Source organism: Parasteatoda tepidariorum, chromosome 1, assembly GCF_982258835.1.
Source record: "Parasteatoda tepidariorum strain Cologne lab strain chromosome 1, Ptep-v5.0, whole genome shotgun sequence".
Lineage (NCBI taxonomy): Eukaryota > Metazoa > Arthropoda > Arachnida > Araneae > Theridiidae > Parasteatoda > Parasteatoda tepidariorum.
Window position 1 is genome coordinate 135,441,258 of NC_141755.1, and position 72,089 is coordinate 135,513,346.

Sequence of the window (72,089 nt, forward strand, 5' to 3'; positions counted from 1 at the left end):
ACTCCACGATTTTATTTACACTCAGTTGAAGTTGCCGCTCTATTACTCTCATGTCTGATCCTGAGCATGATACGTTCAAATCGTCAACATAAAGTGAGCCATGAACTGTAGATGGTAGTATGTTTAAGATGAGAGAAATATGTACAATGAAAAGTATGACACTTAAAACACTGCCCTGTGGTACACCTTCAGATTGGATAAAAACATCAGATAGCGTATTGCGCACTTTGACCCGGAAATATCTACGACTTAAAAAGTTTTTGATAAAAATCGGTAGATGACCACGGAGACCCATGTCGAATAAAACTTTTAGAATGCCGTAACGCCATGTCCGATCGTAAGCTTTCTCAATATCGAAGAAGATAGAGACTAAATGACTTCGTCGGACAAAGGCATTACGTATACGCGATTCTAAAGAAACTATATTATCCAGTGTTGATCTGCCTCTACGGAAACCACTTTGAAAATCTGGAATAAGTTTGTTTTTCTCGAGAAAATAAATGAGACGAGAGTTAACCATGCGTTCAAATACCTTGCCGAGGCAACTCGTTAATGCTATCGGGCGATAATTAATTGGCTCCGTCGGGTCTTTACCAGGTTTCAATATTGGTATGACAATAGCCAGTCGCCAACTTGATGGGTATGTTTGCTCGGTCCATAATCTGTTAAAGAGTAACAGCACATTCTGCAAAGATGCAGAAGTCAAGTGACGAAGCATTCGGTATGATATACCATCAAAGCCGGGACTGGTATTGGGAACTCTAGCCAGTGCTCTCTGTAATTCTTCAAATGTAAAATTACTATTGTACCGAAACCGCTGTCGAGTCGCAAACTGCAGATTAAGTCTTTCAGTCACACGTTTGTGAGCTTGGAAAACTGGGCTGTAGTTTTCAATGCTGGAGACGGTAGCAAACGTTTCACCCAAGATGTTACTCACATCTACAGGGTCAGAGTACGTGGTACCGTTTCTATCAAATACCGGAAGATGGAATTCACGGTAGATACCATTTGCTCTCTTGACCCTCGACCAGACTTGTCTGGTAGATGTTGTAGATGTGATGGATGAAACATAGCGAGACCAAGAGTCTCTCTGGCTTTGGCGCCGAGTCCTGCGTGCAAGTGCTCGAGCTCGTTTAAAGGCTACGAGGTGGTCTGTCGATGGATACCTGCGAAAGATATTCCAAAGTCTCTGTTGTTCTTTGTGAGCTGCGGAGCATTCAGCATTCCACCAAGGCTTCCGATGCCTAGGGAGAGAAGTTGATGTTTTTGGAATGCTGGTTTCTGCAGCATTGATGATTCTTAAAGTAACAGTTTCAACAACAGTTTCAATATTGTCATTTAAAACCATTTCATTTGTTATTTCAGCAAGTTGTGTGAAAAGGTTCCAATCCGCTCGATGATATATAAAAACAGATGGTCTGGGAGTAATATTAAAAGTAGATGAGTATGAAACTATGATAGGAAAATGGTCACTATTATGAAGATCATCATCAACTGAAAATTGTGAGAATGGTAAAAGTGTAGGTGAACATAAAGCCAGGTCAATGCAGTGAAAAGTACGAGTTGGTGCGTGAAAATAAGTGTCCTCACCTTGATTCAGTAGGCAGAGGCTATGATCTAGGATGATTGTTTCGATTTGATTTCCACGAGCATTTGTGTTGTGGCTTCCCCACAGAGTGTTGTGGCCGTTGAAATCTCCAATCAAAATAAAAGGTTTCGGCAACTGATTAATTAAAATGTTCAAATCACTTTGTGAAATAGGATCATTCGGTGGTAAGTACAAAGAACAAATTGTAATAGAGATGTTTATGTGAAGTTGAACAGCAATAGCCTGTAATGAAGATGATAGAGACAAATGGGATGAGGGAAAATGTGTAGAAATTAAAATAGCAACACCACCATTAGTTCGGTTACCAGCAATGTTATCGTTTCGGTAACAAATGTAGTTACGTAAATTAAAATTTTCTGATGATGACAAAAATGTTTCTTGAAGTGCTAAGCAAGCAGGATGATATTTAAAGACAATATCTCTGATATCAGAGCTCTTATTGCGCACGCTTCGACAATTCCATGAAATAATGGAGATAGACATTATTTCTTTGATGCGGAAGCAGCATGGATCGGAGGGTCATCGAAAATTGATTCATCATCTGAAGGATGTAAAGTAACTTCATCTTCCATTCTGTCAAGAATGTCCGATGAAACCTGATTTATATGATGGGCAAATTTCGGATTTTTCTTCTTACGTGAGATTCCAGGTTTCTCACTAGGTGGAAATTTTAAATTTGGGCGCTGCTTTAAAGCAGGCTGAGGCTTTTCCGAGGAATTAGTTCGGAATGCTTTTGAGGGTGGAGGAGAGGTGGACGCAGGTCTGGTTGTTTTAGCAAAGTCAAACAATGGTTTCTGTTTAGTTTTCTGTGGGATAGAGGATTGAAAGGTATCTGTTTGTGTGCTGACTGTACGAAAAGTAGTTTTTGCAGCCGCAGAATAGGACAAACCCGGACGTGGAGTACGAGCAGTGACTATTCTACGAGCTTCATCAAAACTTAAATTTTGTAGGACTTTGACAGATTGAATCTCTTTTTCCTGGGACCATTTCGGACAATTCCTGGAGTACGCAGCATGAGCTCCCTTACAGTTAATGCAAAGGGCAGGCGACTCACAGGAATTGTCACTATGGTCAAAACCAGAGCAATTAGCACAAATCGGCTTGCTTCGACAAGATGCTTTTGAGTGACCAAACCTTTGGCATTGAAAACACCTCAATGGGTTTGGCACATAAGGTCGAACAGGGCAGTTATGCCAGGCAAGTTTTACACATGTTGGTAATTTTGAAGTGTCAAATGTAAGGATCAGATGTTTCGTAGGGATGAGTTTACCATCCCTCCGAATCTTGATCCTTCTGGCAGCAGTAACGTGTTGATCTTTCAATTCTTCCACTATCGTTTCCTCTGTATCATCAATGAATTCAGATTCAGATATAACACCACGGGAGGTGTTTAGTGATTTATGGGGGGTTACAGTTACAGAGAATGAACACATAGTCGTACACGAGGACAAGATGGTAGCCTGTTGTTTTGATGTAACTTGAACCAATAGATCACCTGAGCGTAACTTTTTAATCGAACCTACTTCTCCTAAAACCGAAATGAGAGCTTTGTGGATCAAAAAGGGGGACACTTTAGTAAACGAAGTATTTGGAATAGTGGGATTAGTCAAACTTATCAGGAAGTACTGAGCATAGTCACATGGTGCGAGAAATGTTCCGCTTTTTTTGCTTTGGTGGGCGGAACTGAACACCTTTCCATTTTCAGCCATAGAAAATTTTAATCATTTCTGCTACCAGCGGCACCACCCACCACGGAGTCCTACTAAGGGGATGTCAGTAACCATGATTCGTCACTTAACACCGATGCTAACCAATAGCTATACGTCCGTGAGTCACCCCTGAAGCAGCCTCCACCCTTAACGAGGTGCCCAGTAAGTGACCCCGGACTTGACCCTAGCCAACAGATGACGTTCGTGGCAAGCCGGTTGAAGCATACAGGCCAATATGCACCTCCCGTTTACCTGAAGCACGGGCCAAAGCAGTGTATTGGGGTACCAGGATGCCCCTCAACTGCCAGGATCCCGTTTTCCAGGGACACGGGTCTCCACGCACGGCAAACACGCGGGTGGTCTCTTCCCATCTGGGTTCGATACAACAGGGTGGTAATCGAACACAGACAAAAAGCCCTTACCAGTGAATTCGGCAACCACGACAAGGGGGAAGAGAAAGGAGAAAGTAGGAGAAAAGGGAGAGGAAACGGAAGGGAGGACAGATCACTAGGGTACCCCGGGGCGTGACTCCCTGTGTTTACCTAAAGAAGGTAAACCCCCTCAGGGGGAAAACCTTCCAGGCTGAAAAACAGGCTTCAAAGGAAATAGCAATTCAAAGAAGACTGGTGTCTGTAAATAATTTAATCATTGATGCCCAGTTACACGGATTTTGCGACGCCTCACTTAAAGCATATTCAGCTGTTTTTTATTTGAAAGTAGTGGATAACGAAAATAGAGCTTCAGTGAACATAGTGGCAGCAAAAACCAGGGTCGCCCCTTTGAAAACAGTATCATTACCTCGCCTCGAACTGTGTGCAGCTCATTTGCTAGCAAAATTGTATAGTAATCTTCAAATTTCGATAGATCAAATTTGGAAGCAAGTGTTCTTATGGTCGGATTCAGAAATCGTTCTGAGTTGGATTCGATCAGACTCTTTAAAGGATCAGTTCGTAAAAAATAGAGTTGCAGCCATAACATCACTTACTAATATTGGCGACTGGAACCATGTGGCTGGAGTTACCAATCTTGCCGACTGCGCCTCTCGAGGAATTTTTCCAAAGAAGCTTAAGGACTTGGAACTTTGGTGGCAGGGCCCGGCGTGGCTATCTAATGCAAATTCAGCATTCACCGAAGAGGTTAAACCAAACTCTGTTCACACTTCCAACCCTGACACTTTAATACATGCCTCAGCAGTTGAAAGTAATTCGATGCAAGAGTTAACTCAAAAATATTCATCATTCAGCAAATTAATAAGAGTGATTGCTTGGTGTAAAAGATTCGTGTTCAATTCGAGAAATTCGGAAAATCGGATAAACGGTTGCCTTCAAGTTTGTGAACTGGATAATGCTCTTATCGCAATTATTAAAGAAATTCAAAGGGTGGAATTCAGTGCTGAAATTAAGTCAATCAAAAATAAAGGCTGTGCTCCAAGAAACTCTAAAATAATAACCCTTTCACCTTTTCTAGATTCGGACAAGGTCTTAAGAATTCGTGGGAGACTCAAAAATTCAAATCTGTCACTGTCGGCTAAACATCCTTTTCTTTTGCCGAAAAGTCATCATTTTGTCACGCTTATTGTAGAATATTATCATAAGCTTTCGTTACATTCTGGCATTTCTGTAGTTTTATCTTTAATTCGGCAAAAATTTTGGTTTCCAGCTGGGAGAAACACAGTAAGAAAGATCCTCAGAGGCTGTATAACTTGTTTAAAGGTAAATGCTGTTTCTTCAAGCCAGCTCATGGCCGATTTGCCTCGTGATCGAGTTATTCCATCTAAACCTTTCCAACGTGTTGGGTTGGACTTTGCAGGTCCAATTTCAACCAAACCAAATTTACCAAGATCTAAAGTCACCTTAAAGTCGTACATTGCACTTTTCATTTGCTTTGCTACGAAGGCTGTCCACTTGGAACTTGTCTCTGATTTGTCAACAGAAACCTTCCTAGCATCCTTTCGTCGATTTATTGCTAGACGAGGGTTGCCATCTGATGTATACAGTGATAATGCCACAAATTTTAAAGGAGCCAGTAACTATTTGAAGTCTCTGTTCAAAATTGTTCGAGACAATTCAGTTCAAGATTTTTCCAGCAATCTTCAAATCTCTTGGCACTTTATTCCTCCAGCAACACCTCATTTTGGCGGACTCTGGGAGTCTAATATTAAATCAACCAAGAGACACCTGCTGAAAGTATGCGGCTCAGCTACACTGAATTTCGAAGAACTGGCTACGCTTTTGTGTCAAATTGAGGCTTGCCTCAATTCACGACCGTTATGTCCATTAACATCAGAAATAAGTGGTCTAGAGGCTCTTACCCCTGGACATTTTATTGTGGGTGCTCCACTTCTTTCATTGCCTGAGAGAGACCCATCACCATCCGTGTGTCTCAAGTCTAGATGGTCTTTAATTCAAAAACTTCGTGCTCAATTTTGGATCAAATGGGGTAAAGATTATCTCCAAACTCTGCAAGCAAAGTCTAAATGGACTGTTTCTGGCTCAGAGTTTCATGTTGGAGATTTAGTTCTTCTCAAAAATGACAATGTCTCACCTCCATTAAAGTGGACTCTTGCACGAGTTGTGCAGGTATTTCCTGGAAACGATGGCATTATTAGGGTTGTTAAATTAAGAACAGCTCATGGAGAAACCACCAGGCCTATCTGTAAAGTGTGTCCATTGATAAAAAAATAACATTTCCACCTCCTTGGGTGGCAGGATGTTTTGACTCTTTTTATAATTTCAATAACAGATGGCGCCAGTGGTACTGTTAATCAAGAAATATTTTGTGTTTGTTATTTTTTCTTTTTCCTTTTTTTCAGTTTCAGTTTAGATTTATTCATTATGTTGGTAGATGAGTAATATTTATGTTTGGCAATATGGCCATTGAAATTTCAATTACTCATTTATAATTCAATGAAAAATATTTCAGTGTTATCTATAAATCATGCTCTGATAATCAATCAAAGAAATAAAAGTATATATCCGGTAAGATTTTGAAAACTTATTTGTTGTGCTAAGTTGTCATAATTTTCATTTTCCCACATTGTATTAGTTTCTATAATTTTAATGATATTCTACTATGATTTTTCCATTATATAAGTTTATGATTTATTTAAGATTCATTCCAGTATCGTAGTGCGTACATCTCTCTTAATGTGCCTGTCAAAAAGGAAAACTTAATTCTTTTTCTATTTCAATAGAACGGGTATCTATAAAAGGTTTCTTACCTGGTTCTTCTAAACGAGTCGGCTCGTACCTAAATAAATCTTAAAAGAAATGACCACATACTCAAGGAGAAATACTCTTTCGATGTTAGTTAGAAGGTGTATATTAACGAAACAACACTACAAAAAAACAACAACTCGATCTCTCGTTCGCCAGTAACACAAAAGCTCTCAAAAAATTGTTTTTCTTAGAGAGAGTTCTATATCCAATAGGGTCATCTAGTATGTCCTCTGGTAAAGAAAATAGTATTCTGTTTCGAACACTCCCCTTTTTGAGTTTCGGGGCATGTTGAACCGAATCTCAATACTTCATTGTCCAAATCTGGAGGGTGGGCGAAGAACACGTCCAACTCTGGTAGTAGCAGGAGTGGAATCAGGAATGTCCGATGATGGTCTTTCTGACTCATCTTTGGAAGTTTCTGGCAGCTGGTCTTCGCTGTTGAGATTCTCCTCGTCCAGTTTTAATGTGTAGAGATTTTGAATTGGTCTGATCAGAATTCCGAATTTGGTCTTAACTTTGGCTCTTCTGACCAGTCCATCTTTACTTGTGTAAACTGAGAGTATTCTTCCTAAGGGCCAATGTATTCCTTTGAGATTATCATTCCAAAACAAGATGATATCTCCAACTTTAGTATGATATGTTGGTTTTCGAACTGTCAGTCTATGATTTAGCTAACTCAGATATTCACTACGGAATCTTGCTCGTATATCTGTCATCAGTCTTCCTATATACACAAGTCTTTTGTTTAATTCCGTCTTGTCAGTTAGCTTTAATCTATCCAAGTCCGTAGTACTACTAGTACGAGTGTCTTTCAGGAATAAATCAGGTGTTAAAGGACGTAAATCATCAGGATCATCGCTAATCTATGTTAAAGGTCTTGAATTGAGTCGGCTTTCTCAGTCACCCAAAACAGTTCTAATTTCCTAGTAATTCAAGAATGTTATGACCTAGGACCTTCCTTCAAAATCCTTTTCCAAAGTTCTACTAACCTCTCAAAAACCCTCCCCACCATGGAGCAGTCGGAGTTAGGAATCTCCATAAAATTGGAGAAAAGGTTGTCTTTAGTCTTTATAGTCTTTATAGGTCTTTAGTCTTTATATTCTTCAGAGAGTTGTTAATTCCAATGAAATTAGTCCCATTGTCAGAGTAGATAATTGACGGACATCCTCTGCGTGCGATAAGTCTTCTTAGGGCAAGTATGAAATTATCTGTTGAAAGTGATGTCAATAGTTCTAAGTGTACTGCTCTATGAATCGCATAGGTGAAAATTGCGATCCACACTTTCTTGTTGTCCTTCGTAAGCAACGATCCAGCAACATCCACTTCTATAACTTCAAAAATTTAGCCGTTTTTTACTCTGTCCTCCGGGAGCATTCCTTCTGGTATTTCACGTCTTTTCACATTAAACCGTTGACAAGTTAGGCAGGTTTTCATTACCTTTTTTACAGTTCTTCAAGCTTTTAATATCCAATAATCTTCTCTCAGAGCTACCATTAAAGATTGTACTCCAGGATGTCCAAGTTCTTGATGTTTGTGTAAAATAAGGCTCTTAACAACATGATGATCAGATGGTAAAATAATTGGAACTTTGAAGTTTTCATTTGAAGGAACTTTGAAGATTTTTGTTTTAATTCTCACAAGTCCATTAACGTCTGTAAATATCGACAAGAATTTCAGACTCTTCAATTTTTCGCCCTGGAATGAGTCTTCTTGAACCCTTTTCAAAATTTTGAGTTCGGCTTTAATAAGCTCTTCTACAGGGAATTTTCAAAAAATCTATACATCCAGCCTGTAATTCTGATTATTTTCTTGAAGGAAGATATGTTGTTGTAAAATTCGTCATTTTTCATATTTAAAGATGATACAATGATTTTCTTCTTCTCGGCATACACTATTTTTTCATCAGGAAATAGATCAAAATTAGGCCAGTTTTCTCTTGATTCATTAAACCAAGAGGGTCCTTCGTGCCATTGTCTCTTCAATGGGGTTTTAACTGTGCAACTTCCTGAAGGCAAACCCGCTAGATTTTGGGTTCCCGGAACAAACTTCCAGTCACTAGCTTCTGAAAGTCGTCGAATTTTGTCAACTCGATTGAATACAAAAATCGTCCAAGGGCCTTCTTTCCTTAGCCAATAAAGAGCGTCCATGGAGTCGCTCCAGAAAAATGTTTCAATATCTTCCAATCTTAAATCCTTTTTTACTGCATCAGACAATCTAGCTCCAATATTACATGCTAGTAATTTATTTTTTCTTGGTATCGACACTTTCTTCAATGGGGCAACTCCAGATCTTGCTTGAATAAGTTGGCAAGTAACTTTTCCATACCTTTCCGCCTTCAAAAAGATGCAAGTCGCATATGCCACCATGGAAGCGTCACAAAAGGTATGAAGTGTTAAGCTTGATTTAGAAGGATTTAAATTTGAAAGTCTACGAGGAATTTTGGAGTTGCTCAATTGTTTTAATTCTTCTTTCCATTTTTCGAATCTTTTATTTATTTCTTCGGGTAATTTTGAATCCCAAGAAACTCCAATCTTCCAGCATTCTTGTAGAAGAAGTTTCGGGACCAACGTTATAGGACTAGTGAATCCTATAGGATCGAAAATCTGGTGTGCCACTGATAGAATTTTTCTCTTGGTAACTGGTTCACTATTGTTTTCTTCTTTAACCAGCTCACAGGATAAAGTGTCATTTTGGTTGTCCCACTTTAGGCCTAATACTGACACTTCCTTTTCACAGTTGGAATTATCTTGCAGAAATTCGATCATCTCAAGTAGGTAGTTATTTTCCCAGCCACGTACACCCTTGTGCAAATTAATTGAAACAAACTCAATAAATTCAGAAAACTAAGAGAAAATGCTATTTTATTTAAATTTATGCAAACTCAAAAATTTTTAGTACATAATATGATCTCCACGACACTTTATTAACATTTGGACACGATTCGGCATGGATTTCACTAATTTTTTACAGTCATTTATAATATTTGTGTCCTTGTACCACACATGAATTAACGCAGTGATTAGCTTCTCCATACTTGTACAGTCCATATTTAATAGGCGATTCTTGCATATGGCCCAGAGATTCTCAATTGGGTTGATATCCGGAGAGTTCCCTGGCCATTACAATGTCTCGATTTAATTCTCAGACATGAATTTCTTGACTATTTTGGATGTATGGCAAGGAGCTAATTCCTGTTGAAAAATCCCTGTTCTATCAGAGTATCGTTTCTTCAACTCTGGAACAACTTTTTTACCCAGAATTGTAATGTAGTGCTCAGAACGCATCATACCGTCAATAGGCTGCAAAGGTCCAACCCCATTGAAACCGAAACAACCCCAAAACATGTTCTTTAAAAAACACGAAAAAAAAAGTTTGTTTCAATTAATTTGCACAAGGGTGTAAATCAAATTTAGCAGCTTTCAAAATTCTCTGAGATTCAGATCAAAAATGTTCCAATTCTTAAAATGAGTCTACACTTGCAATGCAATTATCAACATACATAGAGACTTTGACTTTCACTGCAAGACTTTTCAATGGCTCTTTTACCTGATCTAATACATGATTCAGAACAACCGCAAGTAAAAGGGGCTACATGATATTCCGAACACTGCTCTACAATGTCTATACGTAATTATCTTTTGAGGATCTCCGTCTTTCAACCACATGAATCGTAAACCATCCCTATCAGATTCGTTAAGAGATATTTGTAAAAATGCCTGTTTGACATCCGATATTACTCCGATCTTACCCCATCTAAACCTATTTAATACAGCTGGGATAATTTCTATGAGATTTGGACCCTTTTCTATATTCTATTGATTTACGGAGTTTTTGGTTTTAGCTGATCCGTCAGAAACAGGACGTACTTTAGTGGTTGAATTATCTTTAAAAATTGCCCTATGTGGCAAACAATATATTCCAAAGTTTTTAGAATTATCATGACCCTCATTAACTTACTCTATTATACCTTCCTTTTCCCATTGGCTAAAAACCTCTTGATAATCATTTAACCGATTCGCTGATTTAAGGGATTAAACTGTGTATTTTAGTCTTTTATATGCCAACTCTTTATTATCGGGTAAACGAGGATGTCCATCTAACCAGGGCAAATTAACCGGATATCTGCCCGTATTGTCTCCACTAACCGTTTCTCTGAAATGTTTCAAAGCAAGTTCTTGGGTCTGTGTTTTAGAGCGTTTTTTACTACTATCTTTAACAGCCAAGGTATCTAAATTCCAGAGATCTTCAATTTTTGCATTATTTACATGTAATGACAATACTAACGTTGAGCTAGTTGTAGAAGTTCCCTCTACCTCAGATTTACCCATTTCTGTCCACCCTAACAAAGAGTGTACAGCCTCCTTTAAAGTGTTTTACTTTTCCCGTCAATATCTTTCCAGCGTAGTCAGCTCCAATGAGCAAAAAATCTCGCCAGAATCTTTTTCATATAAACAGGACCTATCATTAATCATCGTATTTGTTGAGGTTTGAGTTCGAGATTAGTTAGATAGTTTGAGTTTCCTGTGCTGGCAACATCTTATTGTTTTTATATTACTTTTGATGTAAATAAAAGTTAAGTTTTCAGTTTGTTCTACGTGACTTTCAGTCTGATTTGCTCTCAACAAAATCCAACATTTGGTGCCGAAATAACTCGGTAGGTCATACTGAACCTTTTATAATTACTTTCGTCAAAAATCTGAATTGGAATGGCTACCGGTAGTGAAAAACTTGTAATATTTAAACGCAAACGAACAACGCTACGTACCGCCATTACCAAACTAACGACGAAATTGAACGATGCTGCTAGTACACAAACTGAAAAAGAATACAACATTGAACGTTTACAAGATAAAATTAAAGAATTAACCTTGGCAGACGATGAAATACATAATTTTTTAAATGATGAAGAATATCAGGAAGACATAATAGAATGCGAAAGATACACAGAATATGCTCATTTGGCGTTATTTAATTTCAAAAGAACAGCGAATCGGAACACGAATTCAATTTCTGAAACATCGCCAACAGCTGCCAATATAAATAATTTTTCAGCTTCGCCTTCAAATGTTACAGTAAAGTTGCCTACAATAAAAATAAATACGTTTTACGGCGAAATTGGAGAATTCCATAGTTTTTGGGAGCGTTTTGAAAACTGTATCGACAAAAACGAAAGTTTTTCGCTGATTGACAAGCATGTTTTTTTGCGGGGATATTTAGTTTTAAAGGCAACCTTCACGGGCTTGGGAAGCTCGTTTGCCCCTATGACCTTGAGCTTAATGTTGCCCAAGGCTTTGTTGTTAAAGTGGTCTTTAATCCACCCAACAGTAAAGTCATCACATTGAATTACCAGCGCTCCTTTTTGGAGGTGGTTATTATAAATCTCGGGCATTCTTTCGCCACCAGGAATGGCGTCAGTCCGCTCCAAGATTTCCTTCAAGATGTTATTTGAGTTTTCCAGAGAAAGCTTGTCCGGAGGAAAATCCTCCAGGACTATAGCAATCTTGGTAGACCCAGTTGCACAGGCAAAAGAGACCCCCAGATTGGAGGCCCCCGGTTGGATCCCCCTCTCCAGCTCGGCTATCCCCACTAGGGGGAACCACTCCGCTGGATTGGGCTTTCCTCCCAGGAACAACATCCTCCCTGGGCTTCTTTCCGGTTTGGGTTGGCGCATTGGGAGAGGGTGTTGCATCAGAAGACCTAGGTCTCTTAGCTCCTCCACTCGCCGCAATGGCCCTCATTTTTCTTAACTTCTTCTTCTGGCTCTTGGACAGTCCAATGGTACCAGACACACTGTCCCCCAAGTGCCTCTGGGGACCAGAGACTTCTACAGAGGAAGGGCCTGAACCTTTGGACGCCTCACCAGCATCCGAAGCAGACTGCAAAGCAGCGGTATTAGCACTGGGCTCACCCGAGGGCTTACCATATGCTACTGGAGACTGTATTACACTTTTCGAACAGGAACCTCTGCCTAATTCCTGAACGCATCCCTTGTTAACCGGCGCGACGGATGATGCCGTATCCAAGGTTTTTCTTTCGCTCATCATGATGTTTGCCTGCCATTTAGTTACCCAGTGAGGGGTATCCAGGGGGCACCACGTGGAGGCGGCAGGCATTACCCCCCAAAGGCTGGTAAAGAAATAATTGTATAAATAAAAGTTTTACGTGTCTCGAATCACGCCACATTACGTATGTGACTCTAACATTGTTTATTTTTCTTTCAATTCTCATATAAATTTGCATACATGAAATTTATGCTGCAAGAAATACATAAATCCTTAAAACAGGTTATTTTTTATATCTTCACAAAATACTGATTTAAGTATGCCTTCAGCTAATAAATCTGTAGTAAAACATGCCAACAGCTGTTTTAGTTTGCATATAAAAGCAGATAATTATCAAGTTTTTTTCGTTTTTTAAAATTGCATCATTGACACAATAAAGTATGTGATCCATGAACATCTATGTTGAGTTTTTGATAAAATAGTCACAACTTCATTTAAACTATGTAAAATATAAAATATATTTTTAGTAAATTTTGCAGAGGAATGTATAAAAAAAAAATTTGCAAATTGAATAGTTCAATTGATAATACGAATAATTTAAATATTAATCCAAAGTTCTCAGTATTAAGAGCAGCGTTGGAAAGAAAATTATTCATTATTTTATTATGAGATCTTTAATATATCTACTACATTAAACAATATGAGCAATCGTAAATTACAAGGTTCACGAAAGATTCAACAAGGCTCATAATTAAATTGGAAATATTCTTTGAGGAAAACTAACACTAAGTGAGAGACTTATAACCTTGCTTGGTGTTCGAAAGGTACATTTAATTAGAATTTTTAATAATGGCCAAATTTTTATTCCAAACAATAGAAATGTGAAATCCAATAAACTTGCACATTTTTGGATTAAAATTATATATTATTCTTTTCCTTAGATACGTTTGTTTTTTTTACTTTTTTACTTCCTTTTGCCTTACTAATTTCCCTAAAAAAATAGTTGAGGAATAGCCCATTTTTCTAGGAAAATTAGTAATGCCAATCGAGAGAGAGTGTAATACAAATTAAAAACTATCACACATTTTTTTTCATTTAGAAAACATTTTTCTAACCTATAATTCAGTAAATTTAAAAGAAAAACCTTTTTACAAAGTATTTAAGTCACCAATATAAATAAAAATTTCAGAGATGAAATTTATATCAAAAATAAGACACCATCCTATTACTATCATACCTGTTTCGACATACCTCCTATAAGTTATCTAAATCCTTACTAAACTAGTCCTTCTTTGTCCTAATGTCATCCTAAAGCGTTCTAAAAGGTATCATAAAACTGTCCTAGTTATGACATCATTAAGATATCTGCAGGTGGAACATTCTAACACGCAGATGACATCCGTAGGACATTTAGCGGTAAATGTAGGACTTCCTCTGGAAGTCACAGAATCCTAAAGATGACAACTTTAGGATGTCATAACGAAGTCAATGTGCTGTATGGGTTGATACTTTTCTCTCGGCAGGTAATCGCAGTCTGTTTGTTATAATCAAAATAAATACGGTAACGAAAAAAACTACAACAAAGAAACCTATGGTTAAAAAAAAGTCATTTTTTCTCTAATTAGATAATTCATAAAGCCTAAACCTCTAAAAAATAGTATAAACGAAACAATCAAACAACTATGTCAGTGAGAAGATTGTGCTTGAAGGTTCAGAGCCAATTTCTTAACGATCGGTTTAATTTATTTCGTGAGGTGAAGATGTTTCCTCGTTTTTTCTTTTTTGCGACTAAATCCATCACAACACTGAATCTTTGTTTGACAAGGTAGGAGGAAGGGAAAGCAATTAAAAATTTTTTGAAGATAGTCTACAGTCTAGGGTAGAAGCGACCTATTTTACCTTGAAACCAAAATTCTGTGAGCTGATCACTATTTCAAAGTTTCCTTAGTTGAAAGTTCGACCAATTCCTCTTGAATCTGAACCTCTGCTGTTTCATTCTTCACAAAAGGGTTCATAACCCCTTGAGGGACTTTCAGGGACAAAAATCTATAAAAGTCCAAGTGTAAAGACTCATAGTGTTGACAATATTCTTTAATATCAGAGGGAATTTCATCATTCTTTTTTAAGATCCGATGAGATTGGAAGTTGGCTGAACTCATTCCGACCGAAATTCCACTTCCACAAAATGAGTTTGCTTAAAATGGCAGACTGGTTCTGCAGTGATCAAATTGAGCTCGTCACCTCGAAGTTTTGAATTAACACTATTAAATTTTAGAAATAAATCAGTCATGTATGCAACACCTATCTTAAATTCTAGTAATCCGTCTCTCAGAGTTACATCTCTGTCTTCGAAGAACTCAAGCACGGAGTCGAAAATATTCTAAAACCTATTGAGACAAGCCCCTTAGGAAAGCCAGGGGATCTCAGAGTGTAGTAGAAAGCGATTGAATTCATTTTTTTACACAGCTTCTGAATAATCGATCGTTCAGAGCATTACTGCGAATTTCGTTTACAGCAGAGCTCTCGACCTATTGCAATGACTCAGACAAACTACATTACTGAGATTTTTTAAAACTAAATGCTGTCTGTGAATTACGCAGCTAAAATAACTGGTCAATCCTCTTCAAAAAACTGATAAACCCACGATGTCGATCCATCATTGTAGGAGGTTAGGGCTTTTCATCTGTGTTTGATAACCACTATGTTGTGTCGGACCCAGATGGGAAGAGACCACCCGCGTGTTTGCCGTGCTTGGAGACCAGTGTCTCTCTGGAAAAGGGGATCCTGGCAGTTGAGGGGCATCCTGGTACCCCAATACACTGCTTTGGTCCGTGCTTCAGGTAAACGGGAGGTGCATATTGACCTGTATGTATCAACCGGCTAGCCACGAACATCATCTGCTTCAGGGGCGATTTGCGGACGTATAGCTATTAGTCAGTACCGATGTTCAAATAACAGATTAATCATATCTGTTATTTGCATCCCCAGGTGGTGCCGCTGATAGTCGAAGTGGTTTTTTATATTTTCTATGGCTGAAAGTAGAAAGGTGTACAGTTCCGCTCACCAAAACAAAAGCAGCGGGACAACGATTTTACATTATTAGGCTCACAAACCCAGAAGTGCCCAACACTTCATTTACCAAGATCTCGCCATTTTTAACACACAAGGCTCTACTCTCTGTATTGGGAGAAGGAGCTTCTGTAAAATAGTTACGCCCAGGTGGCTTTTTAGTTGAGGTTTCAAAATTACAGGCAACTATTCTATCAAAATGCACCAATATATGCTCCTTCACTGTTACTGTATCACCCCATAAGACTCTAAACACTTCTCGAGGTGTCATATATGAGAGTATGAATTCCTCGATGATGCAGAGGAAACAATTGTTGGAAATTTGAAAGAACAACATGTTACTGCTGTCCGTAGGATCAAAATTAGGAGAGAAGGAAAGCTGATCCCCACAAAACATTTTATCCTCACTTTTGACGCACCGAAATTACCATCTTCGGTTAAGCTTGCCTGTCATAACTGCCCCGAACGACCGTATATACCAAACCCATTAAGGTGTTTTCAGTGCCAAAGGTTTGGACACTCTAAAACATCTTGTCGTAGCAAGCTTATTTGTGCTCGATGCTCTGGTTCCGACTATGGAGACGCTACCTGTGAGTTGCCGCCCCTTTGCATTAACTGTAAGGGAGCTCATGTTGCATGCTTTAGGAGTTGTCCAAAATGATCCCAAGAGAAAGAGATACAAAGTGTCAAAGTATTGCAAAACGTGACTTTCAATGAAGCCCGCCGAATAGTCACTCCTCGTCCGGGTGTGTCCCATTCTGCGGCAGGCAAGAGTTCATTTTGCTCTGTCAGTAAGCAAACGGACCTTCCACCTTTGTCATCTACCTCTCATCATCAGGTTAAAAATACTACTAAAAAGCCAAAATTTAACTTTAAAATACTATCAACGTCAAACAGAACAACATCTCCTCCTCCTCCTAAAAAGACTTCTAAAATTGACAACTCAGGACAAACCCTACCTTTCCCCCAGCAGCTTGTATCAACGAAAATACCCTTAAGTAAAAAACCTGACATATCTCGGAAGAAGAAAGATCGTAAGTACAATCAGTACGTCAATCAATCCACTTCTGATGCTCTGAAGAAGATGTATGTTGACGTAGAATAGTCCCTTCACCCTTCCGATGATGAATTCATACTTGACTCATCTTAAAATACTTGACGTTAAATTACAATAATATCCATTCACTCCATAATGTCCACTAATTTTATCTCCTGGAATTGTCGTGGCATAAGAAATTAGCTTTCAGATATCAAGGATATTATTTATAATTATCAGCTGCATGTTTTGCTCTGCAGGAAACTCATTTAACTAAATTAATTGATTGTACAATTAGCTTCACCGTTCATTTTGCTCGGGGATTTTAAGGGCCATAGTGAATTGTGGGGTAGTTCCGTCTCCAATGATCGGGGACGTAAAATAGAGCAACTTATACAGGACCATAATCTATGTTTGTTAAGCCAAGGCGAAGAGACTTACTTTCATATGTCGACTCGTATCTTTCACTCCATCGATTCAGCATTATGTTCACCAGCTCTCTTGCCCTTCATAAACTTTTCCGTGAGTGATGATCTTCACAATAGTGATCATTTTCCACCCATAGTTTCATATTCTATTAATAGTCCCAGGAGACCATCAGCTTTCATACATCATCGCGCTAAATGGCACTTATTTACTCAACTTGATCAGATTACGGATGGTAACAGGTAGAAACGTAAATGATGCGGTGAATACTATAACTTCTGTAATCATTAAGGCTGCAGAAGAGAATATTACAAAGTCTTCATATACTCCTCCTCGCCATCGTAATTGGTGGAATTCAGAGTGTTCCACCGCTTACAAGGAACAGAAACGACTTTGAAGCCTCTTCCGTCGTTCCACTTCCACTTCAAATCTTGTAGCATTTAAACGAGCTAAAGCGTTTGCTCGTAAGGTCCGACGCAGTAGCCAAAGAGAATCCTGGAAGCGCTATGTCTCAGCTACGTATTAAATGACATCTCCCAAACAAGTTTGATCGAGAGTTAAAATGGCAAACTGCATATACCCCGAATTTCATTTTTCTATATTAAAAAAGAATTATACAACCTACTCTGCCCACATTGATGTATGTAATATGCTTGGTGAGACATTTGCCACAATCTCTAGTGCAGAAAGTTACAGCCTGTCCTTTCAATACCATAAACAAAACGCTGAACGACATACCATCAATTTTCACACTCGTCGATCGTCTTCATACATTGGCAATTTTGCGTTTCTGGAACTACAGAAAGCCTTATCAACAGCTGCGAACACTAGCCCTGGTCTCGATGGGGTAACTTACCACATGCTCCGCCATTTGAATATTACGTCTTTGTGTAACGTCCTGGTTCTATTTAATAGAATATGAAAGGAACAGAGTTATCCATCATGTTAGCGCGAGGCAATTGTGATCCCCATATTGAAACCAGGCAAGGATTCTAAGGAACCGGAAAGCTATCTCCCTATAGCGTTAACAAGCTGCCTGGGAAAGTCCTTTGAGAGCATGGTTAATACCCGCTTAGTACATTTCCTAGAAAAGAACCATCATATACCTGAGTTGCAGAGTGGTTTTCGAAAAGGGAGGTCTACTACAGATTACCTTATTGCTTTAGAGTCAAGAATTCGTAACGCCTTTGTCCGATGTAACCATTTTGTCTTTATCTTTTTCGATATTAAGAAGGCTTACTATCGGGCATGGCGATACGGAATTCTTAAGACGCTCTACGATATGGGACTCAGTAGTAATTTACCCATCTTCCTGAAGAAATTTCTGATGAAACGGTATTGTCGAGTAAAACTGGGTTCAACGTTTTCAGACCTCTTCATTCAGGCCGAAGGTGTTCCTCAAGGCAGTGTTCATACTTTTTATTACTCATGTTTTGTTCATTTTGAACATATTACCACCTCTAGTGTTTGGCCCACTTTATGTTGACGATCTAAATGTTTCCTGTTCTGGCTCTGATATCCGCGTTATTGAGCGTCAACTCCAGCTGGCTGTCAATAAGATTTCAAAATGGTGTGAGTAAAATGGTCACACACTTTCACCCTCTAAAAGCATACATTTTTGTACAATTACGCAGATTACAACAATGATCCTGTTATTTCTATTCATAACGTTAATATACCCACTGTTTCGAAAACAAAATAACTAGGCGTGATTTTTGACAACAAACTCACTTTTCTGCCTCATATTCTTTATCTTAGAAAACGTTGTGAAAAGACTTTAAATGTGTTACGTGTTCTCTCAAATACTTTCTGGGCTGCGGATCGCATTGCCCTAATCAGAATCTACAAAGCGTTGATATTATCACGCATAGATTACGCTTGCGCAGTCTATGGCACTGCAACTGCTTCAAATTTGAAGCTGTTAGATACAGTGCATCATACTGCGATGCGAATCTGTAGCTGCGCATTACGAACGTCCTCAGTCGAAAGCTTATATAGTATATGTAATTTATGACCTCTCTATTTTCGGCGTATGCAGCTCTGTCTTACATTTTACTTTCTTGTTATGTCATCTAACTCCCATGACATGAGGTTATTCCACTAAGCTTACGCGCGACCCTCATACATACCTCCCTTTTAATGCTCGCATGCGTTCAGTCATTCAATTTTTGCGAATGACTATCTAAATCAGCTGATCTCTTTCTTAACAAACCTTGTGTTATTCCGTCATATCACTTTTATTCTCCATTTGCTTCATACAGAAAATCCAGTATATCTCCTAGCGTGAATATTCATCTCTCATCGTCATGAGTATTGTCAGTATGTTTCTGTTTTTACGTATGGGTCAAAATGTCCAGGGCATGTTGGATGTGGAATCATTATAGCTGATCGAACATACTATTATATCATGCCGGCCATATGTTCTGTATTTACTGCTGAAGCCATTCTCATAACTCTACGACTTATCTCAACTCTGACCGTACATTCACTCTGACAGCTAAAGTGTTTTACGTCAGCTGAATAATCATGTAAACAACGAAGTTCACCCTATTTTATGTATCATTAAACATCTGTTAGTTAGTCATCACAAAAATGATTTCAACATTTTGTTTTGTTGGACCCTCAGCCATGTTGGTATTTCAGGTAATGACATGGCTGACTCAACTGCCCGATCTACCACGACTCCATTAACCCTATGAGCCCCCATTTCTGACATGAAGAATTGTATACGACATTTTATTATGTCTTTGTGGCAGCAACACTGACATTTACAAACTGCATACAATTAAGTCCATGCTAGAGCCTTGGCCAGTGTTGAAATTGAGCAGAGCAGATGTCAAGCTCACCCGCCTACGTATAGGACATATTCGGCTGACTCATCTTCACTTGCTGTTCAGAGAACCGCCTCCTGGATGCGATACTTGCAACGTTTCGCTTTCAATTCACCATATTTTAATCGCTTGCCTATGTTTTAACCAACAACGCCTTATCTTTTTTGGAAGCACGATTTTATGTATAAAAGACTTGTTAGATAAAAATCACCATCCTAACATCTCTGTATTTTTACGTTCTATTGGAATTTTAAGTTGTATAAAATTGTTTTATACTACTTATCGTTTTAATAAATTTACCATGAAGTTTTATTGATTTCAATGTATGTAACTTTACAACATTGTTTTAGAATTTTCACTATCTTATCTGATTTTATACATGTCCTTTACTTAACCTTTTAATCTGTTTTTAAAACAGTGCGTTTGGTGCAGTATGTCCTTTTTTGGACCTTGTGCCACTAAACCCCACATTCAATTCCAAATAACTTGAATGTGGCAAAAACAACTGACTCATGGCTTCGTATTGAAGAATGGGTGTCGCTTTAAGTTCGTTTTATGGTTGATACAAATGCTGAATCGGATTTGTTATATTAATGTAATCTTTTTTTCTTTAATGTTATAATTTTAGATTAATTTTATTTATTAAATTAATCTCACTTTAGTAATTTCGGAGTTTTTAAATTTGAATGACCAAGTATGTTAATCGCCCCCCTACCACCCAAAACAAATTTAGCGCTCTTCAGTATACTTCCACATCCCCAAAGGGCGGTATCGCCTTCGTTGAGAAACAATGCTGTAGACAAAATAACAATTCATTTTTCATTACTGAGTTTGTTTTCCCTACAATTGCAATCATGATTTACTTCATTAGTTCCTATTTTTTTTATTCGTTTTGAAATAAAAAAAATATTTCTGTATAATTATCTGAGTAACAGTAAAAACATGGTGTTTTTTTGTTGATTAGTAGCTATTTAAAACAATCATACCTACAAAATGGAATTCAATATATTTTTTATTTTTTTTACAAGCGTCGCATTATTCTCCTTCGTTACTTCTTGTTCGAAATATACTTTTTACATTTCATTTCTTCACATTTATACTTTTAAGGAGTTTCTTCACTTCTATTAATGTTACATTTGCATTTTAAAAATTTTACAGACGTAACTTTCATTTTTATATAGCATATTATGATTATCTAAACATGTTTTTACATTTACATAGTCTAAAAATTTTTTTACAATACACCTACTGTCCTTCACAATTAGAATTTTCTAAAAAACATCTATCACATTGGATATTTTTTCATTAAAATTTTCTCTACACAGTATACTGCATAATTCATGTAATTTTTCTGCCCATGTTTTTGTAATTTCATACCGTCCTTGATTGATATCTTTTAAAGAGATTTTTTATAATTCATCACATAGAAAATCAGGATTTTGTTTTGAAAGGGCAGTTATAAACATATCTAAGCATATATTATCGCAATTTTTTATTTAAATAATTCGAAATTGTTTCATCATGAACTATTTTTAGATGCTTATATCTTTTTCTTCATTCAAATCATATTAATATCAATCGTACATTAAGTGATATTTGATATTTTAAATTCTATGTTATTATTTCTTATTTCTAGCTAACTTTTGAAAGCTTTTTCTGTACCCTTTAATTTTGGGTACAAGAATTTACCTAATAATGAGTTGTGTATTGAAATGTCTACTTGTTTACCAATGTTTCCAATAGTTTTCAATTTCTAAATAAGTTTTAAAATATTATGATACTGTTTCGATATAATTTTATTATATTTAGTTATATTATACTTTCGATGTACAATATATTTCTTATATAATGATTGATTTCATAATTTGGAATAAAAAAAGTCTAGATTTGTTTCTGTTTTATTATAATAATTATTTATATATTTATTATAATTTTTTCGTTTTTAAAATCATTGTTATAGAATTTACCAATAGAATAAATCAACTATAACAGGTTTATATTTGTAATTCTTATATAGTTTGTCACTAATTTAATCAAGTAAACTTTGTTTTATTTCCTCCAAGTGGTTTAATTTTTTACAAATAATGTTCTCCACTTATTAGGAAACATTTTTTTCTACTTATGATTTGACTTAACATTTATAAAGTAATCTATAAAGTAATTTCAAATTCCATCATCTTTTCTGTAAGATATCTTTATTTTACTAGAGATATTAGACTAATCGCATATTTAATTGTAAAATATTTATAATTTAAACTCTTTTTAAAGAACACGAATTTGAAAAAGTTAAAAAAGAAAACATTTTATCTATTTCAAATGTAACATTTCATTTTTTTTCCGCTTTTAAAAATACTAATTCTTGAAGCGTATTTTGTTTGAAAAACTGTTCAAAATCTTTCATAAGATAAAAATATTTTTCTTCTTCTGAATCATAACTATTTTTTTTTATTTGTTTAGATATTTCCAGATAAACCCTTTCAGTTCCATTTCCAATAGCAAATTTACTCATTTATTAGAAAAACAAATTTGTAAGTCATTATCTAAAAATTAAATCTTTTAACTTACAAGGATGATATTCTTAACTAATAATTTTTTTCACGCCACTTCGCGGTAAAATCTGACAGCTTCGTACGACTCAAGGCGCTGAGTGGTTTGATCTCTGATTGGCTTTTTTTTCATTGTGATCAATTTTAAATTTACCTTACTTATTTTTTTATTATTAAATACTATTTTTCATAACTATTTTATTTGTTGTTTTATTTTTTAATTTGTTTTGTCCAGATAAATTGTTTTAATTTTATTCCAAATTTCTTTTGATTTTTGTATTATTTATGGTATTGATAAAATTCATCCAGGATTCTTTTTGACATTATATTCCAATTTTTCTGTGTAGTAGACGGATTTTTACGATGGGGTATTGACAGAATCTTCTCCAAACCAATCGTCTTTGAAGTGTGTGTGATGGAATTTTAGAAAGCATTTAAAAATAATTCATAATATGTAGTGCACTTTTTTCAAAGTCTCTATTGTAAACTATCTCTTCATTTAATATTAATGCATGCTTTTTTCATAAAAGTCAAATTAGGCTGCATAGCGCCAAGGACTTAATGGACATAAAACCATGATTTAAATTAAAGAGAAATAACCAGTGTCTTTCAGAATCTCAATAAGATTTTAGTGTTCAGTTGCACTAAGTAAAGTAAATTAGCAAAAAAAAATCACAATTAAAAATATAGGCCAATATAGGCCATTTCATCAATTGCATCGACTTCAAACATTGTATCATTCCATGATTACGGGTGAAACATTTTTAACATTAAATGTGCTTTAATGCAGCTTTTGTCTTTAAAACAATATAGAAATTTTATGTGCTCTTCATGATTTTATAGAGTGAATATTTTCTTTGTTAATTAAAAAAAATTTTCTTTTTTAAGTCGAAAAATAGAATATCTATAATAAATCAAAGAAAGTGCCACTTGTGGAATGAAGCTTAAAATGCATAAATATATTTTTAGAAATAAATAGATGATTCAGCATATTCAGTATAAAATTTGATGGTTCAGCATATCTACTCGTATTTGGATATTATAAAAACTTTTTCAATAATAGTATTGGCATTATTATAATATTGCAAATATTTCTTTTTTAATTCATCATAAGCTCATCACGTGTAAGACTCTAGGGAAACTCGGGCAATCTCAACATGTGATAATTCATAATGAAAAAAACTAAACTTTTTTTTAAACTCCATTCTAGCTATTAAAGGTTTAAAATGTATCAAAATACTTCAAAATGAAACAACTTCTTTTATTAATTTAATAAATGAATGTAATAAAATGCATTAACTCTTTAACGTTTCAATGAAATATGAAACAAATAAATTATGAAACCAAAGATTACAGTTGTATTTTCTTTATCCTATTTTATTGTGGTTATTAACAATTACAATCGACCGTGTTTTACAGCTGGTACAGTTATAAGGAATTTGTGATTTATAAATTCCAGATGTACCATTTGTTCATGTTTGAATCCTATCAGCCCTTTTTATGCGTATTTTTTCCCCTGAATAATTTTGATTAAGCAATTTTTATCTCACTGGGAAATTATTAAAATTTTTAACTTTTTTTTACTTTTTCATCGAAGGTAATTAATTTCGTGTCACAACATTACCATTGAATTTTCAATGAATTTCCTAGTTTTCCTACTATTTTCGCATACTGGTTTTATAACAGGGAGATTTTATACTGCCTCTAGCAACTGCTATTTCAATACTATATTTAATTTATTTCGTAGTTCTTCATTTTAGCATATGCTTCAAAATCTATTTCCAGCTGAAGAAGATTTTTTTGTGATCAATATAAGTCGAATGAAGTATTTTATATTTCCACCAAAATCATCTTTTTGTATAATCTGGCAAAAAATTATCTATATTTCGCTTAGTTATTCCCGTAGTAATTATTATTTTTGCTTTGTAATTTTCTCATAAACTTGAATATAGGTTTAGATTAAGGAAGAATATTCCTTCTACGTCTTAAATAAGCATTTTTGAAAAATAAATAGAATTGTAATTTAATATATATACCTTCATATTCATATATTATGTGCAAAATTTAATTAAAACGTCTAGTATAAAAGCGGGACGTCTAGTACAAAATCTATTTGAATTGTTCTCAGTTCTCTGACTTTCTTGTATTTTTCATGTTCAGAGTGCAGAAATGTTTTGATGCCTATGTTTCTATCGAATGAAACATAATGTCATGATCTCTTTCATGGGCCATTTATTTCTAGTACGGTAAATTAAACTTAATTAAAATTTTAACACGATATTTCTTAACAAGAGTCAGGACTTGCCGTCAAGGCCTGCAATAACTGTTCAGAAAAACTAGTTATTTTTGATGGTACAGATAAATCTGTTTGACTTGAAGTAATTTCAAAACTTTATTAAACTAAAAAAGAATTTGAACATTTTGAAGATCTTAATACAGCATTTGTCGTAAGAGAAGAATTAATATTCTCGTTTCTTGCCGTCTTCAACCATGATACAAACATTTCTCCACATGTTCCAACCTCATCTATTCTAAAATACTTTTCCTCCCTTTTCTCACAAGCATGCAAACTTCTGCTTAGATATGTTAACTTTTCTATGCGTATTTCTTGCTATCGCTGAACTCTAGTATTGTCCACTCTTTGCTTTAAATTTATTAATAGTATAAGAAGGCTTCAAATTCTTTATATTTAGCCGACAAATAAAAAATGCGCATCTTTTCTGGCAAATTTTTCTCAATTGAAGAGTTAATTTGCGTCATTTAAAAATCACGAATCATATGCTTAACTGTGTTTCGAGTAATTAGCAACAAACATTTATAATGCCCTACATAATAACCTACTAGCCGAAATCTTTATTTAATTGCTGCTACGCATAAAACTAATGTCTGCACAAATTAAAACTATGTACAATATACCCTTTCATAATGTATTAGTTCAACATTTTTAATCTCGGTAAAAATAAATAACTTTGCCATTGTAGCATTATAGAAGTACCTACATACAAATCAAATTTCTTGCTAACGTTACGTTCGTTTAGTATATATATTTTCACAATCTTTGCTAAACAATTTCACTTTAGAATATTTATTCTAATTTTGGCTTTTACTGGAGATTTTGATGAATAATTTTGCTGTTAATAATATTTAAGAACATTAAGTTTTGGGTATGTAACTTATATCATGAATTTATTATTTTTAAAATCAAGAATTTTTCTTCAAATTTTCTTATAACTCCAACAACTATTTTTTGAATCCTCATTTTCACCCACATTAACCATCCGGGTTATCAAATTTTTCTTCCTCATCTTCCAGTTTCAGTGACAAAATTTTTCAACCACGACAACACAATAACATTTTATTTTACATTTTGCCAATATAAAAATTTCGCATTTGCTACTTTGGTGTTTTGCCCCCCAAATTGAATTTTTTCCTATTTATTTTTATGTATATTCAAATACATTTACATATTCTTTTCTTCATGATTCAGAGTCTACCCTATATTTGTTTTCTTCATTTTCTTCATTAGCACCTCTTCCTTTATCTGGATATTTTATTCGTTTTTGGTTTGCTACTTCATCTATAATATCGTTTACTTATTTGTTCAATTTCCGCCTTCTTGATAAGTTTATGCTGATCATCTGATTGTTTTCCCTTTTTTTTCCATCTACCAATACTTCACGTTTAGAAAAGTACCTTTAAATTATTTGTCCAGATAATACTTAATTTCAATTTATTTTAGCATCTCAAATGTTTTGGGGGATCTTTTTGCGCTTAAAATCAGTTGTCATGTCTTTAATTTTACAACCAGACTTTCTCTGGCAAGTTTGTTTCCGAAACATTTAAAACAACTTTTCGAAAACGATTTGTTACAAGTTTCTTGCAATTTCATACCATACTATAAGACTTTCGCTTTCCGATGTGTCTAACTACTTATCTCCACGTAGACCCGCATACTTCAGCCATTTGTAAAAGTTTTGATTAAGAGATAATACTCGCTTCAATTACATATTAAGAAAAGTAAGATTTATTATTAGCGGATACTGTAATTTAAAATAAATATTTTCCAACTTTATATCATACCTAGGCAATTTATTATACTTATATGGCTTACTAGTTGGCGCAAAAAACTACGTAATATTTAAGAAAAATTTGCCGTATTATTCGTATTTCAGAAGAATGGACGAATTAACCCAAACCACTATCAGTTACTCAACATATTATCTATCCGAAATGTTTTTTTTTACTAACTATGACTACCCACAAATTAACTAACAAACAAACTGTACTAACTATGTCTATAACAAAATCAAACGTTTATAAGGAAAGAGCTAACATTAAAAGATTTAGTCAAATTTATTTTATACCCAAACATATGATAACTGATACAAACTATTAATCATATAAATGTTTCCGGGCACTCTAAGAAGACAAACTTGAAAATAAAACTGAACAACAGATTTTTGTGAGTAATAGATGTAAGGTTATTAAAACAACTCTTGAAGACCTGCTAGCCTTAAATTATGAAAACTGACCTCCATTCCATTTTGACCCTTTTTTTCATGATCACTCTCTGCTTGTCTGTTCTTAACAATTTACGAACCACTGACCATTTTAACTTCACGATTTTTACTTTCATCATGGTTTTAAATACTTGATGTTTTTATTGAATCTGTTGGTTGGTTTTACATTCGACCTTTTTAACTGTTTTTACCCTTTTACAACCCAATTTTTATACATTTTACTCAGTTTTAACTTTGTCAATTGGGATCTCTATTGACCCAGTAGCATTTACGACCCAGTAGTTTTAATAGTTGACATTTGTCACAATGCTTACTTCTCTACTGTATGTATCGCTTTTAGCCTGCATATTTTAGCCTGCTCTGTTTTAGCTATCTTGTTGTTTTAGTATTGGTTGGTTAGTTAAAGTTTAATGGCACAAGAGCCAGAAGTGACTACTAGAAGTCTCTTCCAGTAACAAATGATATCACTGAGCTATTTTCTGCATTTTTTTTAAAAATTTGTTTCTATTTTAGCTCCGTGTTTTTCACCTCCTCTCATATATTTCCTATTCACATTACTAATAGCAATACAACCAAATTTTCACTTTTCTTTATCAGAAAAGTTTTTAAACTGAAATTAAGATTTTTCTAGTAAAAAAAACTCCATAAACCATTGATGATACAGTGGCATTTAAGACCTTAACTCATCTATCTTAAAACTGCAAAGAAAAGCATATTATTCAACTTGGGGGAAGGCGCCAGAGGCTTTCCTTGTTCAGGCAAGGATTGATTTAACATTGAAATGGAAAGAGTTATTTTTTTCTCTCTCTCTCTCATTTATTCCTTTGTGTTTAACAGAATGTTCTTTGAAAACAAACTTTAATTGAGCAATGAAATTTTTATTATAAAATGCCACATAAGAGATGGAAGTAAAAGGTTTTTATGCATTTTATTTTCTTACCATTCGCTTTCTTCTGGTATTGCATATTGCGTTGCTACTGGAGGGACCCTTCGATAACCCGACCTTCTTTATGTCACTATCATAATAAATATTTCGTTTCTTGTAAAAATGTGTTCATCAGAAAACCGTTCATATTTATACAATCTAACACTTTAGAGATTGCCTGTTATAGTTTTCTTCCGATAGTGAGCCAAGAGTTATAACCGAAAATTATCAACCAACAACTCAGCATTATTGGTATTTTTAGTAAAAAGCTGGTTAATTTTAATTTAGAATAAAGTGACACTTATGGTGCTTCGACGAAAAACGCCTTCTTGAAGAAAAATGTAGAATAAATTTCATTTGATTACATCACTATTTCTTTTAAAATTTCAAAATAGCGTGTCTATTCATAAGTTTTTTTAAGCAAAGAAGGCATGGACTATATGTTTTTGTAGAAAAACCTGTATTAGTTTTGTTTTGAGTTGTAAAATGTCGAACAGCATTTGCGCTCTCCATCAAGTAAAATGTTGCAACTCTCAAGCGAATGAATTAGTCAGACATCTATTAGTTTTTCTAATAATTTACATAATAAGATTAATTTAAGGAGACCCATGTGTTTTACCGTACTGTAATTTTCATATTGTGTATCTAAAGTAAGTTTTTACAGAAAATTATAATATGACAATTTTCTTAAGTTAATTAAAAAAATTACATTATTATATTGCGTACCTAGCTTGTCATGGTATAAATATACTATATGCATTGATTTGCGGTGATTTAAATGCAAAATCTGTAGCGTGGGGACCGAAAAGTGACCATAGGGGGGATATTTTAATGGATTTTCTCATGAGAAATAATCTTGACGTGGTAAACGATTCAGACGGCCCGCCCACATATAACTCAGTACTCGCCAAAGCTGGATTGATGTAATAGCGAGTAATATCAGTGAAATTAAGAATTACAGAATTTATGATGGAATTACCTGTTCTGACCACGAACTCTTATTAGCTTCTATAGATACCAACAACAACACACGTATTAAACATAGACCAACCATTAAATACAATAGACTGAACTGGCTATCTTTAAAAAGCGGTTTAAGCAGGCTGGTCGATAATAACAAAAATAATAAATATGATACCCCAACAGAGATTAACGATAAGATTGAAGAGATGACTGGTGACCTACACAGAAAATGTGTGGAGTCAAATATGAAAACTCCAAATAAAACAGGGAAACACTGCTCCTGGTGGTCACCGTTAATAAGCGTCATGAGAAAGTTTGTTAGAGCTCTGCGACGGAGGTACCAAAGAACTAGCGATGACAACACAAGAAAGGAATATAAGATCGAGTTTAAGTTAAACTTTGCGAAGTACAAAAAGCTCATTAAGAAGGCAAAGATGGACCACCTTAAGCACTACCTCAGCAGTCTAGACACTGATAATGCCTTCTCTGCCCCCTACAAGATCATCAGAGGTATTGAATTGGGAGGAGGTCAAAATCATGCTGTTTATGACAACAACAATCAACTTACAACTACCTATATTGATACTATACGTGCTATCATGAGTCATCATTTTCCGGACCGCTCAGAAACAATCATAACTCCTACACCGAGTGATATTTTGGATCCGCCATTTGCTGAAGGTGAACTTTGTGCTGTGATTAGAGGACTTCGACCAAGGAAAGCGCCAGGCCCTGATGGAATACCCAATGAGATTTATAGAGAACTTTACTACACAGACAGAGTATGGTTCCTCGAATTATTCAATCACTGTTTGGAAAAGATGTACTTCCCAGATACTTGGAAATTAGCTAGAGTCGCCCTCATTAAAAAACCTAACAAAAACCCCAATAATCCTGATGCCTACAGACCTTTGTCCCTTCTTCCCGTCTGGGGCAAAATACTGAACAAATTGCTCGCTAGGAGATTAGTTTACCATTTAGAGAAAAATCAACTTTTAAACGAGTACCAATATGGCTTCAGGACCGGAAGAGGAACGGAGGATGCTCTTAAAACTGTAGTTGACTTTGTGGAACAAGCAAAACAAGAAAAAAAACACACAATGGGAGTAGCCCTGGATATCAAGGGCGCATTTGATAATGCAGACTGGGGCATTCTTAAGACAGTAATCAATCAATTGAATATACCCTACAACATCAAATGCATTATTTTTAGTTTTCTAAATAATAGAACAGTCACTTACGAAGATAGTAAAGGCAATGTTCTTGACAAACGTAATGCTAAACTGGGTGTCCCACAGGGCTCATCATTAGGCCCAATACTATGGCTTATTTATATCAACACAATTTTCAAACACTCATCACTTATTGATTTTAGTCTATTTAGGGACTTTAATGTTCAAGATTTCAGAATAATTGTTTTTGCTGATGACGTATTTGTTCTCTTAAGACATGCTATCTTATATAGATTTGACCAGCTGGTGACCCATGTTCTTACCGAATTATCAACCTGGGCCAAGACACATAAACTGAATTTTAGCCAGGACAAAACTAAAATCATTGTCTTCAGTAAAAGTAACAAAAAGATCACTCGATCACCATGTATTAAAATGAGCCAAAACAACACTAATCTGAAAATTGTTACTTCACTTAAATATCTAGGCGTTATACTTGATCCAGGTTTGACGTGGAGATATTAAGGATAAAATAACGAATTTCAACCAAATGACAAAAAGGGTAGCCAGAGCCACCTGGGGACTAAGTCCATTTATCCTTAAAAAGATATATCTCTTGGCCAGCGAAAAGATAATACTCTACGCCGCCAGTGTATGGTATAGAAATACTGTCAAAATCAATAATAAGCTTGCTTCTATTCAAAGAATTCCTTTGCTCTCCATTACAAAATGCTACTCCACAGTGAGTACGGATTCTATCCAGATACTGGCGGGCATTAAACCAATACACTTGAGGGTGATTGAAACAATTTACGATAAAAGGATGAAATGGGGCTGGAAGAAAGATGATATTTTTCCAATCATTCCAAAAACAGTCTTTCACTCAATCTCAAACAGATCAAATATGACAATAACTACCCCAAGACATCCAGCCACTCAGATCGCTGTACCCTGGGGATATGCCTCACCAAAAAACGTTGGATGGGAAATTTATACAGATGGCTCTAGGATGGAGGTCGAACCACAACAATTTAGAACAGGTTTTGGCATCGTTACAAAATTCAACGGAATTACTACAGCAAAATCCTCCTCCAGAGCATCTGACTATTGTTCAGTCTTTGAGGCAGAGCTGATGGCAATTAGAGAGGCCATAAATATCGCTGCAAAAAAAGATGGTCAAATAACAATTTTTACAGATTCGCTCTCTTCATTGAACGCCCTTGCCGACCCAACGCATAAAAACATAATTGTTAACGAAATTAAACAGAATTGGAATAAAGACATCATACTTAACTGGATAAAAGCACATGTGGGTCATGACGGCAATGAGGAAGCGGATAGAGCGGCTAAAAATGCCATCACACTCGACCACACAGAACACACCACGTGGCTCACCTCCAATCAGATTAAATCTATTATTAATGAATATATCATGACAAGGTGGAAACAAGAGTGGACAAACTCAACAAAGGGACGTCAAACACACAAATTTTTTAAGGACCCTAAAACATCAAGACTGCAGGCCAACTTCTACTTAAATCAATTTTTAACCGGCCACGGAGTATTTGGCACCCATCAATCAAGATTTTTTGGAAAATCCTCAATTTGTTCTTATTACTACTCTGAACAAAATATAATACACTTGATTTGCCACTGCCCAAAATTTCATGCACAGCGTGGCACGGAACTCCAGAACAAAACAGAACATCAGCTATACTCAAATTTTACCTGCAGAAGAATTATTAAAGAAATCATCAAAATTACACTCAAAGACATGTTAAATCCACCAAATTCAAATAACAATATAACCTAGCTGTCATTCATTCTCATATACTTAATTTTTAAATGCATTTTAAATTCTGTGCTTCAGTTTAAAGTTAAGTTAAATTTATTTACTATGCTTTTTGCTTAAGGCATTTCACCATAACTTTGCATTTTATGTTGTAAATATTTTCATATGTTAATTTATTCTTTATATGTCTATGTTAATTTATTCTTTATATGTCTATATATTTTTTGCTATTATAATTTTTCATGTTTTATGTATGTTTTGTCTGTAGAATGTTTGTTCTACTCTCGTGTGCCCTAAATTGGGCGGGACGAGGTAAAAATAAACAATACTATATGCATTGAACCCAGTGTAAAAGAAAAGCCTAGCTAAAGCGTTGGTATCAATTTGACAAAATAAATATCAATTATCAAAATGTGTCAACATTTGATCAGCATTTTTCTTTAAAAAAAAGTAGTGGAACTCAAAGGACCATCTAAGCTTTTGGCTTTTATCACAACAAAACTTCATCCACAACAACTTAGAACTGCCCAGAAAATAGACATCTTGATCTTTATAGCATCGAATAAACAGAACGTTGCTTTATTAATTGTAAGCTATTAGTTATTACATTATCAATTACTCTAAACTCTAAGTTATCATTTGGTATATTTCAAAAAAATTACTTTATTTTCTGTACCAATATAAAAAAGGAAGAATATTAGTGCCAACTTATTAAACAATACTGGACAATTCCTTCAAAAAGAGCCAAAATAAATATAAAATAGAAATAATAAACATATTTTCAAAATGCTGACAGGCATGTTTTGGCTACTAAGCTAAACTAATTCACACTTTATCTCACTCATTTTTTTCTCACCACAAGAGGTGATATTTTAATATGTAAATGTGTATTGTTTGTTTCTGAATTAAAACAATTTTATTTCATTATATGCTGGTTGAGGATAACTAGATCGAGAAATAACTATCCTGTGGCAGCCATTGGGTTAAAGATTGATATTTATTTTTTAAGCAATGAATATATTCCTATTGTTTTGATAAGATTGCGATGTATTGGGTCACCCTAGCAAAGATTCAAGATCAAGCTAAAAGCAGGAAATGAATTTGTCCCTCAAATGCTTGAATCGTTTTGTGAGAAAAAATCATAATAGCATTGATACTTCAGAGCAGTATATTAATTAGAAGCGGCAACGACTTAAGCATCTAATGTAGACAATTTTGAAGCAATAATGCCCACTATCTTCAGAAATTGATCATTAGGGCATATTTTCTCTGTAGAGGTGGGTAGCCATGCTTTTTGAGAGTCGGGTCTCTCATAGAAAGAGTAAGCTACGACTTCTAGTCAGACGATGGAAGGTAATGGAATGTTCAAGTGATAGAAGGCAAGAGTGGTTTAGTCTTTGCCTTTTAAATCATACATATGTCATATGTTTTAAAGACACCTTTCTCACTACATTAAAATGTCTACACTACGAAAAATGCTTACTTTACTTATTCGTAATTGCAATGAATTTCTCACTTCTGTTAATCGGTAACCATTGACCTCCAAAACAAAAGATTGCTGCCTTACGCTCTATTATTTACCAGGTTTCTGACATTTGTTCCAATCGTTATAAGCAAAAAGGAAAGCTTGTTTAGCTTAAGGCTCTATTGCTGTTGAGAGTGGATTTCCATTGATTATTATTTATTCCTTCAACAGAATACAGTTGACAGGTCCGCGGTGATAAAAAGGTTGGGGAACACTGATGTAGAGGACTTAATCCATGTTGCAATGATGATGAACTCGTAGAAAACTTGTCAGTATTGATGTTGAATAAATCATTAAAAAATTTTGGGGTAGCATGACAAAACGGACAAGATTGCACAGATTTTGTGTTTGTTATTATATTCAAGACCTTGCCATCAATCAAAGTTAAATATAATTTAAGATGAACATGAACAATTTTGTTTTCCAAAGAGATCGTACATTGATCTAAATTCCTTATTTGTTCTTCAAAAGCGATCTTGCTTTGCAGAAAAACGTCTTCAGATTCCTTAATAAACTGAAGCTTAATGGGACGACAAAATCTTGGGGATTGAGGTGTTCTATTATACCATAATATCTCACCATTTTGGTTTGATAGTTGAAAAGAAATTAAAGTAGTTACGAATAAGTGCTTATCATCTGAGTCATCAATTTCTTCTTTATGTAATTGTTTGTATGAAGAATATCCACTACTTCCGTCAAAACCCCATGAGCAAAATAATAAAAGTTGTGTTTCGGCTGTATTTGCTGTTTTCATGAGTTGAAGAATCACTTCTGACTGATAACTACAAATTCTGCTTACGGTGTGGTTTAATAAACCTTGAAGTGATACTTCTGCAACTGTCTCAGTTATAATGATTGAGCTTTATGGTGGTCAACAAATAGTTTTAGTTTCCCTGACAATATTATAAGCAGGCCAAATATCAGCCCCACTTTTTATGCTGGCTAATCTCATATTTGTATACTGAGCCTTAGAAAGTGAATTGCTTAATAAAAAAAAGTAAAGCTTCTTCAGGTGTTTTTTTTACTATTAAATTCCTGGGCTCATCAAACATTTTCCTTGTTTTTGCTGACTGTTCTGGATCTTTTACAATTTTGTCTACAAATTTCACCATATCTTTATCTCCCGATTTTTTAGCAGCGTAGCGACGCACTTGTAATAATTTATTTGGATCATTTTTATGTTCTAAACTTACTGTAGCAATTTCTCGCCTCTTCGATCGTTCCGATTTTTCATAAAATTCGAGACTTGGTCTTCCTGGACGTTTTTTCTCGGCAGAAGTAGACGTTAAATCTTTAATCTTGATTCTCAAGCTTCCAACTTTAAAAGCAGATTGCAACCAATTCGAATTTTGTTTGAGAAATCTGTCTTTCATCCGATTTGATGCATCCCAATTTTGTTTGAATTTGCATAACAATGTATTCACAGACTTCGTTAATCTACTTAAGTCATCAGAATCTACCATCTTTATATCTACATTTCTTTTTTCCATAATATAGTTCAATACTAAATTTGTGCATTGGGACACATAACTGAATCTTCCGTGGACTAAATCAACCAATTCTTGTTTTAAAATTATAACCTCCAAGTCCGAGTTTATGTTTGTTTAGATCTACCAATGGAAATATTGCATCATTTCTATGCATTTCACCTGTAACTCACCTGTGAAACGTATTTATTCAATACATTTATGTACGATAAATTATAAATGATGCTAAATCCGAAAATGAATAATTAAATCCGAAATTTAATGAGTTATTTTCACTATAAACATAACATAGTTCGTTTAGAAGAATCGATATCCTCCATTGCACTATCATAAGATATTAAGGAACCTGACTGCGAAGCCATAGGCTGCGGGTTCGAATCCCGCTCTGGGCATGGATGTTTCTCTCTCTCTCTTTGTGCTGTCCTCTGTTGTGTGTGTGTATGATGTGTGAATGTGGCCCACCCTATAAACGGGTTTGTGACAGTGTGGCGTGGGCAATGTTGCTCGCCTCCGTGACTTTGGTTCACAGGTGCCCACTGGGTAACGCGAAATGAGCAACAATTCTGGCATAGTATAGGCAAAGATACAAAATTCAGTGCCTGCCATTGGAAGAAAAAAAAAAGAGATATTAAGGAATTGAAAAACAGCGCCATCTATATAAAAAAAATTGAAACCATTGCGTAAAACAAATATTTCAGACAGTAGGATGCAATTTTCACAATAAATAAACTTCATTTAGAACAATAATAATATTTTATATGAATATCTATACAAAATAACGCAAAAAAATGAAAAAAAGAAAATTTTTGTTTTTCGGTATATTTAGTCCACTTTCGCAATATGGGCAAAATGGGGAAGATTTTTTCGAAAGAAGAAACATCAAAGAAGACAACAAAAAAAAGTTTAGCTAATTACCTCGTGGAACTTTCTGGAGATAAGTTTCGAAAGTGAGTCAAACATTGTAAAATGTCAAATGATAAAATATAAACTATAAGTTTGTCAAGAGTATTAACTAATTCAACAAACTGAAAAATTGTACTATATTTTCAGACTAATTACTCTGATAAAAATGTAACAGAAAGGTGAAATTTATATACATATTTCTGAAATATGAATTTAAAAGTTATATTAAAAAAAAAATTTTTTAACATATTTTTCACTACATTGCACTCTCGTCGGTCCAAAAAGTTAACTAAAATGTTTGGAATGATTATGAATACTTAATTTGGGCGATATTAAAGCTGACTAAACATGTTTTAGTTGAAATTTAATTTTTGACTTTTGGCCAAGATTCAAGGTCTTCTGGCCCACTGTGTAACGTGTTGAAACCATTTTTTTTACATTGGTGGCATATTTTTTTAGAGAAAGCACATACTTCTTTAAAGAAATTTTGATTTTTAAACGATAAAGACCTAGGAAAAATTATTTTATTCGAGGCTTTTGGGCTTAAATGCATTCATGTGTTCGCAGAACTTGGTCTGTTTGCGAAATATAGCATTGATATTTCAGCCGCTTTAATTAAGTATTCTGAGCCGTAGTTTAATCTTCCGTACTTCATATCATGCTTAAGCTCATTTTATTACTATTTGCCATAATATGTAAATTAATTTCTGCAGTCTTTGACATAGACCTAAATGTCCAAAACTGGCTCATTCAATTTGCATCTTCTGTTTTTTCTGTGTATCGATTATTTTGAATTATTAAAGGTGTTTCACATTAATACAAATAAACATAAACGTCAAATGAAAGATATTTTATAATTCTTTCTTCTATCGATAAAAAGAGCGAATTATTATGGCTTTCTTTTAACATGTTCACACATTTTTTTTTTCATTTTTTTTTAGATTTAAGTTTTTAAATTTTTTTTTAGATTCACAGTTTGTTACGTATATCACAAGATATATTTTAAAAGTGTAGTTGACTTTAGTATATATGCAACAACTGGTCTATATGGGAGAAATCGGGTGTAGAATCTACAAATAAATTTAATCTACAAATAACATCATTTTTTTCCTCAATTACTGACACCGATAGTTTGATTCAGAAGTTATTAGTCATTGAATCCTTACTTACATTAACAAATATTCTCGTAACTACACTTTCATAATGTTAAGAAAAATTTTAAGCATTAATGAACGACTTATTAAAAAAATTTGTCTAAAACGAAACATAGTTCAATGCGAATTTCCTGCTTGAATATGAAAACACAATTATATTAAAACTAGAAGTCTCTTCCAGCAGCAAATGATATCACTGAGCTATTTTCTGCATTTTTTTTAAAAATTTGTTTCTATTTTTGCTTTGTGTTTTTCATTTCCTCTAATATATTGCCTATTCACATTACTAATAGCAATACAACAAAAAATTTTCACTTTTATTTACCAAAAAAGTTTTTAAACTGAAATTAATCTTTTTCCAGTAAAAAAAACTCCATAAACCATTGATGATAAAGTGGCATTTAAGACCTTAACTCATCTATCTTAAAACTGTAAAGAAAAGCATATTATTCAAGTTGGGGAGAAGGCGTCAGCGGTTTTCCTTGTTCGGGCAAGGATTGGTTTAACATTGAAATGGAAATAGTTATTTTCTCTCTCTCTCTCTCTCTCTCTCTCTCTCTCTCTCTTATTCTTTTGCGTTTAACAGAATGTTCTTTGAAAACAAATGTTAATTAAACTATACAAATTTTATTATAAAATGCCACATAAGAGATGATAGTAAAGGATTTTTATGAATTTTATTTTTTTACAATCCTCTTTTTCCTGGTATTGCATATTGCGTTGCTCCTGGAGGAACTATTCGATAACTCTTTATGTCAGAATCCTGATAAATATTTCGTTTTTTGCAAAAACGTACTCATCAAAAAACTGTTCATATTTCTGCAATCCAACCCTTTATTGATTATTAAGTTATAGTTGTCTTCCGATAGTGATCCAAAAGTTATAACAGAAAACCATCAACCAACAACTCAGCATTATTTGATGTTTTCTGTAAAAAGCAGGTTAATTTTAATTTAGAACAAAGTGACACTTATGGTGCTTCGTATAACGCCGTCCTCTTGGTTAAAAGTGTAGCATGAATTTTATTGGCTCAACTAAAAAAACAACAACCACATTTCCAGTAATAGTGTACATCACTATTTCTTTTAAAATTTCAAAACAATGTGTCTATTCATAAGTTTTTTTAAGCAAAAAAGGCATGGATTAGATGTTTTTGTAGAAAAGACTCTTTAGTTTTGTTCTTAGTTGTAAAATGTCGAAATGCATTCGCGCTCTTCATCAAGTAACATTGTTGCAACTCTCAAACAAGTGAATTAGTCAGACATCTATTAGTTTTTCTAATAATTTACATAATAAGACTAATTTAAGGAAACCATTCAGTTTTATCGATAATATGTTGCGAGTTTCAAGCAAGATCACCAATTTTTAGGTCTGGTTCAGATAGGTATTTTAAAATAATATAGTGAATATCAGATAGGCTGGTTCAGATAGGTATTTGAAAATAATATAGTGATACATATATAGTGTCTAAGAGAAATATTTTTGCATCTCTCTAAGTCTAGTTCATTTATGTTTAGTAGTACATTGCATTCATCAAAAGGTTGCGATGGGCTCTTTAAGAATCTTGGTTTCTCAATTATGGAATCTTTTTCTTAAAATGAGAGTAAATTTTGTCGACAAATTATATTTAGAAGACCTTTTAAGTTTGGCTGCAAACATTTCTTGCTAAAGCCAGAGACTTCTTCAGAAATAATTAAATTAATTTCATAATAATTAATAATAATTAAATTTATGTTTTAGATTACTTTTTATGTTAGTTGTAAATAAATACGTATTTTTACAGATTTATAAGCTCATTGTTTGCCCTTGGAGAGTGATATAGTACCATAATTTTCTGTTTGAAGAATACATTATTTATCTATTATCCATTTGTGTGGAGTACTTCTCTCAGCACAATTAAGTACATACAAGTTTGCTTTATGAGTGCTGACGAATTGAATTTCAGACAAATTAATAAAATTTATTAGGCTGTTTTTCAATTACTGGCGAATGAGCAAAAAGATATCTGAAGTCAATTTGAGGGTTGTTGAGCGATAGTGAGCAGAGTGCGGTAGATATCTATTTATATCATAAAATAACTACAATTATAATTAAATAATGCACTTATCTAATCATGTTTAGGTTTAATAGCGTTCTACCTATATATATTTTTAATTTTAGAAAAATTCTTTTTTAACATATCCTGCATATTATGTGATCCAAGAAGAAAAAGTAATTTTAGTTCACTTTAACAGCAACTAGTATAAACTTTATATCATCGCTAAAGGTAAATTTAAAATAGACGTCAAAATTATTGAGAAATCACATTAATTGTTTTTGTAATGGAAGACTTGAAAAACAAATTTGAAAATCACTTTAATTTCTTAATTCATTGTAGGCGCATGAAACTTTATCTTTAATTATTATCTTTCAAAAAATTTCCTCCTCAACAAAATTTTATGTTTACTTTCAAGAAATCCGTAAAGAGTTAGCTGCTGAGTGAGAATTATATGACTTGCATATAAATATCAGTTATTTGAATTCCAATTTTGACACATTTGATAGACGTTCTTGGCGAATAACCAACTTTTTCAACTCTAAATAGAAATTAATAACTGAGAAGAAATTCAATAAATTACTCAAATCTAATCATATTTCTGAACGTAATACTTAACTACCTGTTAATCGAAATTCTTTTGTAAATTTCTCTTCTGTTCCGTTGAATAATAACCAACTCAATGGCCTTATATGTAATAATTTTGCTCTTTCCTCCCGACCCTCGAAGTTTGTTTCTTCTTTTTAATTTAGTGTTCTCAATACCGTTAAAAAAGAATGTTAATACTGTAGATTTAATTTCTCGACCTTCTACCAATAATTTTAGCACAACTGCTCTTTCTGCATTAAAATCCAGCTCAGACAGTGTTACTACTAATGAGGATAAATGGAATTAAATTGTAGTTCTAGGCAAAGTTAGATATCTACAAGAATCCTTAAAATTAATTGATAATTTCTCATGTAGAATGTTATCTAAAGGTCCGACTGTGTTCCTGAGTTTAAGAAAATTACAACTGTCATCAGAACTCCTAACAATTATTCCTAATCATCTGAAATATTCTCTCACATATGTACTTGATTTCACGTTTTACCTTAAATTAAAAAGTTTCTTTTCAACACATTTTGTTCCATTAATCGCACAGCATCTTAAAAATTAGCTAAGTATATCGTTTCAATTTTTCTCCACTTTCCTGTTTGAATTAGAACAGTGTCAAAAAACTGCTTTAATTTTGTTAATGAACTTCTTATGTTTAAACCTTGCGAAAACATAATGATCTGTTTTGATGTAAAATGTTTGTTTACTAATGTTTCTCTTAATGGTACCCTTAATTGCCAAAACAAAAAAAGGAAATAAAATTAGAAGGCGAATTAGTACAGATAACTGGCATTTATTAAGAGCATTTCACTTTTAATAGAAAATATTGGCGTATGGTCGAGGACTTAGCTTAGCGAATTGTAATTCCCTAGACGATATGTTGACGACTGTTTCACATCGATGTAGTACAATACTGATATGATCACTATTATTTCACCTTCTCATAAACCCCTAAACAAAAGATAATCACCTTACTCTCACCTGATTCTTCAACAAATTTGTCCTAGTAGTTATCTCTGATTAAAAAGCTCCTCAGAGCTATCTTGTTGATCTTGAATTTTCTTCTACTATTATAGATTCAATATACGGAAAATTTATCACACCATCCAAAAAATTGTCTAATTCAAAGTTTATAAAGTCGATTGTTTTACTTTATCCAAAAATCAGTCCCCGAATTTCTAAGATTTTGAGTAAATTCGAATTGAAAGTTGCTTTCTAGCCCGTAAACAAATAACTTAAATTAATAGTTAGGATATTTATCAAATTTTTTTTCAGTGTAAGTTGAATTGAAATGAAAGTATGGTTCCACAAGGTCCATCTTGCATATAATTATGCATAATACCCTTAAATTTCAACGAAAAGAACATGAAAAATGTGACCAAAAACGGGATGGTAAATGATCTTTCATCTCATTAAATAGCTGGAGGTCTAATCATAAGTTTTCTGTTGTTAAAATCATTCAACGCTGTTCTTCATCTACCAACCCTTACTTCTAGAAATCTTTGCCACATTTTGAATGACTCTTATAATTTATTTAATGATATTTCTAGTATCCCACACTTTTTCAAAGTTAGGAAATTTATCCGAATTTTATCTTTGACACTCCAGGGTTCCCGATTAAATCCCACATAGATGTTCATTAATGTCTTTTTTTTTTAATTATCTTCCTCTTCAGTTTACTAAAGGAAATCGCTTCGTAAGTGATCAACTTTTATTTAACTTTTTCCTGTCATTTTCGTCTTTAGACACTGAGGAAGGATTTTGAAACTAAAACTGAAAACCATATTTGTACTTTACTTTTGTTTTATTAAGTTTTTTTTTTACTCTACATAAAATAATGTCCTCCTTTAGAATAAAAATTAATTTATTACTAAACATTAAGAAAAACTCAATGTAAAAATTCTGAGCATAAGACTTTTCTAGACCATAAAGACTTTTCTAGACCATAAAGATTTTTCATTTATGAAGAAATTCTATATGAGTAAATATTAGTGATACTTATTGTATCGAGTAGTTTTTATATTGATTTTATATCTAAAGGAAGTTTTGACAGGAAATTACAATGTACATTTATTATATTAGTTAGAAATATGACATTATTAATTTTTATACTTCGTCTGTCATATATTAAAATACAGAATGCATTGAACCCTATATAAAATAAAAGTCTAGATAAAGCACTGGCATCCACTCGTCAACATAAACTTCAAAAACTCGCAATCAACGCTATGCTCTTAAGCAATTTTTTTTATTTAAGCTTGATGAAAACAAAGAACAATCTAAGCTTTTATGTTGGATACCTCTTGTCACAACAAAACTACATCCACAGCATCTGAGAAGTTTTCAGATTATATGTATCCACTTTCTTCTCTTTAAAACTATAAAATTAACAACAAAATTTTACTTTATCAGCTCTGGGATATTGGTTATTATAATGTATATCAATTACTGTTTTTTTTTCTTCCTGTTCCACTCAATTTGAAGAAAAGGAATATTAGAGTCAACTTATCATTAATGCTGGAGCAATAATTCAGAAAAGAATTGAAATTAATGTGAAAAAGAACTATTAAATTTATTTATAAAATGTTGACAGGCTTGTTCTGATTTTTTCAACCATAATAATTTTCTTTTTAGCCCCATGTAGTTATATTTAATACTGTATTATATATTTTGTTTTCATTTAATAAAAATATTTTTGTTTTATTTTATGTTGGTTGAAATTTATTGTGAAATCTAGAGTGGCTATACTAATGGCCAGTCAGTATGTTAAAAAGTTATAATGATTATTTTAAAGCAATGAATCCAGTCCTTTTGTTTTGAAAAAAATTTAAAGGAATGTAGGGCCACCGAGAAGAGACTCAAGACCAGGATAATAACAGCCAAAGAGTTTGTTTCTCCTTTTTGAATCGTGTACAAAACAAATCAAAAGTATGACTTAATATTAGCTGATATGCATCTTAGTCAAAAAAATATATAAAACAGTCTAATGCATATCATTTTCTTGCTAGTATGTCCACTAGATTCCTATAGATTATTCGAACATATTTTCACTTAATTCCACCAAGATGAAGATCTGTAAGATTGGACTGCACCTTTTGCCCAGTCGGTCTCTATGGGATTGCAAAACTGCCAATTCAGGGGATGGAAGATAAAGTCTTTGCCATACTAATATCATTGTGAATAATACACCCTAAGCACATTGTTAAAAATCTAAAAGAATTCCCTTTCTCTTAAAATGTTGATATATCAAATATTTCAGTTTTGTAACCTACTTTAAGGGTTAGTAAAAACATCGTAATTTCAGATTTCCCATAAAAATATCATTAAATTCAGTATTTTTCAAACTCAAATACTTATTTTATTAATTTTATTTTATTTCATAACCGACGTTGAACAGTCGATTCAATTCTGGGTTTAAGACAGCAAATGTTCAACTCCGTATCCATGTAATTTTAATTCCAATCCAGAAGACAAGGGAGCTCCTGGATGAGTACCCCCAGAGGTATTAATTTGTTATGGGAACTCAGAGGACTTTGTGACCCTAACAGAAGAAACGTGCTCCAGTTTAATACACGGTGGTAATATTCAGTGTCAAAATACTCATGCGTATCTATAATGTTTTTTTTTTTTTTTTAGTTTTTATAGCATCATTTACGTCAAATAAAGTCATCTCCAAAGGTAACACTGACATGGGTCTGCAATTTAAACTTATACGTAATGAAGTGTTTTCTTTTTGTTTTAACTTACGAATTTCATTTAAACTGATTTCTAATCTTAATTGAATTTTTTAATCTAGTCAGCATTAGTCACTTTCAACTACAATTCCTGGTTGGTGGATAACTAGTAATTTTGCCATATGGAGTCTTGGAATGGTAATAACTTTGTTCCCATATAAAATATCACCTTGACCATCCCATTCTATCTCAGAGTTTAATCAATGATTCTTTTAAATCACTACTGTCATCTTATAGATTGCTTGTTAGAGTAGCAAAGTTGTATCAAAAGAATGGAAAACCTTTAAAACAATTTAACTGATACTCTTTTCAAATTGCAAGGTAGACATGTAATGGATTTTAGAAAATCCAATTTCTCACAACAAATACACTTGCTCCTGATTTATCTGGAGCAAATTTCTCGTTTTTATTTCATACAGATGACTCAAAAGCTTACCTAAAATGTTTCATAATGGACAAATTCCGAATTTAACAACACATAGTTTAAAGGTTGCATCATTAAATTATGTCATCGATAAAATGGAACAAGAAGTGAAGCTACGCAATTAGAATTGACAAAATGCACTAAAATATGAATAAAATTTTTTTTTCTAGTTGTCGAGCAAGATAGACCAAATCAGAGAAATCTCCAAACTTTGTCAAAATTCACTTTAACTTTAATTGAATTTAATTATGTGTTATAAAATTTCAAATGAAAACTAATATTGCTATAGCCTTCTTTTTACATAGCACGAAATTTCAATTTCATCATTTCAACAGATTGTATATTATTTCATTTTGATTCATGATATGCTTCTTTTAAACATTTCCATATTTTTTGGACTGGTAAACCACATAATTATCATTTGAATTCTGTACATAAAATTTTTTTGACATTTCCAACAAAAATAACGAGGGAAAATTCCTTGAAAAAAATGTAAAGTTAGCTGCACATTGACATGCATGTGTAGCATGTTTCAAAAACTGCTTGCTCAGTTCTATAAATTTATAATTTTTACCAATACATCAAAATGTACAATCATGTCTAGCCTCCTCAATGCTATATGACGATTATTAATAAACTGTATTGCACATTATTCGTAGATTTGAACTTTTGAAATTAATTTATTCATCGACCTTTAAGCGAAGCACATGGTTCAAAAATGTGGAATGCTAAAATAAAAAACTTTTCTCAAATATTATGCTTTAAGAAAAGTGGGGTGCTTGCTTATAAGATATTCATTCTTTAAGTTAAATCTCTCCTTGTTATTTTGGTCCTATATTCCAAATAAGAATTTTTAAACATTTTATCGTATAGTAATTTAATAAAAAAAATATCTTTATGTTTCGCCTTAATATCCATGTAAATTAACTTTGATAAATAGCTACCATGAATACTGAAAACAAAAGTTCTATTCCAGAGAAAACTTTAAATTTCGGTTACTTCAAATGTATTATGTATTTAAATTTATTTTATTTCTATGTTATTCTCATTGTATTTTTCATACACAATTTTGATACAAGCACAATAGCACAATTTTGATACCGGCATCTTCATCAGTAGTAAACCTTGGAACATTTTGCCATGCTCGTGATTTCTTGTAAGGGTAAATTAAAATATTTTTCGAATTAAAATTGATATCAGAAAAGAATTCCTTTAGCTTATTAGATAAAATTAGTTTAATTTTCAAAGCTATATTCTGGTGATAACTTTGCCCAACACCTCCCGTTAGGTGTTTCAAAATAGTAGAGAACTTAATGATTTTTATTTCTTTTTATTTAAAAAAAACTTTGCAAATGATAAAAACAGAAAATAACAATACATCTAATATAATTTTGAACATTTAACTAGCATGTGGATACCAATTTCATTTAATCGTACTTCATCAGAGCTGAAGTTAGTAACAAATAGATGCTCAAATGAAAAATGGTTTTTATTTTAGCATGGAATTTCAAAATTAGTGCTAAGAATATTAACCACGGCCTTAGAAATGATGAAACTATAATTTATCGTCCACTAAACTACATTTTCAAATCGTAAGAATTTATTCTACATTGTCAAAACGTAGCTTAGCTTTTTTAACTTGAACTACTGTATTAATCACGCTTGCTTTTTTGTATACATAGTTATATTTTTTTCTACCTCATTCTTCCTATGTCAATGTATTCCTAAAAAGTTTTTGTTGTAAAAAAGTTCTATAACTTTGGTAAATTTATTTAATAAGATAAATCGATGGTTAAAAATAAAATTTGAAAAAGCAATAATTGAGAAAAATCCACCTTTTCTCGACAACTTTTCGATATAATTTTAACTTTTCATATCTTAACCAAAATTTATTTTTTACTAAACAATAAGGAAACTAAGAAAAGTTAGCAACTTGTTCTGAAACTAACTTTATAGCAGATGAAAAGAATATGGGATAATAATCAAGTTTTGACTTAACAATTGATCGGTAGATCTATTGTTATCTATTAGTACTGAATTGTCACCTTATGATGTGTGATATAATATTTTGAGAATAATTAATCTTTGTAGATACTCAACGTATGATCAAAATGTTAAATCAAACATCAGCATCAACACTTCATTTAGCACTGGAAATCGTTAATGCATATCTGGATGAATTACAGAAATGAGGTGTTTGTTACTGAGAACTATTTAAATCTGTCATCGTAAATTCTTATTAATAACCAAATGGAGTTGTTTTTCAATAGTATGCATATTGGTAGCAAAGTAGGTGGCAGGCTAAACGAAAATAACCTACAAAAAATCTACCGAGTCGACAAAGCTGATAAAATCTAGTTTATTTTGATCAGAAATGGTTCAGTTAGTTTAAATGTTTGGTGCAAGAGCCAATTATATACCATGCCTAATTATGGAGCCATGCCTAATACTAAGAGTATCTTAGGATCCCGGTTAAAATTTTTGAAAAGTACCAGATGTCATTAAGATACTTAATAAGGATTCGATGTAGAGAGTCACTAAGGAGGGTAGTTGAATAAAGAAAAGAGTAATTAAAATATGGTCTTTTAATTTTTTAATTAGTATATAATGTCAAGATGGGCTTTATGGTTAATGGCTCTCTTCAACTCGAGTAAGCAGACACTGGTTCTTTTAGTAAGATGCATCAATTAATTCATCTTGTGTAACCAATACGTATGTAATTTGTTTATGAGAGCCTCGATATTTCTGGAGCGATTTCGGGTAATAAATGCGTAAATTAAAGATTTTATTTCATGCATTATTAAATTCTGTCTGCCTATAGGTACTTAAAGCAATTGTTATTACGGGTTGAACATCGTGTTGTAACATAGACCTGTTAGAAAGATTGTTATTGAATTTTGCTATATAATCGATTTTTTCAATTCTTGAGATTCCTACATCCCTCAGAAATCCAGGAAAACAAAATTCTAAAATCTTTATAATCACGATTAAGTATGGCAGACTTTGATAGCTACCAAGCAGCTGTTGAAATCTTAATGAATTTGATTATTATGTTTCGAAATGGAAAGGCATTTTAAAGCTAAAAAGATTATTTGGCAATCAAAAATGAAAACAGAACTTGCAGAATGAAATTTCATTGAAGTAAACAAAGACAAAGAAGCAAAGGCAGATGGTAGTAAATTTTAGAGAAATCGGCAGGCATGGGTTTAAAAGTTTAATGGAATGCACGATAAGAAAAAACTTTTTTTAATATATTACAGGTGAAGTGAGTTGCTTTGCTTAATTACTAAAAATTTCAATGATATGAAATAAAATATTTAGCTAAAGAGGAAATGGAACTGATAAAGAAAGCTTGTCTTCAATACTGTTCCTGCTTTATGGAACATGATGCATAGAATTTATTCAAAGGCATTCTGAAATGCCTGATATAAAAAAGTGCTGTCTTACACATGAGTTAATGAACTAGTTTAAGCATAGCCTGAAGTGTGTGAAAAACTTTTAAAATGTTTCGAAGAGTTCTAGGAATTTTTTAACGGGCTAACATTTTACAAGACTTCATTCGTTTCGCCATCCAACAATTTGTAAGAGATTCATTTCTTCTTCGAAGAAAGTATTTAGAATCTTTGTTGAAAATCTAGTATCTGCTTGATAGCAAAATCCAGATCTGTTTTCTCTCTGTGATAAACTTTTGCCTAAGTAAATAATATTCTTTGTATTACTTCCAGTAGATATTTATAACCTAGTACAAAATGTTCTGAAAATATGCAATTAGTTGACAATCTACCTTTAGAACATTTGCATTTGATGAATAATCTTGACTCTATTTCAGAAACATGCGTTCGGTTCATCAAAATGTTGGTTCAAGTTTGTGACACAGAATAAGACCATGTATACATAATTTTACAGTGCTTAATAAATGTAACAAACTCAATCAAAATGACACAAGGGAAATTTAAGTTGTTTTTTGTTTAAAGTTACAACCCACAGAGATCAGTACGATGTATGCAGTAAAAATGGAGGTATCTTTACGAAGATTCCATTTGCAAAAGTGAAAAAAAAGTAAAACACTATTCCATAAAAAGTGAAAACACTATCTGTAATTGCAAATCTCTTAAGAAATTGGCAGTTTGAGAGTTGAAAATCTAATACCGCAAAATCATAAGTTTTCTCATGTTCCCATTATCTGTACTAGTATCAACAGCAGTATGTTAGAGTTGGGCCTTCGTTATCAACAATGCGATGTGATATAATAAAAAACAGGGTCAGTGATGGGAATGCTAATAATATTAGTACAGCAGACGATGGTATATATTATGCCTAATGATCCGCCACTAGTTTATAAAAGCATAAAGAAAGATTTAAAAATAAATTTAACAGTCTGGCCTGTCCTGCAACAAAATATTTTATAATCTGTTGTAATTCAAAGATGCATTACTTCAAAAGTTTTGTAAAAATTAAGCTCTTTGCCTTGTTTTAAATAAATTTTAGAAAAGCCTCCCATTTAATTTTGAAACATATTTATTTTGTAGAAGGGTGGTTCTATCTTCAAGTTTCAATTCATTAAAATTTTTAAAAATTATTCGTAATTCCTTTCAAATTTTATTTTTGATCTTCCATTTAGTGCATATGCACTTTACACACACGTCACTTTGCATTGAGTTCACTTTACAAATTTTATAATCTGCGCTATAGGCAGCTAAAAAAAATCATTAAATAATTACTTTCATTAATTCATATTGTAAAAAAATGCTACAATGTTTCAAAAATATAGCAACCTTCATGAATGACTTATTAAAAAATCAATTTTTCTATAACGAGATATAATTTTTTACAAATTTCTTACTTAAATATGAAGCTAATTATTTCATAATTAGAAGTTACTTCCAAGAACATGGAGCAACTTTATAACGTTCAGTAAAATATTGAACTATTTTCGTTCTTTTTTTTTTTTAATTTTCCCTATTTTGCTCCTGGTTTTTCAACTCCTCTCACATAATTCCTATCCCTATTACGAACAGCAATGGAACTAAATATTTCTTTTTTCCTTTATGTTTCTATCAGAAAAAATGTTAAAATGCTACAATGCATTTACTAGCAATAAAATTCTATAAGCAATTGATAATACAGTTGATTTAAGGACCTTAACTCTTCTATCAAAAAACTGATGAAATGCAAATCACTTAACTTAGGTGCCTGCGATCTTTCTCAGGCTTTCGCTTAGGTAAGAATTGGTTAAATGGAGAGTTATGTTTCTCTCTCTAACAGATTTGTCTCACATAAAATGCTCTACAAACGATTATTAAACTATGACATTTTTATTATGAAATACCCCATAAAGGATTGCAGTTAAGGGATTTTATAAAATTTATTTTATAATTTCAACTATGTATGTTCGTCTAGTACTGTATGTATTGTTTGTCTCTCTCGGAACCTTTCAATAATCCGACCCTGTATATGTCAGAATCAGGTTGAATATTTCGTTTTCTGCAAGCGTGTACGTATGAAACTTCAGAAATTGTAGAAATGCTTACATCTTCCTATTCCAGCACTTTATTCATTGTCTGTTGTTGTCATTCGATAGTTCTGACGTGTGACATTACGAGGTATAACTGACTGTTTTGAGATCATTCATGTTCTTTAGGGCATTGTGTCTATCAAAAGTTTGAAATGGGCATTTAAAAATATTTGGAACTTCGTAATGTAATGGTCAGATTTTTTTTTCATAGTTTGTTTGTATTCAGGAGAATTTTTGGGTCCACATTGTATTCATGAGATCTTTAGAATTAGTCTGTGAATATTATTTTTTGCCAATGCGCAATGTTTGTGACAGGCACCCGCCGCAGGTTTGTGACAGGCACCCGCCACAGGTTTGTGACAGGCACCCGCCCAGGTTTGTGACAGGCACCCGCACCAGGTTTGTGACAGGAAACCGCCACATCTAACTACCGACCATCATCCACCGACAGGCAACCGTCTTTTATTAATATTTACCATAATATCAATCATGTGCAGCCCTTCTCAAAACTATTTAAGCCGATGAAGTAACTTATCTATTGCCTATTTTTTTTAATTCGAAACAGTTATTTGATAGAACGTAGCACACAAATGTTGAAACAGAAAACTTTTAAGAATTTCCCCTTTAAAGAAAGTTAAGGTGTATGTTTATAAGACAGTAACTTTTATTCCGGATATTTTCCAACACATACATTGGTAAATAATTATGCTATCCAATATATTGATGCTTTTGAGCCTTCTTTCCCAGACTGAGAAGAGAAATGGATCATTTCCATTTGTAAATGATTGGTTGCGTAAGCATATTCATCAGTTTGGTAGAATGCCGAGCAAAGTATGAAACGCATTACAAGTCTTGTGATATTTGTACAATATTACAGTGATAATATTATGCAAAAGTATAGATACCTTGTTATTTGAGTATAGTAATTTTTTTCTTAGCTTTGATTGATCGTATTCTGTTTTTACATTTACAAAACGTGTTGCTTCAGTTTATGTTTATGAGGCGATTCCTTTAATTCGAGCTGAAAATAAAATGCAAGAATTACTCAAGGAGAGGTGCAAGATAGAGAAAGCGTGAATGGGCTGCACATTTCTATGTCAAGCACTTTAAGATGTTTTTGGAGCAAGTAAGAGACAGGATGTGTCTATTTCTAGAATGAAATAAATTGGGCTCGAAAAGTTCTACTCTTTTATTGAATGCTTATATGTTCCCGATATTTTTCCAATATGACGAGTAAGAAACCATTACTATTATAATCAATATTGAGTTCACTTTGCTAAAACTATTATAACTATAATTTGATATTCAATTGAATTTAGTACAAGATAACAGGACTATTAAATTTCTTTAAGCTTCTCTACTGCCTGAACAGATACAGGTGAATCTACAGCAAATACATATTTAGAAAGGAAAGGAAATGCTTATTAAAGGATCAAAGTATTGGAGTGGATGAAAATTTTTTTACAGAAGATACCATCGCCACCAGTCTATAGTTTTGGTCAAAAAAAGGCCATATAGGTATATATTGTCCATTTATATGTTTAACAGCCGAACAATTAAAAGCGGCTAAAAGGGTAACCAATTGCCATTAATGGAAGTAAATATTCCACCCTCTATTATCTACTTAAATCCAATAATAATTCTAAAAAAAGAATTATTTATTATGTGCTAAACCAAGTTTTTCCTTTTTCTATGTTTAGTACTAGCAGTTTTAAGAAAGAACATATGGCGCATCTGTATTAAAAATGCACAGCAAAAATTTGGATCTAGTGTAACTTTCAGATGTAATTCTCAAGCATATGACAGTGCTACTTCAGTGCTTTTTATATATTGAGCATTATCTTATTTTTATAAATATAATAATCCATAATACAAGAAGTGAATTGCAGTGATAAAAAAGGAAGCTATTTAATAGTGCATTCAAGATACATTACTTAAAAGACAAATGAGCTTTAATGGCAGATTTCTAATCAAGATGAATTTAAAGGATTTTATGAAAGAAGCATAAGTTGTGAAAAGCAGTTTCTTAGCCGTTCTAGATAAAAAGAAATCAGAATAATGACTTCATTATTGAAATGAAAGTTTCTACTAAATACCTTAGAGCAATTTATAATATATATAACACAAATTCTGGAAAATATATATCATGGATCTCATAACTCTGCTGCTATGGGTAACTAGGGTAGTGCTGAGCCAGGGTCTATTCTTAAATTAGCATCCATGATTGCTTGGTAATAGAAATCTTATTATACCAACTAATTAAACCATTTAAAAAATACTTAATGCGAATTCTCTAACAATTATTGACTACATTAAAAAGCTTGCAATGATCCAGCTCTAAAATAATGAACTAGTTGGCAATGGGAAACCTTCAATATTCATTCCGATAAAAAAGTAGGGTGGCACTTCCATAGATCTCTATTAATTACAAACTTATAGATTACACACCTTCTTGATTGTCTATAATGCAGTGGCAAATGTCAAGATATTCATTCCTATGCAGGTACTACACATAGCATGGTATGAGTCTTGACTGCCATTCTAATAGAGAAGGTTTGTTCATATGAAACTGACGTAATTTCAATGTTGGTAGAACAGAGGTCAACGTGTTAAGTATGGATTTATATTACAGCTGGGATCTACTATGAAATTGTCATTTATGTTTGCTTTTTTAGAGAAAAAAGGAATGCCTACTTACAAAACCAATAGATACTGGATATGCTGCGATTCAATTTTGTACTAAAGGAAGATATATGTTCTTTGACTAGCAACCGATATTTAAAAAAATCTTATAACGATAGCATCTATATCGCCATTTAAGAAAAATTTGTTTCAAATCCCCAAACATTTATTAACTGAAAAAACTAGTAATACATCAGTCTTTGGGTATTGAGGTAGTTGGAGAAAAGAAATCCTGTATAATATTTGCCCATTTTTTCTGTTTCCTAGGAAGAATTTTCACGGTAGTATGGAAATGAAAACCAAATTATTATTGCATGCTAAAATATTTTCCGTTTTATATTTTGCCGGAATTTAAACGCATCTTCACCTGATAATAAAACATTTATATATCAGCGATATTTGATTATATGCACAGGTGGTAAATTAGATAGTTATTGTTTTCTACCTCACCCTCCCAGAAGGTATTTTTTAAGTAGTAAGGAAGTGATAACTGAATTATAATTATATGTAAAATAATATTCTTTTACACTTTGCCCGAATATCAACACATCATGATATGAAAATCGATTATTTATATAATTGTACGATTTGCTTATATCTATAGGTGGTCCAATATATTGTCTGATACGTAATCAAGGATATGGTTATTTTTTTGAGTAAGAGCCAAATCAGGATACATTGCACCTAGCACTTAGTCAATATATAAGCATGATTTAAGGTAAAGGGAAGTATCCTTTTTCTTTAAGAATGTCAATAAGGTTTCGATGAGAAGTTCTACCGAGTAAAGAAAATAAGGAAAAAGAAATTATTAAACAAACGACGTTTCTCATTTTTCAAATTAGAACACAGTGTTAAGATGTGTTTTATGCTTAATGGTTCTCTGCAATTAGGGCAAACAGCAGCTAGTTCGCTTAGTAAAAGGAGTCTATGATTGTTGCATATGAATGATTATCAATCATGTATGGCCAATTCGTAATCTGTTTAAAATACTAACAACCTTCCTGGAACTATTTCTTTTAATGATCTTTGTGACCCATTCCATCTGCTAATTGTTAAAGTATCTGTTACTTTCTTAATTACGTCAAAGCAAAAAACGGGTGAGCCTGATCAATAGATTTTGTGATGAAACAATTATGAACAAAGCACAATTATGAAAAGGCATTTTCGGATTTTCGGAATCAACCCTGTTTAGAAGATGGGATGTATTTTGATTTTTCGTTAGATGAATACTTTGGGCCTTTTTTAGTTTTGGAGTTCTAGTAATTTTCAGATCCGCAATTACATTCGATTTCGACCCATTTGAGGAAAAATTCATCTCACATCTAAATTTGCTGTTAAGTTTTAAATATTCAAAAAATGGGATTGAGAAAGCTTTTAGTATGCCATCATCAGGGCAAGAAGTGGTAATTTTACAGCAGTCTTTAACCCAGCTTGTGTAATAATGGAATTCCACCCGTCAATCGGCTGTATTTGACATTTTAATGGGTTTTTTCTTTCAGTTTTAGATTTATACTGCTCGAAGGAAGGGTATTAATGAAATTGATTTTTAGCCTTTGAAAAATTCTCACCTAAGCTGTGAACTATTTCTTTAACATCATATAAAAATTATTAAGTTTGGGTTCAAGATTTGAAAAAGAATAAGTGTTATAATGGCCATATAATGTTCGGCTTTTTCTCCTAATTTCTGTAAATGGTTTTTTTTTAATGTATTTTGTTAACACGTTGAATCCAGAAGTTTCTTTGGATCTGTCATCGCACTTTTCAAGATCACGCTTTTCTTAAAATCTATTGAGTTTTCAGTAGTTGTATAACGACGGAATTCGATGCATTACTTTGAGGGTTTAATGTGCTTGTCTACATTCATTGTTCCACCATGGTTTAAGAAAACTTTGATACACATGGTATGGTTTTTTCAGTTTCTTTTGAAATCAGATCGGCAGTAGGCGTGAGATGAGCATTTCTTAGAAAGGAAGACACATGTTTTCCCTTAAAAACAGTTATTCTTGATACAGACATCTGTTCAGGTTAGTAAAAAAATATTTTTAAGCTTATAAAAAGATTAGAAAAGAATTGGATTGCAAGATTTAAAATACACCTGCCCAGGTTTGTGACAGGCACCCGCCACAGGTTTGTGACAGGCACCCGCCACAGGTTTGTGACAGGCACCCGCCCAAGGGTTTAGAGCTTTGGTAAAAAGGATTTTAGAGTTTTGATAAGGGGTAAACGTGACCGGAGTTCTTTACAAATCTGGGTGATGAGAAATAGACTTTGTTGGCGTTTGACCCATGAAAAAAAAATACGAAAGTAAATTTTTGATAAGACAATGTAATACAATTGTTCTCCCTTAGAACAAAATACCTCAACTTCATTATGGAAATAAAAGATCTAATTACTGTTTACTTGGTCATTCATTTAGATCCAAAATTGCTGTTTTTGTTAGGATTATGTTTCACTTATTTTAAATAACAGATTCCCCCCCCCCCAAAAAAAAAACACGCAGACTAACAATGTTGGCTATTGCTGACCATCATGTTCTCCGCCTCTCGTAATTTAGAAAAGGGGATCCTGGAGTTACCTATCTGCATTCTCAATCGAGGGGGTAATTTTATCTCGGAGTTTACAGGTTACGTGCTCTTTGTCCCGTGCTTCACTTTAGACGAGAGGAAGGAAGTTAGGTCCCCCTCTCTTTCAACCGGCTGGTAGGGCATGCTTTGCACCCAGCTTGAGACTACGTGCTACGTCATGGGATCGCCCCTAAATTTGTTGTAATTTGGTTATTATATTCTTAACAGAGGGCGTGTAATAATTTCCAGATTTTGTCCAATTTTTTGTACAGATTTCCTTTGAAGGAGTAATGTTGAAATTTATGTAAACGTGTTGAAACAATTTTTTCATTTACATTGTCGGCAAATTTTTTTTCAGAGACAGCACATACTTCTTCACAGAAAATTTAAATTAAACTTAATATAAATAAAACAATAATCACTGGGGTACCTCGGGATTGTGACACCCGTGTTTACTCGAAAGTAAATCCCCTGAGGAATTATTTTGGTCATTATCTATTTCCAAGTATAAGACCATGAATCCTGTTGGTTAGGTTATATGCCTGAACCAAGTATACAACTAGTTTTCATTCGATTTTTTAAAGAAAAAATGACACACACGCAGAAAAAGAAAAAAAAAAGATTGTTTTTCAGAATGTCAAATATGTTATGAAACTTTGTATGACTGCAGTAACAAATTAAAATATTATCAATAAAATTTCTCTGAAGGCAATGACGCTTACTGAAACATTATTTTCTTTTTACTTAAAAGGTGCATAAAAGTTTTCAATAAGCTTTAAAACACCAAAATTTTAAAACATTTCTAATTTTAACTCGCATATGAATTCATATAAACAAAACCTAAATAATCTTACGGAAAAAAAAAATTCTCGTGAAATCAGTATTGAATTAGTTAATCAGTATTGAATAGTTAATTCATAATGAAATGAACTTTTTTTTATTTCCTATGAGCTGCACAATCAGTCTTCCCGATGAGCAGACCTAGTGCGTTCTCCAGAAGTGGTATCCACTCTTTCAGGACCACCACAAAGGGTGGGATACCGTTGGCCATGTTAATTTGGACGTCTAGTTTCTTCCACACTAGATGGCAGCACCAAGAATAAAATGAACTTTTAAAGCTATTAGTATTATATGCAAGTGAAACTGAAAACAATTTTAGAGAACAGCTATTGTTCTCGTAATTGTTAATCATTTCAAACTAAATCTTGGTATATTTTTAATGTTTTTATGAACTTGCCCATAAAATTTTTTTAAATAAAATGTTGATATGTAAAATAAAATTTTTAATAAATTGACTATTAGCAAGGTATGCATCCATAGTATGAGCATTGCTGTAGAAAATGATTCATCTATATAACTCACTTAATATTATAATTTAATTTATATGCTTGTAGCGAAATTTTGACCATAATCACATAATTTAAAAGTGAAAATGGTCACCTGACCCATTAATATCCCTGAACGATGTCCTAATATGGCCAGGGCAAGTAAGCACCTTGATTCGCCTTTACTCCCAGTTACGCATTTATCAAATTTTTACCCTTTTTAAAAAAATATTTAGCCTCAATAATCACAGATACTGAAGACGCCCTTCACAAATGACATTAAACTAATGAGCTGTGAAGTTAGTGAAATCTGACTTTTTCAAAAGAAAAAAATTGCCAATGCAAAAACTAGATTCTAAGTTTTGCTTCGTTAGTTTCTAGTATAATTTTATTAATGGAGATCCTGAGCAACTCATAATAGTTTGAGATGAATGTATAGAACATTATTGAAATAACTAGCATCGATTTGTTCTCTTTCTTTCATAGAACATTTAATTTGAATATGCAATAGAGTTCAAAATTTTCTAGAGTTCAAATAATTTCAAACTAGGGTTCAAATAATCTCAAAATAAAAACAGTAATGTGCACATTTCTGTACAAAAATAATTTGATAGATAATCACTGAATTCTCCATTTAAAAAATTCTACATTACTCTATTATTGATTGAAATTAAACATTTTATTGCTGGAGCTGCCGTTAATTACTGGTTTCCAAGTTAATTTCCTTAAAATTATAAAAATAAATCACGAATAGTTTTAAGATATTTTGATAACTTTTAATCAAATATTACAGCAGATATATTTCCTTGTCAATTTCATCATTGCCATTTTTTACTTTCATGATTTGTGTGACCTATACCAATTGGCACTATTTTGCTTCCAGCACTTTGCCTTCGCCAGTGAAGCAGTCTAGTTACGTAAAGGCTCTGTTTTGCACTAAAGTGTACCTATATGTGTATAGTGATTATAGTGAAATTCATAGTAAACAAAACTTTATCTAAATAAAACAATAATCACTGGGGTACCTCGGGATTGTGACACCCGTGTTTACTCACAAGTAAACCCCCTGAGGAAATATTTAGCTAATAATTAGCTAGTTCTGTCTGATAATTAGTTAATTTTCAAATGCATTACGGTAAACAACAAAATTATTTTACTTAAAAAAAATTGCAAAGTAAAAAGTAATACGCTTAAAATACTGGTCACGTTGTTCCTGAGAAAAAAACCAGGAAATTTTTTGTAACAGTAAACGCATACCAGACTTTTTTTTGAAAGGTATAGCAACAAACTACGAAAAGTATAATTTGTTCTACTTATGTAAAATTACCGTTTAGTTGCAGTTTCCAGTATGATTTAATTAATGGAAGACTAGGAAACAACTCTTAATACATTGAGATTAATATATAGAAATTTGTATTTTTATGTTGCAATAAGAAAATGAGAATCAATTACTTCAGGGAAGGGCAAATTACGCCCGCGGCCTACTGTGGCCCACCAGAAGGCCCACCAGATGGATGATATCTGGGCACATCTCAAAGCTTTTAAACAGAAGCTTAATCTGTTAGCTGGGAAGCTCGAAGTTAAATTCAATACCCTCAGTAAATTAGGTAATATTATTAAGCTTTAGAATTATGAAGATGGCTTGAAAAAACTCCGTTTTGAGTTTGAACGCAGATTTTGAGATTTCAGAGCTGATCAAGCAGATTTAGATATTTTTACCATGACTTTTAACGTACCATGACTTCTATAGTTCTTCAACATAAGGCAAATCTTGGAGAAAAAAACCAATGAATTTGGCATAGCAACACACCATCTTTTTATTGACTTCAAGACTGCCTATGACTCCGTTAACAGAAATCTACTCATCGAAGCAATGAGAGAGTTTGCAATACCAGAGAAACTCGTCAATCTGACAGCCATTACCCTAACTGAAACAAAACTCAGAGTCAGAATGATCTTATTGTTGTTTCTAATGGACTTAGACAAAGGGATGCTCTGGCTTGTCTGCTTTTCAATATTGCTTTGCAAAAGATTGTGAAAGACTCAAATATTAATACACACAATCTTTAATAAATCTGTCCAAATTTTTGCATTCGCTGACGACATTGATATTGTCGCACAAACTCCCGAGGCACTAAAAGAGGCTTTTATTTCACGCGCTGACATCGCAGCCTGTAGAATGCATCTTGTAATCAACCAGGACAAAACTAAGTATATGACCTGTCCACTTCTTTCCAATTCTGTTTTCTTTTGTAGTTTCTTCCCATTTCATCTTGTAGGAATTCCCATCCTTCTAACGTTTCTCAGAAGCATCCTCTCCCTAGCTTTACTTCTTGCCTATAACATTTTAGCAGTCCTTGTTAAACACCAAACAATCTATATTTGTTGTTCCATCCAGTTGGTTCAGTAAAGAGAAATTGAGTTAGACATTGAGAATTGAGTTGTCACAAAATCAATTGTATTATCTGATACCAATTATTACTCTTTTTGAATTAAAAAAAATATTATAAAGTTTGCTAGAAATTAAAGATTATCAAAATTCTATATAATTGTATATTTAAATTTTTTATGTTGGATTCATTCATACAGAATAAAATTAATTTAACAAATTTGCGCATTTTCAGTTATTGATTTAGTTCTAATCGTCATCTTATTCTTTAACTTACCTTTCACGATGCACAAGCCTATAACTTGGATTTATTGTGTATTTTACTCAAGTTATTATTCATTTTAGCAAAAACTGTTCCATAGAAAAATTCTATTGTAAGTTCTTTATAACTTTCTTTTCGTCGGAAAATATTGCTCACTTCGGATACCAACTGTTTAAGGCTAAGTTGACTTAATGGTGACAGCACTCTTAAAAAGCTGGTTTTAAAATAATACATTTCTGAACAAGCATTAAAACTCTCATAATGTCGACAATTATAATTAATTTAAGTTTTTTAGCTAATTTCATAACATAACCGGGTTGCTTAAACTTTATGCTTTTGAGTACCTGGTGTCCATCGATTCTTTCGGATTAAAAAATACTGTTTGTGGTTCATGTAATATTCTAGAATACATTCATGGGAAAAACTTAGAAACCTATCTTGAGAAAAATAAATTCGAAAATTTTTCTTGGGCAGTTTAGGAAAATCAAACTCTTATTTTGAAGTAGCTATCAGTGTGATATTTTTGTTTGAAGAGGAAATTGTGTGTAAATATGGATAATTTTAAGGATGTCATAGAGTGGAAAAAACTGCCAATTGTGTTTGGCCGTGCCCATGGTCATACTGTGAATGAAGTTGCTGGATTAATTGGTATTTCGATGCGGACTGTTCAACGTGTCTACAAGCAGTGGTGTAATGCACGTGGTCACGAAAGACGTCTGAATTGTGGTCGGAAAAAGGTCCTGCATTAATGGGACGGGACGTGTTTCACGACTTGTCAATCAAAATCGCTTCCAAATCCGACAGGAATTGGTTCAGTTAGTAAATGAAGGTTCATCCCAACCTGTCAGTGAGAGAACATTGCGTCGGGAGCTGCATGCAATGGACTCCTGGAGTCGAGCATCTGGTAAGAGGCCATTGCCCAAACTGGCACATAAAACTGCGCGACTTCCAAGGGCTAGAAGTCACCGAACGCGGACAGCTGCTGACTGGCGGAATATTATACTGTCTGACGCCTTTATTTAAAAGACGCACGTCATCGAGTGCTACGAAGAGCAGATTAAGCCTTTCATCCTGCCTGTATGCAAGGTCAGGTTCAAGCAGAAGGGAGGTCTGTCATGTTTTGGGGACATTTTTCTTATTATGAATTGGACCCCCTCACTGAGAAGGCCACTAACAAGAATCAACATGTTTATGTGAACATTCTGGATGATTAGAAGTCGCCTTTCAATCAACAACTTTATAAAGAGTGTGTCGTTTATACCCCTAATTTTCAAGATGACAACAGCAAAGTTCATCGGGTTGAAAAAATATATGACTGAATGACAAAGATGAAACATTATCCGACGATGATAAATTTTACCATCTCATACAATCTGTATTACCCAATTCAAGAGCTACTGAAGTTATCGAATCATTTCCCGAAACTGCTGCAAATTATCCGAAAGCAATTGAACAGTACTGTAACTAGTGATGAAAAACGCAGCCGCTGGATGGATCCCCTCCCTTGCTTAAAATGAATGATACCTTATTAATTCAGGAATTAAAAAATAGCGGAATAGTTTCATCCGATAATAAATTTTTTCGTCAAAAAATAGTATAAAAAGTCTTCCAGGCGGTAGATACGAACTCTGTTTGCCATTTAAATCAGCAATAACGGCCGACAAATAAAGAATTATCTATAGGGTGTCACAGAAAGATGTGCTGCAGATTATGGTCTTTGCACGTGAAAGACTCGCTAATGAGTGATTTATGGTCTTTGGTATCTATTGGTATTTTAGACCCCATTGAGAACGCAAAAAAAAGTTCAGAATATTCCAGGGTCTAGGAAGAGTTAAAAAATAGTATAAAATTTCTTCCAGGTGGTAGATACGAACTCTGTTTGCCATTTAAATCAACAATAACGGCCGACAAATAAAAAATTATCCATAGGGTGTCACAGAAAGATGTGCTATAGATTATGGTCTTTGCACGTGAAAGACTCGTTAATGAGTGATTTATGGTCTTTGGTATCTATTGGTATTTTAGACCCCATTGAGAACGCAAAAAAAAGTTCAGAATATTCCAGGGTCTAGGAAGAGTTAAAAAATAGTATAAAAATTCTTCCAGGTGGTAGATACGAACTCTGTTTGCCATTTAAATCAACAATAACGGCCGACAAATAAAGAATTATCTATAGGGCGTCATAGAAAGATGTGCTATAGATTATGGTCTTTGCACGTGAAAGACTCGTTAATGAGCGATTCATGGTCTTTGGTATCTATTGGTACTTTAAACCCCATTGAGAACGCAAAAAAAAGTTCAGAATATTCTAGGGTCTAGGAAGAGTTAAAAAATAGTATAAAAATTCTTCCAGGTGGTATATACGAACTCTGTTTGCCATTTAAATCAACAATAACGGCCGACAAATAAAGAATTATCTATAGGGCGTCACAGAAAAATGTGCTATAGATTATGGTCTTTGCACGTGAAAGACTCGTTAATGAGCGATTTATGGTCTTTGGTATCTATTGGTATTTTAGACCCCATTCAGAACGCAAAAAAAAGTTCAGAATATTCTAGGGTCTAGGAAGAGTTAAAAAATAGTATAAAAATTCTTCCAGGTGGTAGATACGAACTCTGTTTGCCATTTAAATCAACAATAACGGCCGACAAATAAAGAATTATCTATAGGGTGTCACAGAAAGATGTGCTATAGATTATGGTCTTTGCACGTGAAAGACTCGTCAATGAGTGATTTATGGTCTTTGGTATCTATTGGTATTTTAGACCCCATTGAGAACGCAAAAAAAAGTTCAGAATATTCTAGGGTCTAGGAAGAGTTAAAAAATAGTATAAAAATTCTTCCAGGTGGGAGATACGAGCTCTGTTTGCCATTTAAATCAAAAATAACGGCCGACAAATAAAGAATTATCTATAGGGCGTCACAGAAAGATGTGCTATAGATTATGGTCTTTGCACGTGAAAGACTCGTTAATGAGTGATTTATGGTCTTTGGTATCTATTGGTATTTTAAACCCCATTGAGAAAGCAAAAAAAAGTTCAGAATATTCTAGGGCCTAGGAAGAGTTAAAAAATAGTATAAAAATTCTTCCAGGTGGTAGATACGAGCTCTATTTGCCATTTAAATCAACAATAACGGCCGACAAATAGAGAATTATCTATAGGGCGTCTCGAAAGATGTGCTATAGATAATGGTCTTTGCACGTGAAAGACTCGTTAATGAGTGATTTTTGGTCTTTGGTATCCATTGGTATTTTAGACACCATTGAGAAGGCAAAAAAAAGTTCAGAATATTCTAGGGTCCAGGAAGAGTTAAAAAATAGTATAAAAATTCTTCCAGGTGGTAGATACGAACTCTGTTTGCCATTTAAATCAACAATAACGGCCGACAAATAAAGAATTATCTATAGGGCGTCTCGAAAGATGTGCTATAGATAATGGTCTTTGCACGTGAAAGACTCGTTAATGAGTGATTTTTGGTCTTTGGTATCCATTGGTATTTTAGACACCATTGAGAAGGCAAAAAAAAGTTCAGAACATTCTAGGGTCTAGGAAGAGTTAAAAAATAGTATAAAAATTCTTCCAGGTGGTAGATACGAACTCTGTTTGCCATTTAAATCAACAATAACGGCCGACAAATAAAGAATTATCTATAGGGCGTCATAGAAAGATGTGCTATAGATTATGGTCTTTGCACGTGAAAGACTCGTTAATGAGCGATTCATGGTCTTTGGTATCTATTGGTACTTTAAACCCCATTGAGAACGCAAAAAAAAGTTCAGAATATTCTAGGGTCTAGGAAGAGTTAAAAAATAGTATAAAAATTCTTCCAGGTGGTATATACGAACTCTGTTTGCCATTTAAATCAACAATAACGGCCGACAAATAAAGAATTATCTATAGGGCGTCACAGAAAAATGTGCTATAGATTATGGTCTTTGCACGTGAAAGACTCGTTAATGAGCGATTTATGGTCTTTGGTATCTATTGGTATTTTAGACCCCATTCAGAACGCAAAAAAAAGTTCAGAATATTCTAGGGTCTAGGAAGAGTTAAAAAATAGTATAAAAATTCTTCCAGGTGGTAGATACGAACTCTGTTTGCCATTTAAATCAACAATAACGGCCGACAAATAAAGAATTATCTATAGGGTGTCACAGAAAGATGTGCTATAGATTATGGTCTTTGCACGCGAAAGACTCGTTAATGAGTGATTTATGGTCTTAGGTATCTATTGGTATTTTAGACCCCATTGAGAAAGCAAAAAAAAGTTCAGAATATTCTAGGGTCTAGGAAGAGTTAAAAAATAGTATAAAAATTCTTCCAGGTGGTAGATACGAGCTCTGTTTGCCATTTAAATCAAAAATAACGGCCGACAAATAAAGAATTATCTATAGGGTGTCACAGAAAGATGTGCTATAGATTATGGTCTTTGCACGTGAAAGACTCGTTAATGAGTGATTTATGGTCTTTGGTATCTATTGGTATTTTAAACCCCATTGAGAAAGCAAAAAAAAGTTCAGAATATTCTAGGGCCTAGGAAGAGTTAAAAAATAGTATAAAAATTCTTCCAGGTGGTAGATACGAGCTCTATTTGCCATTTAAATCAACAATAACGGCCGACAAATAGAGAATTATCTATAGGGCGTCTCGAAAGATGTGCTATAGATAATGGTCTTTGCACGTGAAAGACTCGTTAATGAGTGATTTTTGGTCTTTGGTATCCATTGGTATTTTAGACACCATTGAGAAGGCAAAAAAAAGTTCAGAATATTCTAGGGTCCAGGAAGAGTTAAAAAATAGTATAAAAATTCTTCCAGGTGGTAGATACGAACTCTGTTTGCCATTTAAATCAACAATAACGGCCGACAAATAAAGAATTATCTATAGGGCGTCTCGAAAGATGTGCTATAGATAATGGTCTTTGCACGTGAAAGACTCGTTAATGAGTGATTTTTGGTCTTTGGTATCCATTGGTATTTTAGACACCATTGAGAAGGCAAAAAAAAGTTCAGAACATTCTAGGGTCTAGGAAGAGTTAAAAAATAGTATAAAAATTCTTCCAGGTGGTAGATACGAACTCTGTTTGCCATTTAAATCAACAATAACGGCCGACAAATAAAGAATTATCTATAGGGCGTCTCAGAAAGATGTGCTATAGATTATGGTCTTTGCACGTGAAAGACTCGTCAATGAGTGATTTATGGTCTTCGGTATCTATAGGTATTTTAGACCCCATTGAGAACGCAAAAAAAAGTTCAGAATATTCTAGGGTCTAGGAAGAGTTAAAAAATAGTATAAAAATTCTTCCAGGTGGTAGATACGAACTCTGTTTGCCATTTAAATCAACAATAACGGCCGACAAATAAAGAATTATCTATAGGGCGTCATAGAAAGATGTGCTATAGATTATGGTCTTTGCACGTGAAAGACTCGTTAATGAGCGATTCATGGTCTTTGGTATCTATTGGTACTTTAAACCCCATTGAGAACGCAAAAAAAAGTTCAGAATATTCTAGGGTCTAGGAAGAGTTAAAAAATAGTATAAAAATTCTTCCAGGTGGTATATACGAACTCTGTTTGCCATTTAAATCAACAATAACGGCCGACAAATAAAGAATTATCTATAGGGCGTCACAGAAAAATGTGCTATAGATTATGGTCTTTGCACGTGAAAGACTCGTTAATGAGCGATTTATGGTCTTTGGTATCTATTGGTATTTTAGACCCCATTCAGAACGCAAAAAAAAGTTCAGAATATTCTAGGGTCTAGGAAGAGTTAAAAAATAGTATAAAAATTCTTCCAGGTGGTAGATACGAACTCTGTTTGCCATTTAAATCAACAATAACGGCCGACAAATAGAGAATTATCTATAGGGTGTCACAGAAAGATGTGCTATAGATTATGGTCTTTGCACGCGAAAGACTCGTTAATGAGTGATTTATGGTCTTAGGTATGTATTGGTATTTTAGACCCCATTGAGAAAGCAAAAAAAAGTTCAGAATATTCTAGGGTCTAGGAAGAGTTAAAAAATAGTATAAAAATTCTTCCAGGTGGTAGATACGAGCTCTGTTTGCCATTTAAATCAAAAATAACGGCCGACAAATAAAGAATTATCTATAGGGTGTCACAGAAAGATGTGCTATAGATTATGGTCTTTGCACGTGACAGACTCCTTAATGAGTGATTTATGGTCTTTGGTATCTATTGGTATTTTAGACCCCATTGAGAAAGCAAAAAAAAGTTCAGAATATTCTAGGGCCTAGGAAGAGTTAAAAAATAGTATAAAAATTCTTCCAGGTGGTAGATACGAGCTCTGTTTGCCATTTAAATCAAAAATAACAGCCGACAAATAAAGAATTATCTATAGGGCGTCTCGAAAGATGTGCTATAGATAATGGTCTTTGCACGTGAAAGACTCGTTAATGAGTGATTTTTGGTCTTTGGTATCCATTGGTATTTTAGACACCATTGAGAACGCAAAAAAAATTTCGGAATATTCTAGGGTCCAGGAAGAGTTAAAAAATAGTATAAAAATTCTTCCAGGTGGTAGATACGAACTCTGTTTGCCATTTTTATCAACAATAACGGCCTAAAAAATAAAGAATTATCTATAGGGTGTCACAGAAAGATGTGCTATAGACTATGGTCTTTGCACGTGAAAGACTCGTCAATGAATGATTTATGGTCTTTGGTATGTATTGGTATTTTAGACACCATTGAGAACGCAAAAAAAAGTTCAGAATATTCTAGGGTCCAGGAAGAGTTAAAAAATAGTATAAAAATTCTTCCAGGTGGTAGATACGAACTCTGTTTGCCATTTTTATCAACAATAACGGCCGACAAATAAAGAATTATCTATAGGGTGTCACAGAAAGATGTGCTATAGACTATGTTCTTTGCACGTTAAAGACTCGTCAATGAATGATTTATGGTCTTTGGTATGTATTGGTATTTTAGACCCCATTGAGAACGCAAAAAAAGTTCAGAATATTCTAGGGTCTAGGAAGAGTTAAAAAATAGTATAAAAATTCTTCCAGGTGGTAGATACGAACTCTGTTTGCCATTTAAATCAACAATAACGGCCGACAAATAAAGAATTATCTATAGGGCGTCTCAGAAAGATGTGCTACAGATTATGGTCTTTGCACGTGAAAGACTCGTCAATGAGTGATTTATGGTCTTTGGTATCTATTGGTATTTTAGACCCCATTGAGAACGCAAAAAAAGTTCAGAATATTCTAGGGTCTAGGAAGAGTTAAAAAATAGTATAAAAATTCTTCCAGGTGGGAGATACGAGCTCTGTTTGCCATTTAAATCAAAAATAACGGCCGACAAATAAAGAATTATCTATAGGGCGTCACAGAAAGATGTGCTATAGATTATGGTCTTTGCACGTGAAAGACTCGTTAATGAGTGATTTATGGTCTTTGGTATCTATTGGTATTTTAAACCCCATTGAGAAAGCAAAAAAAAGTTCAGAATATTCTAGGGCCTAGGAAGAGTTAAAAAATAGTATAAAAATTCTTCCAGGTGGTAGATACGAGCTCTATTTGCCATTTAAATCAACAATAACGGCCGACAAATCAAGAATTATTTATAGGGTTTCTCGAAAGATGTGCTATAGATAATGGTCTTTGCACGTGAAAGACTCGTTAATGAGTGATTTTTGGTCTTTGGTATCCATTGGTATTTTAGACACCATTGAGAAGGCAAAAAAAAGTTCAGAATATTCTAGGGTCCAGGAAGAGTTAAAAAATAGTATAAAAATTCTTCCAGGTGGTAGATACGAACTCTGTTTGCCATTTAAATCAACAATAACGGCCGACAAATAAAGAATTATCTATAGGGCGTCTCGAAAGATGTGCTATAGATAATGGTCTTTGCACGTGAAAGACTCGTTAATGAGTGATTTTTGGTCTTTGGTATCCATTGGTATTTTAGACACCATTGAGAAGGCAAAAAAAAGTTCAGAATATTCTAGGGTCCAGGAAGAGTTAAAAAATAGTATAAAAATTCTTCCAGGTGGTAGATACGAACTCTGTTTGCCATTTTTATCAACAATAACTGCCGACAAATAAAGAATTATCTATAGGGTGTCACAGAAAGATGTGCTATAGACTATGGTCTTTGCACGTGAAAGACTCGTCAATGAATGATTTATGGTCTTTGGTATGTATTGGTATTTTAGACCCCATTGAGAACGCAAAAAAAGTTCAGAATATTCTAGGGTCTAGGAAGAGTTAAAAAATAGTATAAAAATTCTTCCAGGTGGTAGATACGAACTCTGTTTGCCATTTAAATCAACAATAACGGCCGACAAATAAAGAATTATCTATAGGGCGTCTCAGAAAGATGTGCTATAGATTATGGTCTTTGCACGTGAAAGACTCGTCAATGAGTGATTTATGGTCTTTGGTATCTATAGGTATTTTAGACCCCATTGAGAACGCAAAAAAAAGTTCAGAATATTCTAGGGTCTAGGAAGAGTTAAAAAATAGTATAAAAATTCTTCCAGGTGGTAGATACGAACTCTGTTTGCCATTTAAATCAACAATAACGGCCGACAAATAAAGAATTATCTATAGGGCGTCTCAAAAAGATGTGCTATAGATTATGGTCTTTGCACGTGAAAGACTCGTCAATGAGTGATTTATGGTCTTTGGTATCTATTGGTATTTTAGACCCCATTGAGAAAGCAAAAAAAAAAGTTCAGAATATTCTAGGGTCTAGGAAGAGTTAAAAAATAGTATAAAAATTCTTCCAGGTGGTAGATACGAACTCTGTTTGCCATTTAAATCAACAATAACGGCCGACAAATAAAGAATTATCTATAGGGCGTCTCGAAAGATGTGCTTTAGATAATGGTCTTTGCACGTGAAAGACTCGTTAATGAGTGATTTTTGGTCTTTGGTATCCATTGGTATTTTAGACACCATTGAGAACGCAAAAAAAAGTTCAGAATATTCTAGGGTCCAGGAAGAGTTAAAAAATAGTATAAAAATTCTTCCAGGTGGTAGATACGAACTCTGTTTGCCATTTTTATCAACAATAACGGCCGACAAATAAAGAATTATCTATAGGGTGTCACAGAAAGATGTGCTATAGACTATGGTCTTTGCACGTGAAAGACTCGTCAATGAATGATTTATGGTCTTTGGTATGTATTGGTATTTTAGACCCCATTGAGAACGCAAAAAAAGTTCAGAATATTCTAGGGTCTAGGAAGAGTTAAAAAATAGTATAAAACTTCTTCCAGGTGGTAGATACGAACTCTGTTTGCCATTTAAATCAACAATAACGGCCGACAAATAAAGAATTATCTATAGGGCGTCTCAGAAAGATGTGCTATAGATTATGGTCTTTGCACGTGAAAGACTCGTCAATGAGTGATTTATGGTCTTTGGTATCTATAGGTATTTTAGACCCCATTGAGAACGCAAAAAAAAGTTCAGAATATTCTAGGGTCTAGGAAGAGTTAAAAAATAGTATAAAAATTCTTCCAGGTGGTAGATACGAACTCTGTTTGCCATTTAAATCAACAATAACGGCCGACAAATAAAGAATTATCTATAGGGCGTCTCAAAAAGATGTGCTATAGATTATGGTCTTTGCACGTGAAAGACTCGTCAATGAGTGATTTATGGTCTTTGGTATCTATTGGTATTTTAGACCCCATTGAGAAAGCAAAAAAAAAAGTTCAGAATATTCTAGGGTCTAGGAAGAGTTAAAAAATAGTATAAAAATTCTTCCAGGTGGTAGATACGAACTCTGTTTGCCATTTAAATCAACAATAACGGCCGACAAATAAAGAATTATCTATAGGGCGTCTCGAAAGATGTGCTTTAGATAATGGTCTTTGCACGTGAAAGACTCGTTAATGAGTGATTTTTGGTCTTTGGTATCCATTGGTATTTTAGACACCATTGAGAACGCAAAAAAAAGTTCAGAATATTCTAGGGTCCAGGAAGAGTTAAAAAATAGTATAAAAATTCTTCCAGGTGGTAGATACGAACTCTGTTTGCCATTTTTATCAACAATAACGGCCGACAAATAAAGAATTATCTATAGGGTGTCACAGAAAGATGTGCTATAGACTATGGTCTTTGCACGTGAAAGACTCGTCAATGAATGATTTATGGTCTTTGGTATGTATTGGTATTTTAGACCCCATTGAGAACGCAAAAAAAGTTCAGAATATTCTAGGGTCTAGGAAGAGTTAAAAAATAGTATAAAAATTCTTCCAGGTGGTAGATACGAACTCTGTTTGCCATTTAAATCAACAATAACGGCCGACAAATAAAGAATTATCTATAGGGCGTCTCAGAAAGATGTGCTATAGATTATGGTCTTTGCACGTGAAAGACTCGTCAATGAGTGATTTATGGTCTTTGGTATCTATAGGTATTTTAGACCCCATTGAGAACGCAAAAAAAAGTTCAGAATATTCTAGGGTCTAGGAAGAGTTAAAAAATAGTATAAAAATTCTTCCAGGTGGTAGATACGAACTCTGTTTGCCATTTAAATCAACAATAACGGCCGACAAATAAAGAATTATCTATAGGGCGTCTCAAAAAGATGTGCTATAGATTATGGTCTTTGCACGTGAAAGACTCGTCAATGAGTGATTTATGGTCTTTGGTATCTATTGGTATTTTAGACCCCATTGAGAAAGCAAAAAAAAAAGTTCAGAATATTCTAGGGTCTAGGAAGAGTTAAAAAATAGTATAAAAATTCTTCCAGGTGGTAGATACGAACTCTGTTTGCCATTTAAATCAACAATAACGGCCGACAAATAAAGAATTATCTATAGGGCGTCTCGAAAGATGTGCTTTAGATAATGGTCTTTGCACGTGAAAGACTCGTTAATGAGTGATTTTTGGTCTTTGGTATCCATTGGTATTTTAGACACCATTGAGAACGCAAAAAAAAGTTCAGAATATTCTAGGGTCCAGGAAGAGTTAAAAAATAGTATAAAAATTCTTCCAGGTGGTAGATACGAACTCTGTTTGCCATTTTTATCAACAATAACGGCCGACAAATAAAGAATTATCTATAGGGTGTCACAGAAAGATGTGCTATAGACTATGGTCTTTGCACGTGAAAGACTCGTCAATGAATGATTTATGGTCTTTGGTATGTATTGGTATTTTAGACCCCATTGAGAACGCAAAAAAAGTTCAGAATATTCTAGGGTCTAGGAAGAGTTAAAAAATAGTATAAAAATTCTTCCAGGTGGTAGATACGAACTCTGTTTGCCATTTAAATCAACAATAACGGCCGACAAATAAAGAATTATCTATAGGGTGTCACAGAAAGATGTGTTATAGACTATGGTCTTTGCACGTGAAAGACTCGTTAATGAGTGATTTATGGTCTTAGGTATCTATTGGTATTTTAGACCCCATTGAGAAAGCAAAAAAAAAGTTCAGAATATTCTAGGGTCTAGGAAGAGTTAAAAAATAGTATAAAAATTCTTCCAGGTGGTAGATACGAGCTCTGTTTGCCATTTAAATCAAAAATAACGGCCGACAAATAAAGAATTATCTATAGGGCGTCTCGAAAGATGTGCTATAGATAATGGTCTTTGCACGTGAAAGACTCGTTAATGAGTGATTTTTGGTCTTTGGTATCCATTGGTATTTTAGACACCATTGAGAACGCAAAAAAAGGTTCAGAATATTCTAGGGTCCAGGAAGAGTTAAAAAATAGTATAAAAATTCTTCCAGGTGGTAGATACGAACTCTGTTTGCCATTTTTATCAACAATAACGGCCGACAAATAAAGAATTATCTATAGGGTGTCACAGAAAGATGTGCTATAGACTATGGTCTTTGCACGTGAAAGACTCGTCAATGAATGATTTATGGTCTTTGGTATGTATTGGTATTTTAGACCCCATTGAGAACGCAAAAAAAGTTCAGAATATTCTAGGGTCTAGGAAGAGTTAAAAAATAGTATAAAAATTCTTCCAGGTGGTAGATACGAACTCTGTTTGCCATTTAAATCAACAATAACGGCCGACAAATTAAGAATTATCTATAGGGCGTCTCGAAAGATGTGCTTTAGATAATGGTCTTTGCACGTGAAAGACTCGTTAATGAGTGATTTTTGGTCTTTGGTATCCATTGGTATTTTAGACACCATTGAGAACGCAAAAAAAAGTTCAGAATATTCTAGGGTCCAGGAAGAGTTAAAAAATAGTATAAAAATTCTTCCAGGTGGTAGATACGAACTCTGTTTGCCATTTTTATCAACAATAACGGCCGACAAATAAAGAATTATCTATAGGGTGTCACAGAAAGATGTGCTATAGACTATGGTCTTTGCACGTGAAAGACTCGTTAATGAGTGATTTATGGTCTTTGGTATCTATTGGTATTTTAGACCCCATTGAGAACGCGAAAAAAAATTCAGAATATTCTAGGGTCTAGGAAGAGTTAAAAAATAGTATAAAAATTCTGATGAAAATGAGAAAAGAAAGGCTACTTTATGTACCATAACTTTGTCAGAACAAGCAATACCTCGGTACGCTGTTAAATTTTCGAATTTTCATAAAATTATCCGATTATCTGCATGGGTACTAAGATTTATTAACAGAAGCAGAAAACTGGTTAATGAAAGACAAACAGACGAATTGTCTATTACTGAGATAGAGAATGCTGAGGTTCTTTTAATTCGATTAGTGCAATCCCAATTTTTCGAAGATGTTAAATCAATTCCCTGTTTATGTGCCTTTAAACATGAGGAAGGTTATTTTTTCGTGTCAGGACTAGAATCACAGAACGAATTGATAAACCATTTTTCTTATATCCTGTTCTTATTCCTGATAAGTGTATATTTACTCAAAAACTCGTTGAACATTTTCACTGGAAAAACCATCACGCCGGAAGCCAAACACTGCTCTGTATATTTCGAGAAAAGTTTTGGATTTAAAGAGGGCGAAAATCAGTGAGAAGTATTTAAAACCATTGTGCTAAATATTAACGTTTTAAGCCGACCGGCTTGTGTAAGGGGCAGGGAACTGTCCTTGCATCAGAAAGGTTCTGGGTGCGAATTCCGGGCAAGGCATGAATCCTCTTTCCTTCTTTGTACTATCTGTCCTCACTGTGGGAGCAATGTTGGCCCACCTAATATGGTGCCCCTGAAAGAGAGGCCAATAAAATTGCCCTGTAAATACCTGAATTGATGGATGTTAACACGGGTGGGCATTGGAAAAATATATTAACGTTTTAAGGTTAAACAATTCAGTGCTGAGCCTGTAGCCTTACCTCGCGATAGAATAGGTTGTTCAGAAATTTTAGAAGTTGTGGGAATTGATGTGGCAGGACCGCTTCACATAAAGCGAGTTGATATAGTGTGCTTTTTACTTGCTCTCTTTTCAGAGCTCATTCATCTTGAGAGGGTTAATTCCTTGACAACAGAATGTTTTTTTTGTTATCTTTAAGACGTTTTATAGCACTGAGGGGAAAACCCACAATTCAGATAATGGGACTAACTTCAGAGGGGCATTTAATTTGTTAAGTGAAATTGATTGGAAGAAAGTATTTAAGGATACAGATATAGAATTTCTTGGAAATTCATCCCTCTAACCGCTGCCTGGTGGGAGAAGCTAGTTCGAGTTGTGAAGGATCTTCTTAAAAAAAAACACTAGGGAAAGCCAAACTTATGTATGAA

At 33.7% G+C, this 72,089-nt stretch overlaps 2 protein-coding genes and 1 long non-coding RNA gene across 3 annotated transcripts in view; 2 read left to right on the forward strand and 1 right to left on the reverse strand.

The window, feature by feature from the left end:
- The first annotated feature begins 3,148 nt into the window (after window positions 1-3,148).
- On the forward strand, window positions 3,149-6,002 carry LOC147817032 (uncharacterized). Its single transcript, XM_087157693.1, has 2 exons — window positions 3,149-3,231; window positions 3,884-6,002. Exons 1-2 carry the CDS (start codon window positions 3,149-3,151, stop codon window positions 6,000-6,002), a joined length of 2,202 nt encoding a protein of 733 aa, XP_087013819.1.
- A 24,574-nt stretch (window positions 6,003-30,576) lies between these two features.
- Window positions 30,577-31,839, forward strand: LOC147817033 (uncharacterized). Its single transcript, XM_087157703.1, has one exon. The coding sequence runs from the start codon at window positions 30,577-30,579 to the stop codon at window positions 31,837-31,839; it is 1,263 nt and encodes a 420-aa protein (XP_087013829.1).
- Window positions 31,840-71,762: 39,923 nt separating this feature from the next.
- LOC147817034 (uncharacterized) overlaps window positions 71,763-72,089 on the reverse strand; it is a 6,692-nt gene continuing 6,365 nt past the window's right edge. Inside the window, exon 3 of the long non-coding RNA XR_015431443.1 lies at window positions 71,763-72,089. This exon is cut by the window's right edge and continues 636 nt beyond it. This is a non-coding gene — a long non-coding RNA (uncharacterized LOC147817034).

Bases quoted from the DNA above. Each gene is read 5' to 3' on its own strand.
- LOC147817032 (XM_087157693.1), top strand. From the start codon at position 3,149: ATGAGAGCTTTGTGGATCAAAAAGGGGGACACTTTAGTAAACGAAGTA. The intron at 3,232-3,883 runs GTACTGAGCATA...AAACCCCCTCAG, and splicing joins TTAGTCAAACTTATCAGGAA to GGGGAAAACCTTCCAGGCTG.
- LOC147817033 (XM_087157703.1), top strand. From the start codon at position 30,577: ATGACAAAAAGGGTAGCCAGAGCCACCTGGGGACTAAGTCCATTTATC.